We start from the raw sequence: 71821 nt of genomic DNA, 5'->3' as shown, positions 1-71821 counted from the left end.
TTTGCTGGGACAACTGGCATGAACTAGGATCATGCCAGGCAAACCCAGAAGATTGAGCTCCCTGTTTATTCCCTCAAACACAAGGTCGAGACAAAAAGATGGTGCCTTGAAGCAGATTGCTGGTGGAGATGGCCAACAGGCACGTCCAAGTTCCCAGCACACTCCACGTCTCTCACTCCATGTTTCTTAACAGGATGTTCTTCCTGAATTAATAACGGCACAGCTTGCCTTAGCGACCTCCATCCAGACTTTGCTGAGGACTTAACAGCCAAGAACGTGGTCTAGATGCATTCCCTGTGTAACTGTTCCGTTGTTTTTATCACAAAAGGCTATTCAGCCCAGAATAGGAAGGTAAGCTTGTACATGTGAAATCTGGCTCCACCAAATGTGGGGGAGGGCATAGGGCACATAGCTGGCACATAGACGGCAGGAATGAAGAGCACAATGCCCTGAGCCCAGGAGCTCCACTCCTACATGTACACCCACCCTTGTGAAACTCTCCCATGCCTGCACAAGGTCACCCACACAGAAATGTCTGTGGTAGCATTGTCTATAATAGCGGAAAATTGACAGCAACCTAAGGGGCCATCAACAGAATCATGACTTTTAAAAGGTGACTATAAAAACAATAGAAAAAATGGGCAGAGGATCTGAGTAGACATTTTTCCAAAGAAGACATACAGATGGCCACAGGCACATGAAAAGGCTCACAGCCATTTGCAACAACACGGACGGACTTGGAGGGTAATATGCTAACTAAAATAAGACAGAGAAAGACAAATACTGTGTGATCTTGCCAACATGTGGAATCTAAAAAATAAAGTAATGAATATAACGAGAAAGAAACAGAGGGGTACATTAGGAGTAGGGGATTAAGAAGTATAAACTATGATGTATAAAAGAAGCTGCAAAGATATATTGTACAGCACAGAGGATACAGCCAGTATTTTGTAATAATGATAAATGCTGTATAACCTTTAAAAATTATGAATCACTATGTTGTACACCTGAAACATATATAATATTGCACATCAAGTATACCTCAATAAAAAAATGTTTAACGCACTATGTACAGGGTGCACTAAAGTGAAGCTCAATAAAATGAAGTATGCCTGTACCTTCAAAAGAGAGAAAAGGCTCAACATCACTAATCACTGGGCAAATGCAAATCAACATCGAAATGATAAACCACTTCACACCTGTTGGAATGGCAATTATGAAGAAAAACAAGAGATAAAAATGCTGGTGTGGAGAAAAATGTAAATAAGTGCAGCCACTGTGGAAAACAGTGTGGTGATACCTCAAAAAACGAAGACAAGAAATACATAGAGAACTACCATATGACCCAGCAAATCATGTCATTCTAGGTATTTATCCAAAAGAAATGAAATAAAAAAACTCAAAAAGATATCTGTATCCCCATGTTCATGGCAGCATTATTTTCAATACCCAAGACACGAAAACAAGCTAAGTGTCCATCGACAGACCAATGGATAAAGACAATGTGGCGAATATACACGATGGAGTGATGTTCAGCCACAAGGAAGAAGGAGATTCTCCCGTTTGTGACAACATGGATAGACCTTAAGGACATTATACTAAGTGAACCGTCAGACAGAAAAAGACAAATACTGTGTGACCTCGCTCATATGGAGAATCTTATTAAAAAAAAAAAAAAGCAGAATTCATAGATACAGAAAACAGATTGTGGTTGCCAGAGGAAGGAGATGAGGGGTGGGCAAAGTAGGTGAAGGTGGTCAAAGAGACAAACTTCAAGTTATAAGGTAAGTCCTGGAGATGTAACGTACAGTATGATGACAACAGCTAACCAGACTGAATTACATATTTGAAAGCTGCCATAAGAGTAGGTATTAAAGGTTTTCATCAGGAGTTCCCGGGTGGTCCCATGGTTAAGTATCTGCCTGCCAATGCAGGGGATATGGGTTCAGTCCCTGATCCGGGAAGATCTCACATGCCTCTGAGCAACTAAGCCCGAGCACCACAGCTACTGGGCCCGCGTGCCCTCAAGCTTGTGCTCCACAAGAGAAGCCACTGCAAGGAGACGCCCGCGCACTGCAATTAGAGAGCAGCCCCTGCACACAGCAATTAGAGAGCAGCCCCTGCGCACAGCAATTAGAGAGCAGCCCCTGCGCACAGCAATTAGAGAGCAGCCCCTGCTCGCTGCAACTAGAGAAAATCCAAGTGCCGCCACAAAGACCCAGCACGGCCAAAACATTAATTAATTAATTAATTTTTTAAAGTTTTCATAAGAAGAACATCCGTAACTCTGTGTGGTGATGGATGTTACTTGGACTTATTGTGGTAACCATTTCACAATACAGACATACATCAAATCATTGTCATACGCCTGCAACTAATACAATGTTATATGTCAATTATATCTCAAATTTCAAAAACATAAGTAAAAATTTTTAGGACTTCCCTGGTGGATAGGAGTCCACTTGTCAGTGAAGGGGACAGGGCTTCGATCCCCGGTCTGGGAAGATTCCACATGTGGTGAAGCAACAAAGCCCGTGCACCAGAACTACGTAGCCTGTGCCCTGCAACAAGAGAAACCACCGCAACGAGAAGCCCAGCACCGCAGTGAAGACTAGCCCTTGCTCCCCACAGCTAGAGAAAGTCCAGGCACAGCAACGAGGACTCAGCGCAACTAAAAAAAAAAATTTAAGTAATGATAAAACATAATTTAGAGATACATGTATCAACATGGATAAATGTCAAGAACTATTTTGAGAAGAAGACACCAATAGCAAGAGGTTTTCATTGCTGTGACACTGTAAATGGTTCAAATCATGCAGTAGAATATCATGTACTATTTATGAATTTTTGCAGATATGGTAAAGTTATACAAAGATGCATGAAAATGATAAACACCAAATTCAGGAGAATGGTTGTAGAGGAGAGAGTTAAGGAGTTCAGTTGGGGACTACAGAGGCTTCAACTGTGTCTATGATATTTTATTTCTTAAGCTGGATAGTGAGTAAGGCAGACTCATTCTACGCTTTTGTCTGAGACAGGTCTGCATTCTAATTCAGTCCAAGACTTAACTTTGGGTGTCTTAGACAAACCACTTAACCCGGTGCACCCATTTCTTTCTCTGTAATGGATACACATGGTACCCACGTCACAGAGTGGTGGTGAAAATCCTTCCATAGTGTTTTTGTTTTTTTTTAAGACTTTTTTGACATGGACCATTTTTAAAGTCTTTATTGAATTTGTTACAGTATTGTTTCTGGTTTATGCTTTGGTGTTTTGGCTGCAAGGCATGTGGGATCTTAGCTTCCCAAGCAGGGATCGAACCCACACCCTGTGCATTGGAAGGCAAAGTCTTAACCACTGGACCACCAGGGAAGTGCCCTTCCATAATGTTTTGCAAGGATTTACTGTGTTGCCTGGGCTTCCCAGGTGGTGCTAGTGGTAAAGAACCTGTCTGCCAGCGCAGGAGACATAAGGGACTCAGGTTTGATCCCTGGATCAGGAAGATCCCCTGAAGGAGGGCATGCCAATCCACTCCAGTATTCTTGCCTGGAGAATCACATAGACAGAGGAGCCTGGCAGGAGTCCATAGTGTTGCAAAGCATCAGACACAATTGAAGTGACTTAACATGCGCGCGTGAATGTATGCACGCACTGTGTTCGTTATGTGAAGGTGCCATCTTGGCTCCTTCTATAAGTCTGGTGGCAGATGCTCCAGAAATGGCAACTGCAATGTGTGGGTGCCCACGGCTATACCCGTGGCCTGGAGTGCAGCAGTGTCTGTGTGATGTGGCCATTTGCAAAGACACCTGCCTGCAGCCTCATGTTCTCTGGCCGGGTACACTGCCCAAGAAATCTCTCCTCTTCTCCTCTCTCCCTTCCTCCTTCCTGTTCCTCCTCCTGATCATTTCCAGCACTACAGAGGTAGATGCCACAGGCACAGCTGTCAAGAGGTAACACTGGGATTCTAATCCAGGTGTCTTGAAGATGAAACTCCTCCCAATGAAATCAGGGGCCTTCACCCTTACTCATCTTAGAAACACCTGAGGATCTTTAAAAACCACCCAAGCCTGGACACCACCCTTGGACTCTCCAGATACCACGACCATGTGGCTCCCTGGGTGAGTGATGCCCAGCCAGCAGTGATTTGACACTCTCCGTTACGTGTGCTCTGCCTTTCCCTCACCCTCCACCCCAGTCCAGCATCATCCTCAAGGAGCTGTAACTCCTTGCCAGCCCAGATCCCCTGGTCTGTGAACTTTTTCGACACAGAGTTTACACCTTGCATCTCTATGCTCCAACATGCAGCATCGTTTCCAGTAGGCTTTTGGAGGAGTGATCAGAACTCTGCAAAGAGGAAGAAGAGGGGCCAAGACAAGGAAGTTGCCAACAGGCAGACAGACTTGGCCTGCCCAGCATCTGAAGGGGAAGAAAGGGATGCCCATCAAGTTCTGTACTCCTCCCTGGAGGAAGTGTTCCAGAAGAAGCAGAGGCTGACCCTTCCTAAATGGGTACTGCCTGTGTTCAGATTCTACTTATCTTGCCACCACCAACAAAGTGGGAATTTCCTTCTCACATTTCTTGTTTCCAGAGATAGAAAATTCTGGCACAGGAAGGCAGCAGGAGATGACCCGCCGCAGCCCCCAGTCAGCCTCGTACAGAAATCTCAGAACCAGCTCTGCACGGTCCCCAGCAGGACCCCACCCCTTGTGGAGCAGACAACCTGAACGGCTTTGATTATTAGAAAATGCCTCCCTTCCTGTGTCAAAGTTCAAGCTCTGCCACGCCTATCTTTTGGTCCTGGGCCCACCCTCTGGGATGACATCTTTCTACACATCAGCCACAGGGAGGCGTTTGGGTTTTATTTCAAGTGAAATGAGGAACAAGTGAAGCCTTCTTAAACAAAGGCCTGGCAATGTGATCTGGTTTATGATTTTAGAAGAACTTTCTGGCACTATATGGAGTCTGGATTGTAGGGGAGGAAGAGCAGAACCCAGGCAACGTGCCAGGAGGCTGTGGGGATAAGTCAAGTCGGAGGTGATGGTGGCTCTGGCAATGGTCTGGCTGTGGGGATGGGTTTGGGATGTGTTTTGGGTTCAGAACCAATAAGATTTGCTGATGGATTAGGTGTGGGTGTCAAGTATTAGGCTGATAGGAGAGAATTTTTATCTTTATGTGCCATCTTGCCTTAGATCGCTTTTTTTTTAGCTAACAGAATCAAGGCATCTGTTGAGTCATTTTTGCCTGAGAAGAGAAAGAGAAGAGAGGGTTGGGAAGAAAGCTGTGATCTGACTTTTCCTCTGCCCCTGCTCTTGGAGGGCTCAGATCTGGTTGGCTGACTTCAACCCCCTCCCCAGTGTGACCCCAGCCTCAACCCACACAGCCTCAGCTTCTACTGAGCCTCGCTCTCTGCATGACAGAAGAAGGACCAGCAGTAATGGAGGCCAAGCCCAACTGGCTTCTGGGGACAAACTTCTAAGCTTTCCAGCTCAAGGATTTGTGTCACCACGAGTTAGAGTTTATGAAATTCAGAGAGAATCCACTAGAGGGCACTGCAGCACTGCCCAGAATAGACCATTCCAGGACTGGTTTTTTACCTATTGAATTACAGAAGCACCTACAGAATTGAGCAACCTTTTAGCCAGAGCCCTAGGTTAGATGCTGAGATACAAATATTACAATATTATATTTGTATATAAAAATATGCACAGATGCTGTCTGTAGTAAAGTTGGGAGAACAGGGTGGGGCTCAGTGTCCTCAGAGGTGGAAAGGCACCAGGATTGTTCCCAGGAAGGGTCAGTCTGTGACTTTTTCCTGCTTCTGGGGACTTAACTATAGGACACGTGCATACATACAACACATAAAGAGCACACACACATACATACAAACAATACACGTATGCACAAACCACACAAACCACATACACATACACCCTGCAGTCCTGGGCTCAGGGTGTCTGTGAGACCACAGGCTACGGAGCAGGTGAGCTGGAAACACTGAGAAGAGTGTGGAGCAGAGCAGTGCCGGGTTTACAGCTTGAGAGAACAACCCCCTAGCCCCCAAAGAATCCACACATCATTGGAAACACTGTAAACAAACCTATTAAAATACACACATGTTAACCACATATGACCCAAGGGTTACATGAACTCATCGACACCCACTAACACATTAGCGTAGATTTACTGAGCACTGGGGTAGGGGTGGGCTTTTTGTCAGAGGGTCACAGGGGAGAATGCTAGCCAGCCCTTAAGGGGCTGACTGTGTGCAGACACCATTTGGGGGCCTGTGTGTTTTCTTTCTCTTAATGCTCACAGTGCCACGGTGGGCTCTGACGTTATCCCCAGTTTACAGAGGGGGAACATCAAGGCCCAAAGAAGTGACGTGGTTTGCCCAGGATCCCAGAGCTAGGTGGGCAGAGGGGCTGTGATCCTAATTCTGCCCTAAAGCAAGCCAGAACTAGTTGGGAGACACATGCACACAACGATCCAAAACAACGCACGATGGGCTAAAAAAGAGCAACTTCATTTTCTTTCTGGTCTGTCTTTCTAAGAACTTAACACGTTTAGCTTGCAGATCCTCACCTGAGAAGGAAGGGGAAGCCCCTTGTAGGTGCCCACCCCCCACACTAGTATCTGCAGTGGCCCTGTGTTACCCAACAACACAAGCAGCTCTGTCACCTGAGCCATATGGCCCAGCTGACATTGCGGTGCTGAAGTCCTTGGTGGTGGGGAAAGGGGCCTTGTGGGGTTGGTGACAGGCTCTGGGGAGACTCACAGTGGGACCCCTGGGTTCACTAGGAAGGCTATGTTCTCTGCAGCAGAGAACTATGAATCCACCAAAAAAACAAAGCAAACACGCATGGGGCCGAGCAGCCAGAACTGCCCACTGTGAGCTGGGTCTTGTCAGGCCCTCCTAAGATCTGGCAGGCCCAGCATTGGTCCACTGTGAGGTGGAGATGGCTCAGCCAGGGCTGAGCAGGGGCAGGACCAGAAGGCACAGGCCTGCTGCACAGCCCCCACCACTGTGGCCCCACTGCACTGCCCTCAGCTCACGCCCAGGTGGGACCCCTGGCCAGCCAGCCAGGGGAGCAAGAAAAAGCCTGAGCCTGGGTTACAGATGGGCCAGCTTCCCATACACGTGTAAACTGAATGTGATGTTAGCCACACTACAGCCTCCTCAAGGGTGGCCTTGAAAAACGGGGATGAAGCCCTCCAATAAACAGGTAGTGTTTCAGATGCTACATCTCATCATCCCCTTTGTGTGGAAAGAGAAGTGTCCTGAAGTTAGAATATGTACAATGCATAGGCGGTGACTGATGGCTTGGCTGACTGGTCAGGGGCCTGGGAAGGAAGAAGATTGGAAGATGAGGGCTGGGCAGAGGATGTGAGTAGACACATGAAAATGGGCCCAAGGGTGCAGATCTCAGTATTATATGGTAACATCCACCAGAGAGTATCTAGTGAAGAGGCGCAGAATAACCAAGTAGATGAAATGACCCCGTCAACAGACGTCAGCCAGCCTCTGTCAGCTAGCTTCTGCCAGTGGTGCCCTGGAACCAGAGTGCATCAGAGCCCCTTGTTCACAGCAAAGCACACTGCATGCAGGCAAAGGTGCAGGTCTCGACCTTCACCTCAGGTGGGCCTCAGCACTGCCCAGCAGGCAGACTACAATCCTCCAATCCAGTGGCCTTCAACCTGGCTGCACTACAGCATCTCCTGGGCAGCTTCTCAAAGACGCCCGGCCCTGCTTACCCCAGGCTAAACGTGGGGCCCTTGGAAGCACAGAGGCTCCCAGGTGATACTGATGCAGGTGGCAGACAAGGACTCCTCCTCGCATCACTGCGGGGAAGAGCCGATGATGCCGTCTCGTCTGGATACCCCCGTGCTGCACAGAGGAGGGGCCTACGTGACTGAAGTGTGGGGGAAGCAAGTTGGTGTGAAACTTGCTTTCACATCTTGTCTTTCACACTTGTCTTTCACATCCCTTGTCTTTATCCATGAAGCATCAGAGCAGTGATATCAGCGGGAACTGAGGCACTGAGAGCCCCTGCTTCCCCTGCCCAGGACACACAGAGGTTCACAGATCAAGCCATAGTAGTCCCGGGCTGTGGCCTCAGGCTCTTAACTGCCATAACAGAAGCCACTTGTTTTAAAAGGACCAGGCCATCCTGTACACCTTTAACTTACACAGTAATGTATATCATTTGCTGCTGCTGCTGCTGCTAAGTCGCTTCAGTCGTGTCCGACTCTGTGCGACCCCATAGACGGCAGCCCACCAGGCTCCCCCGTCCCTGGGATTCTCCAGGCAAGAATACTGGAGTGGGTTGCCATTTCCTTCTCCGATGCATGAAAGTAAAATGTGAAAGTGAAGTCTCTCAATCATGTCCAACTCTTAGCGACCCCATGGACTGCAGCCTACCAGGCTCCTCCATCCATGGGATTTTCCAGGCAAGAGTACTGGAGTGGGGTGCTATTTACTTCTTATTAAAACTGGAAAAACACAATAAAGGGCCCTGGGATAGAGGCTACATTCTGCCTCTCTAACCATGAACCATGGGACCTTACCTTAAGTCTGATCCTCTATTTCTTCATCTATAAAATGAAGATAAATATCATTTCTCAAGATTGTTTTGAAGTTTGAATAAAAACCATATATATATATATTTTTGACAACATTAAAACACTAATACAATACAGTATGTTCTTTTTTAAAACTTAAATTTTACTTATTAAAAACAAACAAACAAACAAGAAATGGACATATATGGGCAAAATTCAAAAAATAAATGACCCTCCCTCCCATGCCACTGGTAACCATTTCTACTTCTGGGAGGCAACTACTGTTTGCCGTTCCTCAGGTGGTAACCAATGTATTCCTAACAGGAGTTCTGCCACACCAGACAATTTCCTGTACAGACCACGAGGCCTACTGATTGTGGCAGATTCAGGCTTCTCTAATGTTACGGAGCACTGACTGCATGCCAAGCTCTTTCACACCAACTCTCTTGTAATTATCAAAACCGAAACAGCAAGAAAACCTGTAAGGTAGCATTAAGACTCCTACTTTTCAGCTCCGTAAACTGTGGTTAAGCAGTTTGGCTAAGATCACTCAAGAAAGTCATAATACCAGGGCCCCAGTCCAGAACGTGTAACTCGCACCCCCTAACCACTGCTCCACAGCCACTCCAGAAATCCACCCGTGTGCCTGCCATCCGCTATCCACAAGCACAATCACAGTCCATTTAGCCCCTGTGGGTCCTTAGTCAGCTAGGTCTTCACTGCACATGGGTGTTTTCATGTCTTTTACTCTCTTCTGTAAATACGGTGCATGGTGCCCGTAAGCAAGCCCGCATGCATTCCTCGTCTTTCCTTTCTAAGGAGACTGCATTCCCTGAGGAAGGCAGCTGGTGAGGTACCTTCCGTGGGCCTTTGCACCCAAGCCAGTGCCGCCACAAGAACAAATGCCCCAGCGGTAGTGGCTGGGCAGCAGGGGCTTCTGCTCAGGGGGCTGGGACCAGGCCTCCTTCTGCATACACACACCTGCTGCACAATAATTCTCATCTTGTTTTCCCTGGAATTCTCCCCTGCCCTGGAGGAGGTTGCCACATCCAGGTGGGGACACCAGAAGCCATGGGTCCTACATGCAGGACGTGATCCAAGCTCCTCCAGTGTCTGGCTATCCTCAGCTCCGTGCTGTGCCTGCAGGAGCCCCAGAGAGAAATCCTGGGACCTGTCTGCCCAGCAGCCCCTTGAGAGCAATCGCTGGGCTTCCTGCAGTATCTGAGACTGAAAGACGGTCCTCAGGGATCCGACAGCTCCTGTGACACATTCCTGATCCACACAAGGAAAAGCAGGCTTGGAATAAGGATAGGGATCTGGGACGGAATTTCTCATTTAAACAGATTTCTCATTAAATGGATTTCTCATTTTACAGATGGGGCCTGTTGAAAGTCAGCGTCTCCCTTCTGAGAAGTTCAAGAAGGTTCCCAAGGGTGCGGCTTGAATGACAAAGAGGGAAGAGGCAGGAAGGAAAGGTTGGGCCTGGCAGGGGCTGGGAGAGGCCATGGAAGAGGGTGAAAGAAGAGAAAGAAGGCGGGTGGGAGTAGTCTCCAGACACCTGGTGGGAGAGCCTTGGAATAGAGAAAGAACACGTGAGAGCATGGAGACCACAGCCGACTTCCCAGTGGGTCACCTCTTCTTGGCGGGTCATCAATCAATCGATCAGTCAGCATTCCATAGCCCATCCCTCCCATTCGCTTTCCAGGAAGGTTAGATTTTCACCAGACTAGTCAACTTTCCACCCTATTCCATATTCTTAACTGAGAAGCAAAGAGTATTTTAGGATTTTGGAATTATCTACCTGAGCGGAATTCTCAACCTACCCCCACCCCTGTCATATCAAAAATCTAAAAAGAGGTAAACTGTATTTATGAGGTTTCCTAAACTATTTTGTTGGGGGTGGTTTTCTGCTTTTAAAAGTAGTGCATCCACATTGAATGTCTCCAAGTCCCAGTTCCCTCACTGGTACAACAGGGTTATTAACGACACAGACCCCAAAGGTTTGCCTCAAGGGTTAAAGGAGACAAAGTCTGTAAAGTGCTGAGCACCATGTTTGAGGGTGTTTGGTGCACAGTGAGCATTGGTAAATGTTAGCTATTACTCTGTAACAGCTGAATCATTTCCAAAACTGAGACCCAATTTGCCAGCTTCCAGTCTGGTCCTTTTCTCTATCTTGACTTTAATGGCTGTTAATTGTCTCACAAGCTAAATTTCACTTATTGAGGCATTTCTCCTAGGCTGTCTTGGAGAGCAAGCTCCCTTAGTAAGTAAAAAATGTGACTCAATTTATAAAACTTCTATTTTTGTCCCCCCATTTTTAGAACTATCTTCTTCTTCCATCAGCTGAGTTGGATCAGATAAAACCGTGAAATCTCTCCCCATGCAACATTGATAACTCTGTTGTATAAAGTGAGGAACTGTCTGTCTACTTAAGTATGTTAGGGCCAACTATCAACAAAAACAGATTAATATTTTGTAGAGAGCAATTTGCAAACTTAGAGAGCTGAACCAAAACATTTAACATCCAGTGATGAACGGCTTGTCAATAATGAGGTCCTTTGTATGCAATGCATAATTCAGAAAGGAAGTAGAGACTCATCTGCCTAATTTAGCAAACTTTAAAAGATAAAAAAGCATGAATCCTAAGGAATTAATCTGTGATAGAGAGGGAAAGAGCTGTTAAGATGTTCAGCAGTGCATTATTTATAGAGGCCCCAATGATACATAATCTAAATCTCTCACAATATGAAAATGGCTAAGTAAAATTTGGCTCATCCAAACATTCAGCATATCATGCAGTCTTTAAAGAGGTCCAGCATTAAAATGGTGGTTATGGCCACATGCTCTGGTCTTAGGTTGCCTGAGTTCAAATCCAGACTCGACCTCTTAGACAACCAATTTCTCTATATCTCTATTTCCTCACTTGTAAAATGGAGAGTAAACTAGTATGTACCTCAGAGTGTTGTTGATTAAACATAAAGCCCTTAGAACAGTTGCTGGTGAACATTAAATACTTAACACAGGCTAGCTAATAACACGCTGTGGCAGGGATTGCTAACTTATCAAATCCTTTTCATCACCTTCTAAGGCTGTTGGCTAGACTACAAAATGACCTGCCTTTCATCAGTTAGGTATAGCTATGTGGCTATACCTAAGGAGAGAAAAATGATGTGTGTCTCTGCCAGGCATGGTCCATACAGACCTCGCATGCACTCTCTCAGCTCTAACCCTACTGCTGGCTTGATGCAAACAAATACAATGATCAGGAGCACCCATTTGGCTTCCTGTAAATTAGAAACATTTTAGTGTTAAGACAGTGTAATTTAGGGATTCATCGATTACAGCAGCAAACATTAACTACTGTACAAACGGATTTTTACATTACGTGAAAAAAATATATAGGATATATAAATGACATATCAGAGCCTGGGAGATGTCCCCCAATATTTGTTTTTCCTTTTCTAAAAAATCTTTTGGCTGCACCGCATGACATGGGGGGATCTTAGTTCCCTGACCAGGGATCCAATCCCAGCCCTACAGTGGCAGTGTGGAGTCTTAACCACTGGACCACCAGGGAAGTCCTTCCACCTTCTTTTTTGTTGTTGTTGAGGAAAACTTAAGCACAGTGAAGTGCAAAGATCTCAAGTGTATAAGACAAAAGGTTTCAATAAGGTTTTATTCCTATGCAACCAACACATTAATCAAAACACAGGCTATGTCCATCACCCCAGAAAATTCCCTTGTGCTCAAACCCCACAGACAACCGTCATTCCGATGTCTACCATCATAAATCAGTTTTTCCCTTCTTGAACACCATGTGAATCATGCACTAGATACCCACTTGTGTCTGGTTTCTTTCACTCAACAAACATGTTTTTGAGCTTCATACACGCTGCTGCATATAACAATACTTCCTTCTTTTTAAGTTGTTAAACAATATCCCATTGTCTGATTATGGCACAATTTGTTTATTAGTTCTCCTGTTGATGGACATTTGGATTATTTCTAGGTTTTCACTATTGTGAATAAAGCTACCAGGAATATTCATGTACAAGTATTCTTACAGTGTTTTTTGTTTTCATTTCTCTTGGGTAAATGTCTAGAAGAGAAATTGCTGAGTGTATTCATGTTTTTATTGCTCCTGTAACAAATTACCACAAACAGTGGCTTAAAACAACATAGATTCATTATTTTATAGTTCTGTAGTCAGAAGTCAGACACAGGTCTCGCTGGGCTAAAATTGTGGTCATCAGGGCTACATTTCTTCCTGGAGGCTCTAGGGATAACTTAGTCAACTCAGCTGCCATAAGGAAGTACCATAGGCTGGGTGGCTTAATCGACAGGAATTTAATTTTCTTGGGTTTGGCCCCTGGAAGGCTGAGATCAGAATGCCAGCACAGTCAGGTTCTGGTGAAGGTTTTCTTCCTGGCTTATAAATGGCCCCCTTCTTACAGTGTGCTCACAGTGGTAGGGGGCTGGAGATGGAGCGGTGCTCTCTGGTGTCTCTTATTTTGAAGGGCACTAATCCCATCATGAGGATCTCATTCTTATGACTTCATCATGCTGGAGAAGACTCCTGAGAGTCCCTGGACTACAAGGAGATCAAACCAGTCAGCCCTAAAGAAAATCAACCCTGACTATTCATAGGAAGGACTGAGGATGAAGCTGAAGCTTCAATACTTTAGCCACCTGCTGCGAACAGCCAGCTCATTGGAAAAGACCCTGATGCTGGGAAAGATTGAGGGCAAGAGGAGAAGGGGACAACAGAGGATGAGATGGTTGGATGGCATCACAGACTCAGTGGACGTGAGTTTGAACAAACTTTGGGAGATAATAAAGGACAGGGAAGCCTAGTGTGCTGTAGCTCATGGAGTCACAAAGAGTCAGACATGACTTAGCTACAGAACAACAACAAACATTAATGACTCCCAAAAGGCCTCATCTCTAAGTACCATTACACTGTGTTTAGGGCTTTAACATATGGGGACCCATCAGTTGTGGAGGGTGATCAGTCCATAGCAAGGGTGAATCAGTTTCTGGACTTTCAGCTTCTAGAAGCTGCCTGAATTCTCTGGCTTATGGCTCCCTGCCCTTGTGATTACACTGAGCCCACCTTGATAATCTGAGACAATTTCTTAATCACAAAATCCTTAATTTAATCACATCCTCAAGGTCCCTTTTGCCACATATTGTAATATAGTTACAAGTTCTGGGGATTGGGATGTGAACATCTTTGTATGGGTCAGGGGGTATTGTTCTGCCACCCACACCGGGTTATAAGATGGCATATGTTTACCTTTACATAAGAAGCTGCAACACAGTTTTGCTAAATGGTTGTCCCATTTCATTGATACAGACACCAGCAATATATGGAAGTCCAACTGTTCCACATTCCTGCTAACCCTTGGAATTTCAGTCTTTTTAATTTAATTCATCCTAAAGGGTGTAAAGCAATGTCTTACTGTGGCTTTAATATATATTTCCCTGATGACTAAAAAGTCAAACATCTCTTGTGCTTATTGATCAGAGAATTTTGTTTTATGAAGTTTTTCTTTTCAAGCCTTTTATCTATCTTTAATAAGGTTGTCTTTTTATTATTGATTTATAAGAGTTTGTTTTGGGGGCTGTGCCATGTGCCATGAAATCTTAATTCCCTGACCAGGGATTGAACCTATGCCCCCTGCAGGGGAAGACGGAGTTCATTAGACCTCCAGATAATTCCCTACAAGAGTTCTTTTTGTATTCTGGATAAAAATTCTTTGCCATATATATGTACTGTGTGGAGGAGGGGTAAACTTCTCTCTACCCTTCTTGACCGGTTCTTTTGCCTGGTCTAATAATAAAATCGACATGAGACAGATTAGCAGGAGAAAAAAAAAATTGTACCCACAGAAGTTTTGTAGAACAGGAGCCCCCAAAGTGACCAAAGCAGCCTATTCATGTATCATTTTTAGACAAAGAAACAATGATTTGTGAAGATTTAACAAAGAGGCTTGGGCTTGGATGGTAGATGAATGAAGAGGTAACAAAGTTTGTTTATCCAGCTTTCTTAGCCTTGAATTCCCTAACTTGGGTGACAAGAATGATTTCTATCCTGGTATAGAGAGGATAACTTCACACAGAGATTTAGTTCCTGCTTTCCGGGGGAAAGGGGTAGGGGTGATGATGGTCAGAGTGTTTGTAAATATTTTTCCCCATTTTTTTCCAGATATTTCTCAACAACCTCCCATCTAACTGGGTGCATGTATGTGACCCAATCCTGGACAGCAGCAAGTGAGTTAATGTCTTGTGCAGGATTCCCAGCTCAGGCCCCGACTGGGACTGGAGGGTACTGTGGCTTCAGTGAATTGTCTTCCCTCAGCCCACTAGCTGGAAAGCAGACAGGATGCCAGGTGCTAGAACAGACGTCCCAGAAAATGAGACAGAAGTCATGTGTTGAGAACAGAAGGGCAACAAGAAAGGAGCTTAGGTCCAGACCCCCTCAAGCTGCCATACCAGATCTGCACTGTCCATGTAGACTTTCATCCAACAGAGAAACCAGCTTCTATTTTTTTAAGGCACCTATTTTAAGATCTTTTTATTGCAGTCACCCTGTTCATTACTTTAACTCAAACTCCTCTTCCTGTTAATTCTCTGAGATGGCATTTGGGTATATAGGGGATGGAGTTTGTATGATCTCGTGGCGAAGGGGAGGACAGGTCCCTAAGTTCCTGAGCATAGGTACTGGTACTGCCTCTTATTTTTGTAGCCATATTTCTTCTTGGTCACTGAGCACGCATCTTGCTGACATTTTTTGCTAGCATCTCTAGATAATAAACTCGAAGTCTTTCTTAGCTTGTTCAGAATCCAGTGGTCCTTTCAATGAACTCTTCTCCACTTCAGTCCTATTGGTGCCCCATGAAGCCTGGCTGCAACTCCCATTTAGGTCCCAGCCTGGAAGACTGCTCAGTCCTCACTTATAGGGTCAGTCCCTTCTTCCCAAGGATATGCAGGAAATTTTGGACACCTTTCATGCCAATAAACACCAGGAAAGACTCTTGGTAGCTAAATGCTGGACTTTTGTCTACCTAAACAAGCAGAAGGGTTGCGCCAGGACAGGTACCTGGTGAGGCTTCTCTTCCCAGAACCCCCCAAAGAAAACAGAGTTAGAGGCCTCTTTTTTAATAATTTTATTTAATTAATTACTTACCTTTTGGCTCTGTTGGGTCCTCGTTGCTGCATGGGTTTTCTCCAGTTGCAGCAAGTGGAGGCTACTCTCTAATTACAGTGCACCAGCTTCTCACTGAGTGGCTTCTCTCGTTACAGAGCCCGGGCTCTAGGACTCACGGGCTTCAGTAGTTGCAGTTCCCGGGCTCTAGAGCACAGGCTCAGCAGTTGTGGCGCAGGGCTTAGTTGCTCCAGAGCATGTGAGATCTTCCTGGTGGTTTAGTCACTAAGTCGTGTCCAACTCTTGCGACCCCGTGGACTGTACCCCACCAGGCTCCTCTGTCCATGGGATTTTGCTTCCCTTGTAGCTCAGTTGGTAAAGAATCCACCTGCAATGCAGGAGTCTGTCTGCAATGCAGGAGACCTGCGTTCGATTCCTGGATCCAGAAGATCCCGTGGAGAAGGAAATGGCAACCCATTCCAGTATTCTTGCCTGGAAAATCCCATGGACAGAGGAGATCCTTCTGGATCAGGAATCAAACTTGTGTCTCCTGTATTGGCATGTGGATTCTTTACCACTAGGCTACCAGGGAAGCCCAGGGGTCTCTCTTCTGTTTTGACATTCCCTTCCATCTACCTATCTACAACTCTGGGACAGGATACACAGCTCTCACCAACTGCTCCTCCTGACCTCTTCTACCCACAACCCTCCCTGAGGGCTGGATATGTTTCCCACTTCCTCTTGGTAGTAGTTCTCGCTGTGTAGACGTTTATGTTCAAGTCCATCCAACTTGGTCCTTGATTTATTAAAGGCTAAGCTTCAGGATAAAATCATTCTTCTTCTTTTCTCCACAAAGGCTGGCGCCTGAGACCCCTGTCTTGCTAACAGGGTGAAGGAAGTTAGCATTGAGACTAAGTCCCTCAAGGGCCTCCCAGCCCCAGGCAGTCCCTCCCCTCTTTTTCTGGGAAGTGCGCTTCATGGCTCAGTCTTGGAAAAGAGAACCTGAAAGAAAGAGTGATTTATGGAGAAAATTAAAATACATGAATATTGTTCCTGCTGCATATTTTATCTCAGTTTGTCGTTCATATTTTCATTTTGTTTATAGTGTCTTTCAAGGACAAGCCTTGTTAATATTTATGGTGTCAAATCTGTTAGCTTTCCTTTAATGGCTTCTGGGTTTGGTGCCCTGCATAGGAAATATTTCTTCACTCTAAGACCGAACAGAACTTTTAATGGCTGCAAAATATGCCATGTGAAAACATGCAAATATGCTCTAATTTATTTACAGATGAATACTTAGTGTGCTTCTGATTTTAAGATATCATAAATAATGTAATGAACATTTTTGTAAATACATTTTTTTCTTCTGCAGTTTAAATCACTTCTTTAGGATAGATTCTTAAGAGGTTCATGGGTCTTTTCCACTATTTTAAAAGCCTCAACAACAGTTAAATATTTACCTTTTATAACGCTGCACAGGCCAACAAAATGCCAAATTCCCTTCTTTTGCATAGAACTGCAGCTGCTTAGTGTGGTGACATTTATATTTATGTTGATTAGAAGCTGCGGTAGTTACCAGTGACTTTGATTAATAAAAGAACACAAAAGCAATTATTAGTCAAAAAATGCAGTTGGTTTTGTCAGTTGCTCCTCGGTTCTATCTCATCACAACAAAGATTTGGAGCAACGGACATTAAAGCCCTCGGCGCGTCACAGCTCTCCAGTCTTGGACAAACCATGTTATAGCTCTTAGACAAATCAGTGTTACTGCTCTATTTTATTTAGATAATAGCAGGAGAATCCATCCTCGAAGCATGAGGGCATGCCAACCCAAAGACGCGAAGAGAAGAGAGTGGAGGAGTGCGCCAGAACGTGGGAGAGAGAGAGAGAGAGAGAGAGCGTGCTTTGGCTCCTCTTTTTATATGTTTTTTCCTCCCCCTGGGCCTGCCCTATGTAAATTGGGCTAGCCAGGAGTGCTGTTTGTTCTACCTGAGGTCCTCACTCAGGTCCTCGGACCTTCCTTTGACCTTCCTTTGTTCTATTTTCGGGGGCTTTTCCCTTCCTTGTCTTTTATCCACTGCCATTTTGGACTCCTGTTTCCTATTTTAACTACCTAACATTGCCCCCTCAAGAGATGGGAGGCCCAATTCTTTGGGAATAGGGGCGTCAAGGTCTTTCTGGCTACTTCCTGTTGAATTGGGATGGCGAGGGGTATTGGGCCTCCCCGTCTTGCTAGTGTCAGGCCTGAGAGTCCTCATAGCAGTGTCCATCTAAGGGTGAGTGATATTTTCCATGGTCAGCTGTAGTTTTGTATCTTTGTTCAACTGGCACTGCATGTTGTAGCTTGTTTACCTGCTGCTGCTGCTGCTGCTAAGTCGCTTCAGTCGTGTCCGACTCTGTGCGACCCCATAGACGGCAGCCCACCAGGCTCCCCGGTCCCTGGGATTCTCCAGGCAAGAACACTGGAGTGGGCTGCCATTTCCTTCTCCAATGCATGAAAGTGAAAAGTGAAAGTGAAGTCGCTCAGTCATGTCCGACTCTTAGCGACCCTATGGACTGCAGCCCACCAGGCTCCTCTGTCCATGGGATTTTCCAGGCAAGAGTACTGGAGTGGGGTGCCACTGCCTTCTCCTCTTGTTGACCTGAGCAGAGACAAAACAGGTTAGACAATTGATAATACATGGAACAATCATAAGCAGCATCAATATGGCATAACAAGGACTAGTACGGGTATTAGCCAATTCCAAATTCACATCGCCAGGATGGCTCAAGTCCCTCCTTGTTCAGGGATCAGAAGATCTATCTCCTGTCTGTTTTAGAACACAATCCCTGCCAAGCTGTGCTGGCTCTTTAGAGCGATCCTGAGAAATTTTATCCCCAGAAACCAGATTTTGGGGGTGTTCATTAGAATGGCACTCATTTGCAGTACTGAATAGGTATCTGAGATCTCCCAGGGCTCACAGGTGTATTGAGTGTCCTCTTCTGTTTTCTTCCATGGCTTGACTCATGAGTAGTGAATCCAGGAGTCATGTCCTGGTACCTTGACTGCTGTGGGGGTAGAAAGTATTACAGGGGAGGGGCCCTTCCATGTGGGCTGGAGTTGAGCCTTTGGGGACCCATCTTTCCAGACTTTAATTAGGACTTGAGTCCCTGGAACATATAGTGGTGACTCCTTAGAATCTTTTGGGTCTTGGATCATACTCCACAAATGTATATCCTGTTGGAACTGCCCGGTGGCCATGGTATAAGACTGGAGGGTCTGAGCCTCTGGATCTAGGAAGAGGTCATTGACGTAAACAAAAGGTCTCCCATATAGCATCTCATAAGGACTAAAACCAGCCTGTTCCTTAGGGGCAATATGAGTGTGGAGGAGAGCTACTGGTAAAGACGCCTTACATCACAGGGAGGTCTCCTTGGTTATCTTTTTTATCGCTGATTTTAAGAATTGCTTGGCTCTTTCTACTTTTCCTGAAGATTGAGGTCTCCAGGCACAATGGAGATAATAAGTAATGCCCAATGCTTTCGAGACCCCTTGGGTGACCTTAGAAGTAAATGATGTCCCATTGTGACTTTGTAATAACCTGGGCAGACCAGATCTTGAAATGATTTCATGGAGCAGTTTTTTTTTTTACTACTTCCTCAGTCTTCTCAGTCTGGGTAGGAAAGCCTTCAATCCATCCTGTGAATGTATCTATCATGATTAATAGGTATTTATACCCTTGAGAAACTGGCATCTGGGTGAAGTCCATCTGCCAGTCCTCTCCTGGGTAAGTCGCACGTCGTTGAACGGGCTGGGCCAGCTGGGGTCTTTGAGCTCCTTGGGGGTTAACTGGCAAGTGGGACAAGAGGAGACCACTTGCCTTATAGTTGTTTGGAAGCCTGTTCCTCTGAAGGACCTTTCTAGTAATCTTTGGAGGGCCTTTTCCCCTAAATGAGTAGTGGCATGTAAGGAGTTAACCAACTTCCATTGGAGGTTCCCAGGCAGAAAAAGGAGTCTCTCCTTTTGGAACCACCCGATATGATCTTCTTGAAAGCCCTCACTCTTAGCTTTAAGAGTCTCACCTTCAGTATATGAAGGAGTTTTTGGCAAATTAGTCTGTGGAACTAAGGTGGCAACCCCTGTTAGGTCATTGCTCTGTAATGCTGCTCTCTTAGCTGCCTGATCAGCTGTTTGATTCCCTCGTGCCACTTTCATGCTCCCTTTCTGGTGTCCTTTACAGTGGGAGACTTCATTTATGATCCGGAGATCTTGAACCATTCGCCAGGTTCTGTCCTTTCTCTTTACTGAGAGGATTGGGGTGTTACATGGTGAATTGGTGGGGATCAATAGCCCACAAGCAAGGAATTTATTTATTAAATGCTGTAGTCCCTTCCGAGCCTCTCTTTTGAGGGGATATTGTTTCCAGTTAGGAAACCCAGTGGAATCTCGGAGGACAATGATGACCGGTTCAGCCTGGTGGGCTCGTCCAGGAAATCCCTGGTTCCACACCTGGGGGTTAATTTTGTCTTCCCATAGTTTTTGGTCCCTCTCTATTGGAGAAGGGGTAATGGGTTCTTCAGTAGTAACCAGGAGCTGTAGAACTCTAGGGGCTGTAAAGCTTCCCATCACAAGGGTGGTCCCCAGTTTAGTGAGTATATCTCTTCCCAATAAGGGAGTAGGACACTCAGGGACCACCAGAAACTGGTGGGAAAATATTTCCCCATCCCAGCAACAAAGAAGTGCTTGGGTGAATCTTTTAGAAGTTGCTTTTCCTGTAGCACCCAAAATGGTACATGTTTGAGAGAAGATTCCGGGGTAGGAGATGAAGGCAGAGTAGGAGATCAAGGCAGAGTAGGTAGCCCCTGTGTCAACCAAGAAATTCTCAGACCTACCTGCCACATCCAGTTGCACCCTTGGCTCCAGCCCCGTGATGGTTATCTGTGACAGGCAGGCTGGCTGGAGCGGGCCTCTTCAGTCCTCTTGAATCATTGTGAGGGAAGGCTTGGCACTTGGCCTTGAGGCTCTTGGGTGCTGAGGGCAGAGTGCCGCCCAATGTCCCAGTTGATGGCATTTGTGGCAAGCCGTTCTAGGAGACTCGTTATGTTTTGGACACTGTTTGTCCCAATGGCCTGCCTTTCTACAGATTAGGCATTTGCCTTGTGCCTTGTCCTTCATACAATTTCTGTCCTTTATCGAGCCCATCTTTGCATGAAATGTTCCCTTGGTATCTCTAATTTTCTTGAAGCGATATCTAGTCTTTCCCATTCTGTTGTTTTCCTTTATTTCTTTGCATTGATTGCTGAGGAAGGCTTTCTTATCTCTCCTTGCTATTCTTTGGAACTCTGCATTCAGATGCTTATATCTTTCCTTTTCTCCTTTGCTTTTCGCTTCTCTTCTTTTCACAGCTATTTGTAAGGCCTCCTCAGACAGCCATTTTGCTTTTTTGCTTTTCTTTTCCATGGGGATGGTCTTGATCCCTGTCTCCTGTACAATGTCACGAACCTCAGTCCATAGTTCATTGTTCATCAGGCACTCTATCAGATCTAGTCCCTTAAATCTATTTCTCACTTCCACTGTATAATCATAAGGGATTTGATTTAGGTCATACCTGAATGGTCTAGTGGTTTTCCCTACTTTCTTCAATTTCAGTCTGAATTTGGCAGTAAGGAGTTCACGATCTGAGCCACAGTCAGCTCCTGGTCTTGTTTTTGCTGACTGTATAGAGCTTCTCCATCTTTGGCTGCAAAGAATATAATCAATCTGATTTCGGTGTTGACCATCTGGTGATGTCCATGTGTAGAGTCTTCTCATGTGTTGTTGGAAGAAGGTGTTTGCTATGACCAGTGCATTTTCTTGGCAAAACTCTTTGCCCTGCTTCATTCTGTATTCCAAGGCCAAATTTCCATGTTAATCCAGGTGTTTCTTGACTTCCTACTCTTGCATTCCAGTCCCCTATAGTGAAAAGGACATCTTTTTTGGGTGTTAGTTCTAAAAGGTCTTGTAGGTCTTCATAGAACCGTTCAACTTCAGCTTCTTCAGCATTGCTGGTTGGGGCATAGACTTGGATTACTGTGATATTGAATGGTTTGCCTTGAAATGAACAGAGATCATTCTGTCGTTTTTGAGATTGCATCCAAGTACTGCATTTCGGACTCTTTTGTTGACCATGATGGCTACTCCATTTCTTCTAAGGGATTCCTGCCCGCAGTAGTAGATATAATGCTCATCTGAGTTAAATTCACCCATTCCAGTCCATTTTAGTTTGCTGATTCCTAGAATGTCAACGTTCACTCTTGCCATCTCCTGTTTGACCACTTCCAATTTGCCTTGATTCATGGACCTGACATTCCAGGTTCCTATGCAATATTGCTCTTTACAGCATTGGACCTTGCTTCTATCACCAGTCACATCCACAACTGGGTATTGTTTTTGCTTTGGCTCCATCCCTTCATTCTTTCTGGAGTTATTTCTCCACTGATCTCCAGTAGCATATTGGGCACCTACCAACCTGGGGAGTTTCTCTTTCAGTATCCTATCATTTTGCCTTTGCATACTGTTCATGGGGTTCTCAAGGCAAGAATACTGAAGTGGTTTGCCATTCCCTTCTCCAGTGGACCACATTCTGTCAGACCACTCCACCATGACCCGCCTGTCTTGGGTGGCCCCACACTGCATGGCTTAGTTTCATTGAGTTAGACAAGGCTGTGGTCCTAGTGTGACTAGGTTGACTAGTTTTCTGTGATTATGGTTTCAGTGTGTCTGCCCTCTGATGCCCTCTTGCAACACCTACCGTCTTACTTAGGTCTCTCTTACCTTGGACGTGGGGTATCTCTTCATGGCTGCTCCAACAAAGCACAGCCATTGCTCCTTACCTTGGATGAGGGGAATCTCCTCACCACTGCCCCTCCTGACATTGAATGTGGAATAGCTCTTCTAGGCCCTCATGTGCCCACGCAGCCACCACTCCTTGGACATGGGGTAGCTCCTCCCAGCCTCCGCCCCTGACCTCGGACGCGGGGTAGCTCCTCTCGGCTGCTGCCCCTGACCTCGGACCTAACAGAAGCAGAAGATATTAAGAAGAGGTGGCAAGAATACACAGAAGAACTGTACAAAAAAGATCTTCATGACCAAGATAATCACAATGGTGTGATCACTCACCTAGAGCCAGACATCCTGGAATGTGAAGTCAAGTGGGCCTTAGAAAGCATCACTACGAATAAAGCTAGTGGAGGTGATGGCATTCCAGTTGAGCTATTTCAAATTCTGAAAGATGATGCTGTGAAAGTGCTGCACTCAATATGCCAGCAAATTTGGAAAACTCAGCAGTGGCCACAGGACTGGGAAAGGTCAGTTTTCATTCCAATCCCAAAGAAAGGCAATGCCAAAGAATGCTCAAACTACCGTACAATTGCACTCATCTCACACGCTAGTAAAGTAATGCTCAAAATTCTCCAAGCCAGACTTCAGCAATACGTGAACTTCCAGATGTTCAAGCTGGTTTTAGAAAAAGCAGAGGAACCAGAGATCAAATTGCCAACATCTGCTGGATCATCGAAAAAGCAAGAGAGTTCCAGAAAAACATCTATTTTTGCTTTATTGACTATGCCAAAGCCTTTGACTGTGTGGATCACAATAAACTGTGAGAAATTCTGAAAGAGATGGGAATACCAGACCACCTGACCTGCCTCTTGAGAAACCTATATGCAGGTCAGGAGGCAACAGTTAGAACTGGACGTGGAACAACAGACTGGTTCCAAATAGCAAAAGGAGTACGTCAAGGCTGTATATTGTCACCCTGCTTATTTAACTTATATACAGAGTACATCATGAGAAACGCTGGACTGGAAGAAGCACAAGCTGGAATCAAGATTGCTGGGAAAAATATCAATAACTTCAGATATGCAGAGGACACCACCCTTATGGCAGAAAGTGAAGAGGAACTCAAAAGCCTCTTGATGAAAGTGAAAGAGGAGAATGAAAAAGTTGGCTTAAAGCTCAACATTCAGAAAACGAAGATCATGGCATCTGGTCCCATCATTTTATGGGAAGTAGATGGGGAAACAGTGTCAGACTTTATTTATTTGGGCTCCAAAATCATTGCAGATGGTGACTGCAGCCATGAAATTAAAAGACGCTTACTCCTTGGAAGAAAAGTTATGACCAACCTAGATAGTATATTGAAGAGCAGAGACATTACTTTGCCAACAAAGGTCCATCTAGTCAAAGCTATGGTTTTTCCAGGGGTCATGTATGGATGTGAGAGTCGGACTGTGAAGAAGGCTGAGTGCCGAAGGATTGATGCTTTTGAACTGTGGTGTTGGAGAAGATCCTTGAGAGTCCCTTGGACTGCAAGGAGATCCAACCAGTCCATTCTGAAGGAGATCAGCCCTGGGATTTCTTTGGAAGAAATGATGCTAAAGCTGAAACTCCAGTACTTTGGCCACCTCATGGGAAGAGTTGACTCATTGGAAAAGACTCTGATGCTGGGAGGGATTGAGGGCAGGAGGAGAAGGGGACGACAGAAAATGAGATGGCTGGATGGCATCACTGACTCAATGGATGTGAGTCTGAGTGAACTCCAGGAGTTGGTGATGGACAGGGAGGCCTGGTGTGCTGTGATTCATGGGGTCGCAAAGAGTCGGACACAACTGAGTGACTGAACTGAACTGAACTTGTCCTTCAAGGACTCAGGGTTTGCCATTGGGCTTCCCTGGAGGGCGGCCAGCATCTGGGCATGCCTTGTTTCTTCCCTTCTCTCCATCTCCTGGGCCTTGGCCTCCTTCTCCTATTCTCTGTTATAAAAGGTATTGGTGGCTGTCTGGACCATCTCATCTAAAGAGGCAGCAGGGTTCTGCTGCTGTAGCTGTTGTAACTTAATTCTGATGTCTAATGCACATTGGGACAGGAATTTGTCCTTTAAAATCACCTGTCCCTTGTAAGAGTCTAAGTCCAGATTGGTAAACTTTTGGAGAGCCTCTTTTAGCCTTTCCAGAAAGGCAATGGAGTTCTCATTGGACTCCTGAGTTATTGCTGAGCCTGGGCACAGTCCCACAGTAATAGGCTTCCTTCTGTTTCCATGGTTGGACTTCCTTAGGGGTGAGTCTTTCTGAAGCTTATCCTACCCAGTACTGTTGCAACCTGAGAGCCAGGCATCTCCACCTGGGTCAGGGTGAAGATCCCCAGGCAGACTGAGGCATGACAGCCTCCTGGAGATTGAATCCCCAGGCAGGTCGAGGCATGACGGCCTCCCGAGAATTGGGTCCCTGGACAGGTCGAGGTGTGACAACCTCCTGGGACCCCTGGAACTGGCGGATCCCCAAGTAGGTTGAGGCATGACAACCTTTTGAGGACCAGATCGCTAGGCAGGTCAAGGCAGGTTGACCTCCTGGGATCACTGGACTGGAGTTGGGCGTCCCCAAGATCTCCAGCGTGACTAGTGCTTGGTAGGATTAAGGGGTTGGAATATTATACAATATTTCCCTCCCAAGGCCAGCTATTTTCTGGTTGTCCCTCCAGAAGACTGTAGAGGCAACATTGTGGGCCCAGATGGGGCTCAGGAAAGGAGCGTGAAACAGGAGGGAAGGAGGCAGAGCACAACCTTTGAAAGAATGACATAGCACAAGGGCATAATGTAAACCGAATAAAATCAGTTTGGTCCAACATGACAAATCAAATTCAAGTAAACCTTAATCCCCAATCTGTAAGCCAACAGACACACCCAGAGGTGACAGGACAGCTCCAAGGCACTGTCAAAAGAGGGAGGAGTGGGTGGTTCCCCAATGGTTGGGGTGATCCTCCCACTTACTAGCATATGAATTCACCCCGCTTGCAAAACCTAGCCAGGCCACATTCTGTGGCCCCAGCCCTTGCCCTCAGCAATGGGCCACACTCTGAAGAGTGGCTTCTCTCTAAAACCTAACAAATCCACCTCTTACTTATTGCTTTGTCTCTCACTGAATTTTTGCAATGAGACATCAGAGCCTGAGCTTCATTAGGTCCTGAAGCCAGGCATCCTGGCTTTTGGCTGGGCTCAAGTCCCAGGAGAGAGTTGAGGGATAGGAGGAAAAAGAAGTGGGGAAAACGTGCCAAGGGATCCCCTTCATAGCCTGCCGGAAAATCTGCTAAATACCTGACCTGTGCTCACAGTTTTCAATGGCCTGGTCCTTGGCACAGAGAAGGTTAAGGACAGAAGGACCCCCACTGGCTTGGGTAACAGCTACTGGGGCTCAGCAGATAGTAACTTTGGGACATACCAAAGAGTAGCCTCTTCAATTCACCCACTGCCTCCACTGTTTGTGGCAGGTTGAGGAGACAAGAAACGAGAGATTGTAAAGGAATTAAGATTTCATTAGGCATATGTCCCTCCAGCCATAGGAGCGAGGACGTCCTACCTTAACTGGAGGTCTTCTGGAATCTGAGACTGGGCCAAGTGAGCTCTGCTGAGTTCATTTTTCAGTGTCCAAGTTTCCAGCATGATGGGCCTCTTGTCACTTCCCTTGCGAGATGTCAGGCGAGTGTATGCTCCTCGGTTCTGTCTCGTCACAACAAATATTTGGAGCAACAGACTTTAAAGCCCTCGGCGTGTCACAGCTCTCGGGTCTTGGACAAACTGTGTTATAGCTCTTAGACAAATCAGTGTTACAGCTCCATTTTATTTAGATAATAGCAGGAGAATCCATCCTCGAAGCATGAGGGCATGCCAACCCAAAGACGTGAAGAGAAGAGAGTGGAGGAGCACGCCAGCGCGCGGGAGAGAGAGAGAGTGCTTTGGCTCCCCTTTTTATGTTTTTTCCTCCCCTGAGCCTGCCCTATGTAAATTGGGCTAGCCAGGAGTGCTGTTTGTTCTACCTGAGGTCCTCACTCAGGTCCCCGGACCTTCCTTTGACCTTCCTTTGTTCTATTTTCACAGGCTTTTCCCTTCCTTGTCTTTTATCCACCGCCATTTTGGACTCCTGTTTCCTATTCTAACTACCTAACAGTTTGATATACTAAATCCTTTTGTAGACAGGGGAAAACATAATAAAAGTGTTTCTTATTTTGCAGAGAAGTCTAGAGAAGAAAAAAAGATTATCTTAAAGACATCCAGTTAATTCAAAGTAATCAGCTTCTGGGCTTCCCAGGTGACATGAGTGGTAAAGAATCCACCTGCCCATGCAGGAGACATAACAGTCGCAAGTTCAGTCCCTGAGTCAGGAAGATCCCCTGGAGAAGGACATGGCAGCCCACTCCAGTATTCTTGACTGGAAAATCATACGGACAGAGGAGCCTGGCAGGCTACAGTCCATGGGGCCCCAAAGAGTTGGACATGACTGAAGTGACTTAGCATGCACGCACAAACAGCTTTTAGATTTCATAGTCACATGAATAAACTCATCATCCCCACACTGCCATCATCACTCTTTCCTTCCATATGTCCAGTTTTGCTTTAAGGGAGCCCACTCAGCTCCCCCACACCAAAGACTGAGCCATGCTGTACAGGCTTTGTCACCCCTGACCCTTGCACACACTCACACACCCACACACACAAGAAAACAGAGCTCCAGAGACGTGGTTACACATGAATGGGAAGGATAGGTTTCTGAACCTGAGTCCAGTGTCTTGTGAGATGCAGTACAGCACAGAAGTCAGGAAATTAGATTCTCAAGTGAGACATCCTGGGTTAAAAGACTCAGGACTCGGCATCTTACCAGTTGTTGGCCTTGGGCAAGTTTATTTAACTCCCTGAAGTTTAGTTGCTTTTTCCATAGAAGGGAGACAATACAAGCACTCACCTCCGAGGATAAAATGATCAATACGAAAGTATAAATTACAGGATGACATAGAAATGGAAGAGGTTATCCATTCATAAAACTAAGGTCTCCAGGCTCAGGGAGTACATATAATACAAGCAACAATATAAGTGATAGTCACTAAGAGCATTTCACGTTAATGCTTCTATTCAAACGTACTCATAGAGTTTGCCATAACCAAATTTACCTCAGTGGGACCTTGTCCTGTGTGGTCACTCAGGCAGTCATATATGTAAAGGGGGTTTATGCAAAACTCTAGCACGATGAAGGTGTCACACAAGTGTATGTTCCTCGGTTCTTTGTCTCATCACAACAAAGATTTGGAGTGACGGACATTAAAGCCCCCTCAGCGGGTCACAGCGCTCAGGTCTTGGATAGACCGTGTTATAGCTCTCAGGTCTCGAATGGACCATGTTATAGCTCTTACACAAATCAGTGTTACAGCTCAGTGTTACAGCTCTATTTTATTTAGAAGATAGCAGGAAAATCCATCTTCGGGGCGTGAGGGCACGTAGATCCAAAGACACGAGGAGAAGAGTGCCCCGGCATGCAGGGAAGAGAGAGAGAGCGAGCTAGCTTTGGCTCCTCTATCTATATGTTTATATCTCCCTGGGCCTGTCCCATGTAAATTGAGCCAGCCAGGAATGTTGTTTGTTTTACATGAGGTCCTCACTCCAGTCCTCGGACCTTCCTTTGTTCTATTTTCGTGGGCTTTTCCCTTCCTTGTCTTCTAGCCACCACCATTTTAGACTCCTTTTCCCTATTCTACCTACCTAACATTCCCCCCTCAAGAGATGGGAGGCCCAATTCTTTGGGAATAGGGGCCTCGAGGTCTTTCTGGCTACTTCCTGCTGAACTGGGACGGCGAGGGGTATTGGGCCTCCCCCTCTTGTAGTCTCAAGCCTCAGAGTCCTTATAGCGGTGTCCAAGGGTATATGATATTTTCCGTGGTCAGCTGTAGTTTTATATCTTTGTTGAACTGTCACTGCATGTTGTAGCTGGTTGACCTGGGCAGGGACGAAACAGGTTAGACAATTGACAGTACATGGAATAATCATAAGCATCATCAATATAGCATAACAAGGACTAGTAGGGGCATTAGTCAATTTTAAATTAACATGGCCAGGATAGCTCAAGTCCCTCCTTGTTCAGGGATCAGATCTATCTCCTGTCTGTCTTGAAGTACAGTCTCTGTCAAGCTCTGTTGGCTCTTTAGAGTTATCCTGAGAAATTTTATCTCCAGAACAAGATTTTGGGGGTGTTCATTAGAATGGCACTCATTTGCAGTCCTGAATAGGTATCTGAGATCTCCCAGGGGCTCACAGGTGTATTGAGTGTCCTCTTCTGTTTTCTTCCATGGCTTGACTCATGAGTAGTGAATCCAGGAGTCATGTCCTGGTACCTTGACTGCTGTGGGGGTAAGAAAGTATTATAGGGGAGGGGCCCTTCCATGTGGGCTGGAGTTGAGCCTTTGGGGACCCATCTTTCCAGACTTTAATTAGGACTTGAGTCCCTGGAGCATATAGTGGTGACTCTTTAGAATCTTTTGGGTCCTGGTTCATACCCCACAAGTGTATATCCTGTTGGAATTGCCCAATAGCCATGGTATAAGACTGGAGGGTCTGAACCTCTGGATCTAGGAAGAGGTCATTGACATAAACAAAAGGTCTCTCATATAGCATCTCATAAGGACTAAGACCAACCTCTTCCTTAGGGGCAATGCGGGTGCGGAGGAGAGCTATTGGTAAAGCCTCCTTCCATCCCAGGGAGGTCTCCTGTGTTATCTTTTTTATTGCTGATTTTAAGAATTGATTGGCTCTTTCTACTTTTCCTGAAGATTGAGGCCTCCAGGCACAACGGAGATAATAAGTAATGCCCAATGCTTTCGAGACCCCTTGGGTGACCTTAGAAGTAAATGATGTCCCATTGTGACTTTGTAATGACCTGGGCAGACCAAATCTTGGAATGATTTCATGGAGCAGTTTTTTTTTTTTTTTTTTTTTACCACCTCCTTAGCCTTCTCAGTCTGGGTGGGAAAGCCTTCAATCCATCCTGTGAATGTATCTATCATGACTAATAGGTATTTGTACCCTTGAGAAACTGGCATCTGGGTGAAGTCCATCTGCCAGTCCTCTCCTGGGTAAGTCGCACGTCGTTGAACGGGCTGGGCCAGCTGGGGTCTTCGAGCTCCTTGGGGGTTAACTGGCAAGTGGGACAAGAGGAGACCACTTGCCTTATAGTTGTTTGGAAGCCTGTTCCTCTGAAGGACCTTTCTAGTAATCTTTGGAGGGCCTTTTCTCCTAAATGAGTAGTGGCATGTAAGGAGTTAACCAACTTCCATTGGAGGTTCCCAGGCAGAAAAAGGAGTCTCTCCTTTTGGAACCACCCGATATGATCTTCTTGAAAGCCCTCACTCTTAGCTTTAAGAGTCTCACCTTCAGTATATGAAGGAGTTTTTGGCAAATTAGTCTGTGGAACTAAGGTGGCAACCCCTGTTAGGTCATTGCTCTGTAATGCTGCTCTCTTAGCTGCCTGATCAGCTGTTTGGTTCCCTCGTGCCACTTTCATGCTCCCTTTCTGGTGCCCTTTACAGTGGGAGACTGAAACCTCAGTGGGCAGATGGACTGCCTCCAAGAGTCTAAGAATCTGATCACCATATTTGATTGGGGACCCTCGGGTGGTCAAGTGGCCCCTTTCTTTCCAAATAGCTACATGTGCATGTAGCACCAGAAAAGCATACTTGGAGTCAGTGTAAATGGCTATTCTTTTTCCTTTTCCCATCTCCAAAGCTCGAGTCAGGGCTATGAGCTCAGCTAATTGGCCTGAAGTACCTGGTGGCAGAGGTCTCAAAATTGGAGACTACTGCATACCTGCTCTTCTTTTTCCATCCAAGATAAAGCTGCTTCTATCAGTGTACCAGATTTCCTCAGGATTGGTCAGAGGATCTTCTGACAATCCCTCTCAGAGTTTTGTCCAGTGGTCCAAGGTTTCTAGACAAGAGTGAAAGGGGAGAGAGCCCTCGGGGGTAGGCAGGAAGGTGGCTGGGTTAAGAACTTCACAAGGGGATACAGTGAGGCCTGGATTTTCCATCAGCATTACTTGATATCTGAGGATTCTTTGATCAGACATCCATAAACGGCCTCTCCCATTGAGGAGTTGTTTTACTTGGTGGCTGGTAAAAATAGTTAGTTTGCCCTTAAAGGAGAGTTTTAAAGCATCTTCTATCATGATTGCAATAGCTGCAAGATTTCGAAGGCAGGGGGGCCAACCTCGGGTAGTTGGATCAAGCCTCTTGGATAAGTAAGCTACAGGCTGGGGCTCAGATCCCAACCTTCGAGTTAACATGTCCAAGGCTACTCCCTCTCTTTCATGAACATAAAGTTGGAATGCTTTTTCTGGGTCTGGCAACCTCAAGGCAGGTGCCTGAGTTAAGGCCTGTTTTAGTGTAGCCTCTGCCTTCTTTGAGGAGTTCCCCATATCAGTGGGATTTAATCATTCTGTCCCTTTAAGCTTTCATATAAGGGCTGGGCAATTAGACCATAGTTGGATATCCAGATTCTACAATATCCAGTTAGTCCCAAGAAAGCTCGCAATTGTTTTCGAGTCGTGGGGGAGGGCAACTCGAGGATTCCTTGTACCTGATCAGAGGACAGCCTCCTGGACTCGTGTGTAATCTGAACTCCCAGGTAAGTGACCTTTGTCTCGACCATCTGTGCCTTAGCACGGGAGATTTTATATCCCCTTTCTGCCAAGAAGTTTAGAAACTGAATTGCATGTTTTTGGGCACTTTTCTCATCTGGAGAGCAGATTAGTAGGTCATCTACGTATTGTAATATTTTCCCATTAGGTCCCAGGTCCAGATTTAGGAGATCCCGGCTCAGGGTCTGTCCAAACAGGTGGGGGCTATCTCTGAACCCCTGAGGTAATACTGTCCAAGTCATCTGTTGGTGTTTTTCTCCTGGGGCCTCCCACTCAAAGGCAAAAGTTATTGGGATTCTTTAGCCAGTGGTCTGCAAAAAAATGCATCTTTGAGATCCAAGACTGTAAGCCACTTGGCACTGGGTGGGATTTCTCCCAAGATTACATAGGGATTGGGTACTGTGGGATGGAGGGGGACTACAGCTTCATTTATGATCCGGAGATCTTGAACCATTCACCAGGTTCCATCTTTTTTCTTTACTGAGAGGATTGGGGTGTTACATGGTGAACTGGTGGGGACCAATAGTCCACAAGCAAGGAATTTATTTATTAAATGCTGTAGTCCCTCCCTAGCCTCTCTTTTGAAAGGATATTGTTTCCAGTTAGGAAACCGAGTGGGATCTCAGAGGACAATGATGACCGGTTCAGCTTGGTGGGCTTGTCCAGGAATCCCCTGGTTCCACACCTGGGCGTTAATTTTGTCTTCCCATAGTTTTTGGTCCCTCTCTATTGAAGGTGTAATGGGTTCTTCAGTAGTAACCAGGAGCTGTAGAGCTCTAGGGGCTGAAAAACCTCCCATCACAAGGGTGGTCCCCAGTTTAGTGAGTATATCTCTTCCCAATAAGGGAGTAGGACACTCAGGGACCACCAGAAACTGGTGGGAAAATATTTCCCCATCCCAGCAACAAAGAAGTGCTCAGGTGAATCTTTTAATAGTTGCTTTTCCTGTAGGAGCCAAAATGGTACAGGTTTGGGAGGAGAAGGCTCCAGAGTAGGAGATCAAGATGGAGTAGGAGATCAAGGCAGAGTAGGTAGCCCCTGTGTCAACCAAGAAATTCTCGGACCTACCTGCCACATCCAGTTGCACCCTTGGCTCCAGCCCCATGATGGTTATCTGTGACAGGCGGGCTGGCTGGAGCGGGCCGCTTCAGTCCTCTTGAACCATCGTGTGGGTAGGTTTGGCGCTTGACCTCGAGGCTCTCGAGTCTCGAGAGCAGAGTGCCACCCAATGTCCCAGTTGATGGCATTTGTGGCAAGCTGTTCTAGGAGACTTGTCTCGGTTTGGACACTCTTTGGCCCAATGCCCCACCTGTCTACAGATCAGGCATTTGTCTCGTGCCTTGTCCTTCAAGGACTCGGGGTTTGCCATAGGGCTTCTCTGGAGGGTGGCCAGCATCTGGGCATGCCTTGTCTCTTTCTTTTTCTCCTTCTCCTGGCCTTGGCCTCCTTCTCCTGTTCTCTGCTATAAAAGGTATTAGTGGCTGTCTGGACCATCTCATCTAAAGAGGCAGCAGGGTCCTGCTGTTGTAGCTGCTGTAACTTAATTCTGATATCTGATGCACATTGGGACAGGAATTTGTCCTTTAAAATCACCTGTCCCTTGTAAGAGTCTAAGTCCAGGTTGGTAAACTTTTGGAGAGCCTCTTTTAGCCTTTCCAGAAAGGCAATGGAGTTCTCATTGGACTCCTGAGTTATTGCTGAGACCCGGGCATAGCTAATTACTTTTTGTGGGGCTGCTTTCAGTCCTGCCTTCACACAAATTAGAAAATGATCTCTTTCCCAGATGTGCTCAGGGTCATTATAATTTCAATTAGGATCGGAGGAGGGGACTGCAGTTTCCCCTACTGGCTATCTATCACTGGACATGTGAAGCCCTGTTGCATACCTCCGGGCTTCCTTTAAGACCCTAGTATGTTCAGGGTCAGATAAAGTTTGACTAAATATGACCATGATGTCTTTTCACGTCAAGTCAAAGGCCAAGGTAATATGTTGGAATGTATCTATATATTTGCCTGGGTCATCTGTATAGCTTCCCAGGTCTTGTTTGATCTGTCTTAGTTCTAAGAGGGAGAAGGGCTTATGGACCCAGGTTGGTCCGAATTCTCCTCCAGTTTCAACTAAGGGACATACTTGAGCTGGCTTTTGTGGAGGGGGTGCTCCCAGATATGGGGGCACGTTTGGATACAAGGAAGGAGCACCAGGCAACTTGGGAGCTGTGGGAGGTGAGCCTTTATGAGGGGGTTCCTTTTCTTGGTTGCCTGTGCCTAACACCATTTGCCTAGTGGGCTCACTTTTAGGGCGTACAACAATCCCATACTTAAGACAGAGTTCCTTCATATCTCTTAGTAGGAAGAAAATTTGGACATAGGGGATCTCTGTCCATTTCCCTTGTCTTTTGCAGAATAATTCTAATTGCAGGATGGTATTATAATTTAAAGTCCCATCCTCAGGCCAGTGTTCCTCATCCCCCAGTGGATACTGTGGCCACGCAGTGGCACAAAAGAATTTCAAGCGACTTCTCCTTAGAGCTAGAGGGTCGAACAGCTTCCAGTTATCAAGGATGCATCTCAAGGGCGTCTGCCAGGAAGTGGATTGGTTATTTCCCATCTGAAAGACAGTCATGACAGGGAGAAAAGAAAAAGACCTCTTTCGATTTTTATGGGTGGACTTCCTTAGGGGTGAGTCTTTCTGAAGCTTATCCTACCCAGAACTGTTGCAACCTGAGAGCCAGGCATCCCTGGGTCAGGGTGCAGATCTTCAGGCAGGCTGAGGCATGACAGCCTCCTAGAGATCGAATCCCTGGGCAGGTCGAGGTGTGACGGCCTCCCGAGAATTGGGTCCCTGGGCAGGTCGAGGTGTGATGACCTCCTGGGACCCCTGGGACTGGCAGATCCCCGTGCAGGTTGAGGCGTGACAACCCTTCGAGGACCAGATCCCTAGGCAAGTCAAGGCGTGATGACCTCCTGGGACCCCCGGACTGGAGTTGGGCATCCCCAAGATCTCCAGTGTGACCAGTACTGGGTAGGATTAGGGGGTTGGATATTATAGAGTATTTCCCTCCCAAGGCCAGCTATTTTCTGGTTGTCTCTCCAGAAGATTGTAGAGGCAACCTTGCAGGTCTGGATGGGGCTCAGGAAAAGAGCATGAAACAGGAGGGAAGAGGTCAGAGCACAACCTTTGAAAGAATGACATAGCACAAGGGTATAATGTAAACCAATTAAAATCAACTGGGTCCAAGATGACAAGGCAAATTCAAGTAAACCTTAATCCCCAATCTATAAACCAACAGACACACCCAGAGGTGGCAGGACACCTCCAAGGCACAGTCAAAAGAGGGAGGAGTGGGTGGTTCCCCAATGGTTGGGATGATCCTCCCACTCACGAACATATGAATTCACCCTGCTTGCAAAACCTAGCCAGGCCACATTCCATGGCCAGTACCCTGTAGAGTGGGCGCTACTCTCTGAATCTTAGCAAGTCTACCTCTTACCTACCGCTTTGACTCTCAATGAATTTTTGCAATAAGACCTCAGAGCCTGAGCTTTATTAGGTACCCGAAGCCATTCTGGGTTTTGGTCGGGCTCAAGTCCCGGGAGAGGGCTGAAGGACAGGAGGAAAAAGCAGTGGGAAAAACGTGCCAAGGAATCCCCTTCATAGCCCGCCGGAAAATTTGCTAAATATCTGACCAGTGCTCACAGTTTCATTGGTCTGATCCTTGGCACAGAGAAGAGAAAGGACAGATGAACCCCCACCGGCTTGTGTAACAGCTACTGGGGCTCAGCAGATAGCGCCTTTGGGACATGCTGAGGAGTAGCCTCTCCAGAGTCCCTCAATTGTGCCCCCTGCTGCCCACCTGTTCACAGGAGGTTCAAGGAAACAAGAAACGAGAGACTGTAAAGGAATTAAGATTTCATTAGGCATGTCCCTCCAGCCATAGGAGCGAGGACCTCTTACCTTAACCGGAGGTCTTCTGGAATCTGAGACTGGGCCACGTGAGCTTTCTGCTGCGGGTTTTTCTCTGTCCCGGTTTCTTCCCCTGTGCTGGGTTTTCTTCGCATTCCACCTCTACCGCGGGAGCTTCGCTGAGTTGGGCTCCTGCTGTGCCTGGAGGTTGTATCAGGCAGGTTAAATCCGAGTCACGGCAACATAGATGTCACGCGAGTGTATGTTCCTCGGTTCTTTGTCTCTTCACAGCAAAGATATGGAGTGACGGACATTAAAGCCCCCTCAGCGTGTCACAGCTCTCGGGTCTTGGATAGACCGTGTTATAGCTCTCAGGTCTCAAATGGACCATGTTAGAGCTCTTAAACAAATCAGTGTTACAGCTCTATTTTATTTAGAAAATAGCAGGAAAATCCATCTTCGAGGCATGAGGGCATGTTGATCCAAAGACACGAGGAGAAGAGCGCCCCAGCGTGCGGGGGTGGGGTGGGGGGGCGCGTAGAGAGAGAGAGCTAGCTTTGGCTCCTCTATTTATATGTTTATCTCTCCCTGGGCCTGTCCTGTGTAAACTGGGTCAGCCAGGAGTGTTGTTGGTTTTACTTGAGGTCCTCACTCTGGTCCTCGGACCTTCTTTTGTTCTATTTTCGTGGGCTTTTCCCTTCCTTGTCTTTTAGCCACCGCCATTTTGGACTCCTTTTCCCTATTCTACCTACCTAACAAAGGTAAGCCCAAAGGCCAAGTTTCAGGGACTGAGATTCCCATCCCCATGCAGTGTGTAAACAGATGCCCCAGGAGGTTAGATGAACAGCTAGTCCAGTTGAGGGAAATCTGTGAACTTCTGCCTGAGTTTTCTATTTAAAATAGATAACTTCTGTGGTTTTGAGAGAACCTTTTTTCTTGCAATTGGAATATGTTTATTGAAGAAAATTCAGAAAATAATGATAAGCAAAAAGTAGAAAATATCATTTTTCATCCCGTCTCCAAGGGAAAAATAGAGTTGGTATTTTTTTTGCATCTTTTTTGTGTATGTATGCATTTATGTGTTTGTGTAACACATACTTTTTAAAAAACCCAAATGGCGCCCATCCCATATAGACTATTTTATTTCCACTTTACCATAAACCTAAATATTTCCCCATGTCAACAAACAAGGCCTTACATTCTTGCTGCTCACTATGGTACTGAGGCAGCAGCACAGGTCCCACCGGGGAGCTAGTGAGAAATGGAGTATCCCAGGTCCCACTTCAGATCTGCTGAATCAGAATCTGCATCTTAACAAGCTCTCCCAAAGGATGTGCCCCACAGGGTCTGAGGAGCATCAGCTGACAGCATGTGTTTAAAGGCCACACAGTCTCCCATAGCATGGCTGAACCATAATCGATTTCACCTCTCACTGGTGGGGATTTCCTTGCTTGACAGAAGCAGATCCCTGGAGGATCTTGGACTTCCCAAGGCTGTCCTTGACCTTCCCATCCACCCTCTAGCAGAGAACTCTTCCCTAGCTGTGGGTCCCCTCTCTGTTCTCCCTGTTTCCCAGATGACCTCTTGGACCCTTCAGAGTCCACCCCCAGGAGACTCCTGACAGCTAGGGAGATACATCCTTGCATGTTCTCCATGGGCTGAATGCACCTGCTCACCTCTGTCATCACCTTCCTCCATCTGGACCCCCGGTATGGAGCCACAGACTTTCCTCAGGCCCCCGTGGAGGCTTGGAGCAGAGCCCTTGGCCAAAGCAATGCCCAGGCCCCTCCCGGGGGCAACCCAGGCTCAGCAATTCCTCAGCCCTTCCTGAAATTCCTTTCAACCTGCTACTCTCATAATCCCTTCTCACTGTGGTGAACTTCAGCCCAATCTGAACTGCCCCCTTAAATGCTGCCTGGGCCTCCATTTCCGGCCCCCCACCTCCCTTCTCCCTGTCCCACCCTCAGCCCCTCCCTTCCTCAGGTCCCCTCTCTGATCAGGACACCCCTCTCAGCCCCTCCTCTCCACCCCCAACGTTCCTCCCCTCCCTCCCCTAGAAACAGCCTCCCACTTCTCACCCACGCCTTCACGCCTCCCTTTCCAACTTCCTCAATTTTCACCTCTCCCCCAAATTCCAATCCGGTCCCTGGGAAAGGAAAAGCGCCTCTGGTCCCACCCTGCCTGTGTGTGGTCCGAGGTGGGGTGGGGGTCGCTGGGGGCGGGGGAGGAGGATGCCTTGCTGGTCCGCCCACCCGGGCTGGAGAGGGTGAATGGAGCCCAGTGTGCCCCTGCTCTGTGGGCGGATGTCAACGGCCGGGGTGTCACTGGGTAAAAAGGGGCCCGTGACGGCTGTGAGGCAGCCCTGAAAATTCTCCCCGGTCCGCCAGCCCAGGGGAGAGCCAGATGCGTGCGGCGAGCTGGGCAAGAAAGAATGACAGTGAACAATAAACTGTGACCCCGACCGCGACCACCTCGCTGGGCTTCCGTGGGGGCTGGGCGTCCCGGATCAGAGCCACCGTCTCCAGGGCGCCGAGACCTAAAGTCCCTAAGAACCAAAGGAGAACCGAAGCCCGATGCTCTAGCTGCACCTGCCGCGGTGCCGCAGGGAGAGACGATGGGTTCCATGGCGCCCCCCACAGTCGAACTTTCTCCCTTTATACACGTTTGATAAGCAATTGAGGAAGATATTCTCAAAATAATACAGATAAGCTTCTATTTTCACCGATCAGAATAGTAAGCTTCTTTTTTTAAAAAAAAATGAGAAAGTGTCTTTGTGCTTAGTAATGATAAAGGTTCAGAGACAGGTAGTCAACCATGCACTGCCGGGCAGAGAGTGAACAGGTCCATTTCTGGGCAAAATGTAATACTACTAAGAACTGAAGCTTCAGTGCTCACACAGTTTGATACTGTAATTCTACATGTGAAAATGTTTCAGAAGGAATAATCCCCAATACTCCCCAAAGCACAGACATCCTTTGTGCTGAAAAATGACAAAGAGCTTATTAACACTGGAATCAACATATTGGGAATTGGATAAGTATATTACAAGTTGGGATATCATTCTGTCATTAACAACATTGATGAGTTTTTGATAACATGAGGAAATCTTAAGAGAAAGAAACAGAATTTCATATACATGGGATAATCACAAGTATACAGAAATAAACATAAGAGACTGTATAAAATGGAAGTGGGTGGTTTTCCCTTTTACCATTTTATGAACTATTTCAGAGCTACATCTAGATCTAGAGAATAATTTAGCCATTACTAAGCACTAGAAATGCAACATTCTGCCTGATGTGGCCCCTCAGGGACCCCCGAGGGAAAACTCTACACGCTTTTATTAAATGTGAATGATTCCTGAACATTATATAACATTGCTTTAACTACTTCAAACTGTCTTACTCGGATACTTCTGTGACTTACTTTTTCCAGTCAACATGATTCTTTGGGGATTTACCCATCCTGACTCACGGTTGATAAATTCAAATCTGGTTCACTTAGTAAATGAGTTAATATTCATAAGGAACTTTGAGCAGGGTGCTACATGAGTTTTGGGGTTTTTGATAAATACAAATCCATTTTCCCTTAAGTATAGTGTACTATTGTGTTAATATTAGGTTGCATTTATTTATCCATTCTCCTACTGATGAAAAAATCAGACTGTCTTTTGTCCTGACTACAAACAATGCTGCTATGGACATTCTAGTCCATATCTGCTTGTGCACGTGTGTGAGTGTGAGAGTTTCTGTAGGGTGCACACCTAGAATCAGGGCTGCACAGTTGCAATGGATGCTCAGAAGCAGTGTGGCAAGTTACTGCCAACGAATGAGTCATTGTGTTCCCAATCCTCACCCCCACACTTGCTATGGTCAGATTTGTTCATTTTCTCCCCAATTTAATGGCTCTGTAGAGAAGGCAATGGCACCCCACTCCAGTACTCTTGCCTGGAAAATCCCATGGATGGAGGACCCTGGTAGGCTGCAGTCCATGGGGTTGCTAAGAGTCAGACACGACTGGGTGGCTTCACTTTCACTTTTCACTTTCATGCATTGGAGAAGGACATGGCAACCCACTCCAATGTTCTTGCCTGGAGAATCCCAGGGACGGGGGAGCCTGGTGGGCTGCCGTCTATGGGGTCGCACATAGAGTCAGACATGACCGAAGCGATTTAGGAGCAGCAGCAGCAGCAGTATATTTCTGGATGGTTTTAATTTGCATTTCCCTGATAACCATGAGTTTAGAGGTGAGGTATCTACTCACATGTTTACTGGTTATTCGTATTATTTTTATTCTGTAAACTCCTGTTCCTCACCTTTTCCTTTCTTTGTACTGGCTGTTGTCATTTTCTTGTTGACTTACAAGAATTCTTACATATTTTGGATATTAACTATGACAATAAATGTGAATGAGTTGACTTTCCACATAAAATACAGCAATTATTAAATCAAACAACAAAATCCAAATATATAATGTTTATAGGAAGCACACTTAAAATGAAGTGATACAGAAAGGTTGATGATTAAAGAAATGGCAGATAAATGCAAACAAAAGGAAAGCAGAAATGACAACATAGATGATGTGAAACTTAAGATAAAAAGTATTAAATAAGACAAAGATAATCACAAAAGGCACATTTTAAGGAGAAGGCATTAGTCATAAACCTCTAAAACTAAACATCTTGGCAGCCAAATATATAATGCAAAAACTTTTAGAAATATAAGAAGAACCTCATTTTAAAACATGCATGCATAATTAAAGTATTCTAATATAATTCTTTCAAAATCTGACAGATCTAGATGATAAAAACTTAGCCAGAACATAGAGGATTTGAGTATTAAAATCAACCAGCTGAATTTAATAAATGCATACAGAACTTTGAAACCTAAAAATACAGAACATGCTTTTTTTCTTATGTCAATAAAACATTTAACTATTTATATAGCATATTTCAATGTCATGTATATTTCTATATTCATGTATCACATATACTATATATCCACCATGTACTTGGCCACAAATAAAACTTGACAAATTCAAAAAAGTGAAGATTTTGTAAGATGTGTTCTTCTGATCAGCGTTTTAGAATTCAAATGAATAATAAACAGAAGACCCCCAAACTATTAGCCACTTAGAATAAAAATAACCTCTAAATCAATACATAAATCAAAATAGAAACCAAGAACTATCTAGAAAGCAATGAAGTGTATGTTCATACTAACATTTTAGTATGTTAAACCCATATTCTGGGGAAAATTATAGTCTTCAATGCCTTTACTGTTAAAGAAGGCTGAAATTAAAGGAATCAAGAACTCTTCTTAGGAAATTAAAAACAAACAAACAATCTAGCCAAACAGATTAATAAAAGTAGAACTCCAAATCACTGAAATAGACAAAAAAGAAAGAATAAATCATAAATTAATTTTTGTACTGTGGTAGAATATACATGATATTTATCATTTTAACCTTTCGTAAGTGTGCAATTCCATGGTCTTAAATACATTCATAATGTTGTGTAACTATCACTATTTATATTCAAAACTTTATCATCTTCAACAAAAACTTTGTACCCATTAAAAGAAACCCCTCCTTTCTCCCTCCCCCCAAACCCCTGGTAACCTATTTTCTGTCTCTATGAATTGTTTACCCTAGATACCTCATAAGTGGAATCATTACAATATTGGTCCTTTTGTGTCTTGTGTATTACAGTAAGTATAATGTTTTCAAGATACATGTTGTAGCATGTATAAAATTTTAATTTCTTTTTATGGTTGAATAATATTCTACTGTAAGTATATTTTACATTTTGTTTATCCATATTTTGGTTATCTGTTGACAGATACGTGGACTGTTGCCACCTTTTGCCTATTGTGAATAATTCTACTATGAACATTGGTGTACAAGTATTTGTTTGAGTTTCTGTATTCAATTTTTGGAATGTATACATAGGTGTGTAATTCCTGAGTCATATGGCAGTTCTATGACAAATGTAAGTGTTTTGTAAGATCAGCTGATCTTACAAACAAGAGAGACAATGCCCACCATCAGGGACAAACAAGAGAGATCAAATACAAGCGGTAGTAGAAATTAGAAAAGCTATACAGATACAAAAGAGAGAAAAATAATTATAAGACAATATTATAAACAACTCTATAACAACCAACTTGAAAATCTAGAGAAAACTGTTGAACTCCTAGAAAAATACAAATTGACACCAAAAGAAACAGAAAATTCAAATAATTGGTTGCTACAAAAGAGACGGAAAAAGTAAAAACAGTACAGTATAGGAATAGAAGGACACTTCTTAACTGTGATAAAGAATATTTATCAAAAATCAGTAGCAAATATCTTACTAAAACAGTGAAACCTTCAAACCATTTCCATTAATATTATGCAGGAAGAAGGGATACTCACTGTGACTGTTACTAGCTAACTTACTTTAAAGGCTCTATAAAGTGAAAGTGAAGTCGCTCAGTCGCGTCCAACTCTTTGAGACTCTATGGACTGTAGCCTACCAGGCTCCTCCGTCCATGGAATTTTCCAGGCAAGAGTACTGGAGTGGGTTGCCATTTCCTTCTCCGGGGGATCTTCCCGACCCAGGGATCGAACTCCGGTCTTCTGCATTGCAGGCAGACGCTTCACCATCTGGGCCACCAGGGAAGCCCTTAAAGGCTCTATAGCATTATTAAAACAAAATAAACTAGTAAGAATAAATTCTGAAAGCAGAAAAACAGTTCTGTACTTGCAGATGGTGTGATTGTATATTGAGAAGAACCCAAGAGACCGTTGTTTAAAAAAAAAAATCTATCAAAGAAGAAATAAATAAACAAGATATTTACAGACTGCAATAACTACTCTGCAGGAAAGGAACAGAGTAATGATAGAAAGTAGCTAGGCGAAGGACCCTGCTTTAGACAGGCTGTGCAAAGCAGACTCTTCTGTAGGGGGTGGATCCTGAAACTGGACTTGGGCAATGAGAAGGAAGAGCTCAGGGTGGCACTCCAGCCAGGGAAAACACTGTGTGCACAGGGAGCTTGAGGAACTGCAGGAAGGCCATCATGGATGGCACCGCTGGGAGGGGGTGGCGCAGGCTGGTGGTAGGCAGAACCCCGGGTCTGGCACGGGTCGGTACTCGGCGCGCAGAGCCCCGGGACCTCAGGAAGTTCAGAGCTTGCCCACTGGAGGGCAGTGACGCGCTTCTCAGAAGAGACCGCCCGGGAGCGTTTGGTTCTCGAGCCCGGCTCCAGAATCCCACCGGAGGTGTAGGGGAAAGTAGTCCTCAGATCCCACCGAGTAGGTTAGGAAAGCACGCCGCCAACATACACACAGGCCGTGGAGTAAACGGGGGCAGACCGATGGAAGAAGCCAGGTTAGGGATCAAGTTAAGGTGGTCCTTAACGTGGAGGGCAGCAGGGGTACCTAGTCCTGTTTGAGACCGAAACTCCTCTCACGCCAGCTCCGAAGCAATTTTCCCAGTGTTGCCACCACGCCTAAATCCCCACGTTAGAATCACTGCAGTTATTACAGAAGACCCCAGTCAAATGCGCATGTGTTAACCACTGCTGCCCAAGGACAACTCGTTAGTCGCATGGGACACAGTGACACACTAGCACAGGTTAAATTTGCCCTGAAGTGGGAATGGGGAGATCTTTGGGCTGTAGGTTGTCGGGGATGTTGTTACTGCCTCAAGGACTGCAATGATGACCACTGTTTATTCACTTGTTTCTTGCCAGGTGTCAAAGAGCTTTGTTGGATTATCCTTCCTAATAAAACAGCATCTTGAGATCTCTTGATCTGCTGGATTTTCCCACTGCAAAGTTACTGTTTTTCCCTTCGTAATTAATGAATACTGGGGGGAAGTTACCGAGACTCTGCAATATTGTTTATCCTCAAACTTCCCGTCACTTCTCCATATCCTTGGACTGCCTCTGCAACACCCCTCCAGGCTGGCATTGGTGGCTTTTGCTTTTGGTTCAGCTTTCCTTCACTCCAGCCTCACCGGAGTAACTCACTGTGTTTGCATCTGCCTCCCCCTCAACTCCCTTCCTCTGACCCCTCCTCCCACCCTGCACCTGGCATTGGCACTCCTGTGGGTTTCGACAACCAGGCTCTGGACCCCTCTGTGGACCTCTTTCTCTTTCATCTAACTCCACTCTTTTCCTCTCTTCTCCCCTCCTCCCCAGTGGATTCTTCCTTGGTGGCTCCTTCTTTGTTGAATTCCCACATCCTTCAAACTCCGCAAATCATATCCTTTACCATTTGCTTGGGAAGAACCAAGCCTAGATCCTGAACCACACCGTTGGGCTGCATCCTCCAGGACCACAAGCTCTGTGCTTGCCCAGTTTCAAGACCAAAGAAAGAGCCTGGAGTCAGAAACACCAATGGTCTAATGCATGTAGAGCTTACTTGTCTGAAGCAAGGTTCTGGAGTGACACCCCACCATACTCAGCAGGCAGGACATGGCGGCTTCACTCGCCGGGGCAGAGGAGGTTATCAGTTACGGGGGGATTTGTCAGGTTGGCTCATGAGTTACCAGGAAAACCAGCAGAAGAGCACGTCTCTCACCACTCCTTTGATAAGCTATCAGGTGGAGATGTTCTGCTCTAAAATTAGAACGCTCATTAGCTGGGGTAGGGTCAAGTATGTAGGAAGGTCAGTCAGGTGAACAGAGTGTAGGTGCAGCAGGCACTGGTTGAGCAGAAGACATACAGGCAGCAAGAGAGCCACAATTTTGGGTGGCCTGATGATAGGTATTGTTGTTGGTGTCTAGTAGCTAAGTCGTGTTTGACTCTTTTGTGACCCCATGGACTGTAGACTTCCAGGTTCATCAGTCAGTGGGATTTCCCAGACAAGAATCCTGGAGTGAGTTGCCATTTCCTTCTCCAGGTTATATGTATGTTAACTTCCTAATCCTTTCTCTATATTCTCCAAACATCTCCACCTCCACAAGCATCCTTTCCTCCTTCCATCCAATCTCAGACAACTAGCAAAGGCCTTTGGGGCCAGCTGGAGCTCTGACACCACCTGGTAGAGTAGAGCGAACACTGGCTGTGGGGGAAGTCAAATCTGATGTGGCCCCTAGTGCCACCGTTTACTAGCTATATGACCACTGTCTTTTCCTTTGAACTTTCTGAGCATCAGTGACCTATCGATGATGTCTGGATAAAAATACTGATTATTAAATATTTTAAGAATTAATATTGATGTGTGACAAGTTCCTGAAACAGACTCTGACATGTAATGCTCAATAAATGGTGTGTGCATGCTCAGTCCTGTCCAACTCTTTGCGACCCTATTATCTGTAGCCCGCCAGGCTCCTCTGTCTATGGGGATTCTCCAGGCAAGAATATAGGAGTGGGAAATAAAATAAAATTTATTTCCTCCTCCAGAGGATCTTCCTAACCCAGGGATAGAACCCGCATCTCCTACGTCTCCTGCCTTGGCAGGTGGATTCTTTACTCTGTGCCACCTGGGAAGCCCTCAATAAATGATGACTATTATAATTATTCATGGTATGAGTCCGACTCTCTCTAAAAACTTTATGCATTACCTCTCCTCTCTCCTGTATTTTCAACCTCTCACTCCCAACTGGTTTCTTCCCTCAGCATAATTATGAACAAGGTCAAACCTCTCCCATCTTTAAAAACAAACTAAATAAATAAATAGAAAAACAAAAAGTCCTCTGTAAAAAAAAAAAATACCCCACCAGCTCCCACAAGTATTTTCACACCTGGTCAAGAAAGGAGAACTTCCACAGGAGGGAATCCTTGGTTTAACTAATGCCTGGTTCTCCAAGATTCCTATCACCTGTGGGAATTTCTTGTCTGGACTTTGTGAATCAGAGAATTGACTTATGTCATCAATTCTGGAAAATTCTCAACCATTATCTTTTCAAATATTGTCTCTGCTCCATTTTCTCTCTCCCTTCCTTCCAAAACTCCAGTTAAACATATATTGGACTTTCTCACTCTATTGTCTCATTTATCTTCTCATCTGTATTTTCTACCTTGAAGCCCTCTGGGCTTCGTTCTGGATGGCTTCTGACTTATCTTCCTTTCCACTTTCTTGTTAACCTTATTGCATAATCCTACTTTTCAGTTCTATAATATCTAGTTGATTCTTTTTAAAGCCAGCAATCTGCTTTCAGCGCTTCCATATCCTTACATAAAACTCTAAATCCTGCTTTTATCTCCATGGACACAGTCAGCATTGCTTTATTACAAGTTGAGTCTAGTGACTCTAGTATCTGGGCTTCCGGTGGGTCTGTTTCTATGGCTTCTGCTGATTCTACCACTTATTTTGTTGTTTGTTTGCTTTACATGCCATATATGCTGGTGTACTTTCTGGACATTTTATCTGAAAATGACTATTTTGAGAATTAATCTGAGACCTAGGCTCTTCTTCCAGAGAGGGTTTTCTTTCCTTCTGCCAGAACCTGAGGTCACTCAGTCCAGGAACAAGACCTGAGGATATTCTAGACGACCACAGAGTCGGTCCCTGCCCCATATCCAATTGCAGCCCTTTGAGGTCTCTGCTCAATGCAGAAGGTGGACATATTGGAAAGAAGTGCAGAGGGAGGTGGAAAGAAGGAAGGGAAAGAGATAAGGAAATGTGTCTTTATATACAGGGTGAAGATGGGCTTGGGTAGAGATGAAACCCTTTACCTTAGGCAGAGTTCTTAGCCACAGACCACAAAACTGTCTCTGGCAGATTTACTCAGAAAGGAAGTTTAGTAAAGATATCATCTGGAGGGCTAAAATGCAAGGTAGAGTCCAGGGCGTGTGTGTAGCCTGTGTCCACTCCAAGGGAGGCCATGAGGGACAAAGGACAATTCTGGCATTTCTAGGTCCTTGTGAGGACCTGGACTCTTGCTGTATCTGCCCTGTAGGTAGGGAATTCCTTAAAAAGAGGAAGGGGGTTCAAATACTGAGCAGACAAACAGAATAACTCTTTCCATTAAGCTCCCCCTCTCCTCCACCCCTGAACGGTGCGGTCTTGAGGTATGTCCAGAAAAGTAAGAACTTGAACTCTGTTAATAGCCAAGGTTCAGAGATCACGGACCCCCTGGAGTCCTTGACAAGGACCATTGCAAGAAGAAACTATACAACGCCAAAGAGAATATTGGCTGCAAAGGAGGAAGGCATCTTCTACTACAAACCACACTTCTCTTCAAACCCAGAAGGTCTAAATGAGGATGGCTTCAGAAAAACTGGGAGACTGGCCCTCAGCCTTCTCCACCCAGCTTCCCAAGGCACAGGTATTGTACTCTGGGAAGATAGTCTAGGTGGAGGACCAAGGAGAGTGATCTCACAGAACGGGAGAGCCCCACAGAGCTCCTAGAATCTTCCTGAATGTGGGGTCCCCTCTCTCACGGAAAAGGAGCTATTTCCACCTTACTTGGCATGAGCATCATTCCCTGGGGAGAACTGCCAGGGAGCTAAACCAACAAGACCAGGGCCGTCCAAGCTGTCCATCGAAGCCATTGCCCATGGAGCCCCAGCCCAGAGCCCCAGCTAGGCCAGCGGCAAGCCTGGGCAACCCTTGGTGATGGCAGCACCACGGGCCAAGAAAGGGCTGGAGGCCAGCAGCCCACAGGCCACAGCATCCCTGACGGCCTGCTGAGGGCAGCAGCTGCAGTGTCAGTGCCCAGCACACAGCATGGGCAGTGCGTCTACACCTGACCAGCAATGTGCTGATGGAAAAGGGCCCAGAGCTGACTCTTGCAGACAGAATTCCATAGAAGAGAAGTTCTGCACGATCCTAAGACCCTCTGTGACATTGCAAATCCTGGGGTCAAACAACCACTAATAACTAGACAGTCATGTTCATCAGACTGGACTTGTAGTCCCAGATGGTGAAACCTGGTGTGGTGGTACCATGGTTGTAACAACACGCAAAATTGTCACATTGTGTAGCACTCTCACACATTAGCCTGATGCTGGGCAGACATCACATCTTTGAAAGCACAGGGAGCAAAGTGGCATTACTGGGGCACCACCTCCTGCCTCCGGGAACACCTTCTTGAGAGGTAAACTACCTGTTTATTTGTTGAGCCATTGCCAGGCTCCTCCTGGTGGGATGTGAGGGGCAGCTGTCCCCTGTGATGAGTCGTGGGCTCTTCTCAGGGGGATGTCCCTGCCCTGCTGGGACCACATTCAAGAAGAGACCTGACAGCAGAGGTGATGGCAGCAGGTGCCCTTGGAAGAGGTGGGGGAAGCAGTTGCCTTCTTAGTATCCGTCATACTAAGTTCTGTTTCCCAAAGTTAAGCAGATGGTGATGGTGGACGAGGAAGAGGCTGAGAAGCTGGTCCTTCTCCACACACCAGGGCAGCAGATACCTCGCTCTTCTTGCTGGGATTTTGGAGCCATGATGAACCAAGCATGTCTGGCAGAGCAGCACATGAAGAGGGATTGGATGGCCAATGCCTTGGGTATGGGTGTTCAGGGCACAAACAGCCCACTGAACAGCCCCCTGGCTGCTGCAGCTGCCGGTGATCATGTGACTCCCCCCACTTCCTGCCAGAGACCCCAAGCTTCCTCACCACCTTCTGCTCCCTCCGACCTGAGGAGCTATTGTGCTGCCACCATCTGCAGCCTCTGGCACCACTGTTGCCGCTCCTGTGGAAAGCCATGTGCCAGGTCCCTCCATGCCCGGTGGGCCCCAAGCTGGAGTCCAGGAAGCTGGGGGCAAAGGTCATGCTGCAGCATGGAACTCCAGGCTCAAAGCTGTCCTTGGAGGAGCCCCACAGGTGGGCAGACTAAAGTGTCCTGAGAGTCACTGATTGTCTATCCCATGATCTGTGTTCTTGTTTCCTGGAGCTGTTTAGCTCCTGAGATGGCTTCAGGATCTGTCTGTCTGTCTCATGGTGTAGGGGTGGGATGGATTCTTCATACTGATCCAGAAAGGGTCTGGGTGGAGAGAAAGGATTGAGCAACATGTCTGGACCTGAGGTTGCTGACCAGCTGCTTCTTTCGTTGAAGCATAACAAAAATACAGACAAGTGGGTAAATTATAAGTGTGCCGCTCAATAGATTTTTCCAAAATCACCTGTGTAACCAGCATCCAATCAAGAAATAGAAATGTACCAGAAGTCCCTCCTGACACCTCCTAGCCACTCCCCCTCACAAAGACCACTATCCTGACTTCTGACACCATAAGTTAGTTTTGTCCATTGGAAGACATAATAAGAATAGAATCCTAAGATATTGCTGATGGACTTTAAAAGAAAAAAAAAAACAGAAATATCCAATACCTAATGCTGGGAGTTTGCTTTGGATGATATTATCGCCTAACATCATCATCCTCACACTTGTAATAAATCCAGGCTCCTCTGTCCATGGGATTCTCCGGGCAAGAATACTGGAGTGGGTTGCCATGCCCTTCTCCAGGAGATCTTCCTGACTCAGCGATCGAACCTGCATCTCTTATGTCTCCTGCATTAGCAGGCAGGTTCTTTACCACTAGCATCACCTGGGAAGCCCGAGCTCGCCTCAGGGCAGTGCAAAAACAGACCAAGCAGTGCTGTGCTGCAGAAAGTGTTTAGAGCAGATTCACACACTCAAAGTCTGAAGGGAGGGTAACCCCAGCCTTGGGATGCTCAGGAACCTTGGACAGAGTGTTGATTTCAGAGAGTCTGGGATGGGTAGGCAATGAGTCAACTTTACCTACATTTCAAAAGGTAGGGCAATGCTCCATTAACATCTGGATCACACACTAGATAAGTACGACATCTCATTAGAGGATGCACGTAGGCATCCTTATTTGACATTAACTGGCAGATTTATTCCTGTGTGAGTTACACCTGCATGAATCACCTGACAGGGCTGAAACAGGAGAGAAGAGTGGAAGAAGTTCCCAGCCACAGGTATGGAGAGGGAGCAGAAAGAAAGCCTACTGGGAGAGGTATCACCATCCAGCCACCCAAGAAGAAGTGCTCTGAGGGGCATGGAGAGGGTCTCCAGGGCCAGTCTTGGGCAAGGGACAGACAAATCTTAAAGGGACAGTGAGACTTCCTCACATCTTTCCCCAGCAGCAGCAATAAATGAAACCCGAACGGCTCCAGTTTGAGTCTCCCAAGGGAGTAGGAGGCCAGTTCAAGCACGAGGGCAAAACCCGTCCTTCCATCAGTCACCACAAAGAACATAGGATGGTTTTCAACCTGACAGCAAACGACATCACCAGGAGAGAGGTCATCTTTCACTCAAAAAAAAAATTGTGGTAAAAAAATACACAACATAAAAAGGTACCATTTTAACCATTTTTAGGGATACAGTTTAGAGGCATTAAGTGCATCAATACTGTTGTGTAACCACCACCACTATCCCTCTCCAGAACTCCTTCATCTTACTAAACTGAGATGGTCCTCATTAAACACTAATACCCATCCCCCCTCCCCCAACCCCTGGCAACCAACCTACTTTCTGTCCCTAAGGATCTGACCACTTAGGTACCTCACATAATAAGGATAGAAGTGGAATCATTTTGGTCTTTTGTGTCTGCAGGGGAGATTTTAAAAACATGAATGCCCAGGCCTAACAACTCCTGATCAATAAACCAGAACTTGGGGAGGGGGCAGGAACCCCTCCCCACAGCAAACACATCCGAGCACCTGCTGGCTAATGCCTAAAATTCCTTTAGATGTGGGTAAAGCTAAAGATTTTCCCTATTTCAACTGGAGATGAAAGGTTTAAAATGACTGACTGAGATATCACAGTGACTGAAACTCATCTGCTCAAGATTAATCTATCAGTCAACAAGCACAGATGACTGTTATCAGGCACTGTCTCCTTCTGAGACCCAGGAGCACTCAGATGACAGCAGATGATGAAATGGGGTGAGACAAACTAGAGACTCGTGGTCACTTTTGGTGTGGGGGCTGGTAATAAAGGTGAGTTCTGTTTACCTTTACTTACCCTGTGGACAAAATAGGAGTTGGGAGTAGAGGAATTTAGGTCCAACACAGCTGTGTACTAGCCCCATTTACTGGAATGTGGCCACCCTGACATATGGTTCCCATCAACTATATTTTTGCATGATTCTTGAATCCTGCCTCCCACCCCCCACTTTTTCTATTCGACTGCACTGACTTCATTACAATGGAACTTCTCTTCCATGGGTTCTAAGTGAGGCATGACCAGTGCCTTGTTCAAGAAGAGTTTCTTCTGCTGCTTGTTTCTGCAGAACTAGGAATACATAGAAAACAATCAGATGGGTTGGAGGGATACAGACATATGGAAAATAACAGAATGACAAGAAATGTTCACACCAAGCCTGGCCCTACCTGTGAACGGAGAAAGGTATGGACAGGGGACTGAGAAGGACTTGAATGTTTATTTATTTTTTAAAATCCTAAAGCAAAACATGACAAAATGTTAACACTCTTTTTACTTGTCTTCATGCCCTTTGGTGTCTTTAAAAGTTGTCCGTATTGCATATATATCTTTATAAATAACTGTACACATGATTATAGATGAATAAAGAAATATTTTGATGACTAAAGAGAATTCTTACAGTTTTTTATGTTAATGATTTTATCATAAAATTAAATTAATAAAGCCTCACAGTAAAGTTGAAAAATATAAGAAAATAGAGATGCAAATTAACATTTCCCATAAAACTACCATCCAGAATGTGCCACAGTTAAAAATTTTTAGCAATTTATTTCTTTTTATTATTTTTGTTTGCACTGGGTCTTCATTGCTGTTCATGGGCTTTTCTCTGCGGTGAGCGGGGGCTACTCTCTAATTGCAGTGGAGGAGCTTCTCATTATGGTGGCTTTTTTGTTGCAGAGTCTAGATGGGGTCTAGATGCATGGGCTTCCGTAGTGGCAGCATATGGGCTCAGTAGTTGAAGCACACAGGCTTAGTTGCTCACAGCCTGTGGAATCTTCCCAGAGCAGGAATCGAACCCATGTCCTCTCAATTGGTAGGTGGATTCCTATCCACTGTACCACCATGGAAGTTCCAGAATTTGCCACATTGTGATGTCTTGATAGCTAAGCTTTTTCTCCAGGCATTAAATAATTGCAACATTGGTTTTAAGTTTTCAGATACCTTCTGATTATAAAAATAATACTTGCTCATTATACAATGGAGAAAAAGATAGATAAGGAAAGAAAATTACACATGGCCTTAATACCTGGAGTGTCTCTGTCAAGGTTCTTGATGGCAAAAACCAAAATCTGATTCTAGTTGCGAGGAGAAAAATATCATCGGAAAGACTGGAATAGCATGCATCAACAGTGGGGAGGTGGGTTTCCCAGGGCCGTTTTTATTTCCTTCATCTCCTCTTCTGGTCTTTATGTAATAGGTTGACCCAAAAATTCAGTCAGATATTGAATGGCTAGACCCTAATACCAGAGAAGGAAATGGCAACCCACTCCAGTATTCTTGCCTGGAGAATCCCATAGTCAGAGGAGCCTGGCAGGCTACAGTCCATGGGGTCGCAAGGAGTTGGACATGATTGAAGCAACTCAGACAGTAAAGCGTCTGCCCACAATGCAGGAGACCGGAGTTCGATCCCTGGGTTGGGAAGATCCCCTGGAGAAGGAAATGGCAACCCACTCCAGTGCTCTTGCCTAGAAAATTCCATGGATGGAGGAGCCTGGTGAGCTACAGTCCATGGGGTCGCAAAGAGTCGGACATGACTGAGTGAATTCACTTCAGCACACACACAGAGACCCTAATGCCAGTTTGATCTTGGTTTAAACATTATTTCTATGATGGGAAGGAGTCACTCAGTGTCACAATGGCCTTTTTTTGACGGGAGAGAGCTTATCATTTGTCATTCTCTGACATTTTTCTTGTTCTCTTAAGTATTTGTGTCTTGTCTCTCTTCTCTGTTGTATTCTCAGGGTTGGAACAGCATCTGGCGTTAGCAGTATTCACTGTTGGATGAATAAGTGAATCAAAGAGCCTTCAGTGGTCTTACCTACAAAGTACCTTCCTTTAACTACCACTGGACATGTCATCTAAGAAGCCAACCTGGTGAAGCACCATCTTTCATCTGCATCCCTAGCCCCCACCTCCTTGTGCAGCAGCAATCCTAATACATCTCTGTGTCCACTACCTGCAGCCAACACCATATCCCTCTTTTTAGCCTGTTTGCCTTGCGCCTTGAGGAGCCTGAAATATCCATGTGACGCCTCCACTTCCAGTTCAATGACATCATCAATGTGTCCCTTGATGGGTATATTCTTCCCTTTGGTGTTAAAACTCTCAACCCTCAGGGTCTAGTGTTGCTAGGATGGAAAAAATATTTTTATATCCATTCACTAATGCAGAAGCCATAAGTTGGTGTTTTTTTCCTTTGGCTCATCATTTATCATTCTTTACCACTTTTTTGTCATCAAGGAGTGGGAGGAACTATGTCATCCTCTGTGGGAGGAAGTCGGTATTCTTAAGGCTACAGATAAGCTCCACCCCAGCCACCACGGCCACACTAAACATGAGGCCACTGAGCACACACTGGGCGGAGGGGAAGGAAGTAGAATGCCCTTGCAGAGTGGACTGTCCTGGTCCCTGGTCCCTGAAAACCCCCACCGGGGGAACATTTTATTCAGCATTCACAAGAGATGAATATTCTGGGCCCATTCCAAGAGTCTGAGCCTTCAATTCTTCCCCAAACTTCTTTGTTATAAATGCTCTCATCTGAGTTCTTCTAGGCCATTGATCATATGACAAGATTTTAACTATTACCCAGGATTTAGTGGGCCTTCCTCTGTGGCTCAGTGGTAAAGAATCTACCTGCAATGCAGAAGACACAGGATACTCGGGTTCAATCCCTGGGTCAGGAAGATCTCCCTGTAGGAGGGCGTGGCAACCCACTCCAGTATTCTTGCCTGGAGAATCCTATGGACAGAGGAGCCTGGCGGGCTTCAGTCTATAGGTTCACAAAGAGTCGAACATGATTGAAGCAACTGAGTGCACACACACACACACATACACACACAGGATTTAGTGGTCCTTGAGCTGTTCCAGAAAAAGTAGAATTGTTTTTTAATGTTACTATTCTGTTCAAAGTTCTGCCCTCTAGAAGTGTTTGCTTTATACACTGTTCTTCAGGACCATCTGGAGCAAAATTATAGCACTGCTTGGCACGTCCTGTCTGGGAGAGCCACCTGGAAGCAAGTTTGACTGTTCCCTCCTTATCAAGTAGTCAGAGAGAGCTCTCCTCTACCAGGTGTTGGCAAAGGGAGCAGAGGGAGGAGGAAGCATGCTAGGAATGTGAGCAACACATTCCCACCACTTATTTTTGCTTTCAGGTCATGCTCAAGCCTGGCCTCATTGTACATATCTATTTGATGATGGAGCATTGTTATGCAGCCTGACTTTAGATTCAGAAAATATCCAGAAAACGTGGTTACCATACTAGTGTTCAGAGTCTCCAGAAGAGCCCAATAGCAAGCTAAGATCCAGTTTCTCAAAATGTCACTCTGCCATTTGCCAACACGGTCATGGTTTTGCTCCAGAATCATGAAGCCTTCACCGTGATTCTCATATCTGGACTTGACACAGCCTCCATGAAATTTATTACCTCTGGATCCACTATGCAATAATAAAGCTGCTGGCACTGCAACCTGGGCCAGTTGGAAGGTCTTTTCTTACATTGACCTCCACCTAAAAACAAACACATGTGGACACTCTACCCAACAACAACAGAACAGAAATTCTTCTAAGTGCACGTGGACCTTCTCCAGGAGAGAACATGGGTTAGGTCACAATTCAGAACACTTTAAAAGAGAGATGTCATATCAAGTATCTTCTCCAACCACAATGGGATGAAGTTATAACCCTGTATATGAGACAGCAAAAGAGACACTGATGTATAGAACAGTCTTTTGGACTCTGTAGGAGAGGGAGAGGGTGGGATGATTTGGGAGAATGGCATTGAAACATGTGTAATATCATATATGAAATGAGTCGCCAGTCCAGGTTCGATGCACGATACTGTATGCTTGGGGCTGGTGCACTGGGATGACCCAGAGGGATGGTACAGGGAGGGAGGATGGGGAACACGTGTATACCTGTGGTGAATTCATATTGATATATGGCAAAACCAATACAATATTGTAAAGTTAAAAAAATAAATAAATTAAAAATTAAAACAACAACAACAACAAAGAAATCAACTACAGAAGGAAAACTCCAAATTTGTGGAAATTAGCACACTCTTAAACAACTAATGGGTCAATGTTTTACTCTGCTTGGGCCACCATCACAAAATATGACAGACTGAGTGGCTGAAAGAGCAGATATTTATTTCTTCAGCTCTGGAGGCTGGGCAATCCAAAACCAAGGAGCTAGCCAATTCAGTTCTTGGTGAAGACATACTTGCTGGCTTGCAGATGGCCACCTTCTCCGCTGTGTCCTTACAGAGTAGACAGCATTCTCATCTCTCTCTTCTTATAAGGACATTAATCCCACCATAGGGGCCCAACCCCCATAACCTCCTTTGAACCTAATTGCCTCCTAGAAGCCTCAGCTGCAGCTACTGTCACACTGGGGTATTAGTGCTTCAACATGTGAACTGTAAGGGGACACAAACATTCAGTCCATAACATTCTGCTCCTGGCCTCCCTTAAAGTCATAAAGATATGCAAAAAATTCATCCCATCCCAACAGTCCCCAAAGTGTCAACTCACTCCAGCATCGACTCTAAAATCAAAAGCCTAAAGGTTTATCTAAATAGTATCTAAGTCAGCTAAGCATGAGACTTAAGGTATGATTCATCCTGAGGCAAAACTCCTTCTCAGCTATGAACCTGTGAAACCAGACAAGTTGTGTGGTTCCAAATACAGTCATGGGACAGGCATAGGCTAGACGTACCCTTTCCAAAAGGGAGAAAGTGAAAGGAAGGGGTTATGGTCCCAAGGAAGTACGAAAGTTAGCAAGATCAATATCATTACATCTTAAGGCTAGAGAAGAATTCTCTTTGGTCAGATACTCTGCCCTTAGCCCCTTGGAGCAGTCGTCCTGCCTTCAAGACCCACTGGATTGGCGACCCCATCCCTGTGGCTCTACTTGGCAGGTTACCACCCCACAGCTCCAGGTGGCCCCACCCACAAGGCTCCAGAAGACCACTGTCTGGCCTGTTGAGATTGAGGTGGTGTCCCCCCCACACACACATTTTGAAACCAAGGAAGCAGCCGTAATGATCTCTGAATTGCCTTCAGGGTCCTTTTCCCCTTGTCTTGAAGAATAGCACATGTTCACAGCCAAAGAGCTTTACCATCCAGTGCTGCCTGTAGGACCAAAGAAGCCAAATAGCCTTCCCTCATTTAGTCTCAGCTCCACTCCCTTCGGTTGAAACTGGCAGTGTTGCTGATGGGGTGGCTAATCAGGTCTGTAGTCTCACCCCATGCTAATCCCGTTATCAAGAGGTTGTTGAGCCACAACTTCCTGTTCTCTTCAGAACATCTCTTTCATTTTTTGCAATATGGACAGGCTGAGAATTTTCAAATCCTTAAGTTTAAGATCTTTTTTGCTTGACAATTACTTCTTCAATGCATTCCTCTCTTTTTGCATTTTACTATAAGCGATTGGAGAAGGAAATGGCAACCCACTCCAGTGTTCTTGCCTGGGAAATCCTGTGGTTAGAGGAGCCTAGTCCACGGAGGCTACAATCCATGGAGTCACAAAGAGTCGGATACGACTTCATGACTAAACAATAACAATAATCAATTTGGAGGCACCAAACCTCTCTTTCAACACTTTGCTTAGTAATCTCTTCAGTTAATGGCATCCAGTCCCATCATTTGGGGTTTCCTGGTAGCTCAGCAGTAAAGAATTTGCCTGCAATGCAGGAGACCTGAGTTCAATCCCTGGGTTGGGAAGGTCCCATGGAGAAGGGAAAGGCTACCCACTTCAGTATTCTGGCCTGGAGAACTCCATGGACTGCAGTCCATGGGGTCACAGAGTCGGACACAACTGAGTGACTTTCACATTCGCATTCACAGTCCCATCATTTAACGGCAAATAGAAGGGGAAAAAGTGAATGCAGTGACAGGCTTTACTTTTTGGGGTTCCAAAATCACTATGGACAATGACTGCAGCCATGAAATTAAAAGACGCTTGCTCCTTTGAAGGAAAGCTATGACAAATCTAGACAGTGTGTTAAAAAGCTGAGGCATCGCTTTGGTGATGGTCTGTATAGTCAAAGCAATGGTTTTTCATGCTTTGGATTTGTCATGTATGGATTTGAGAGTTGAACCATAAAGAAGGCTGAACTGGGGTGCTGGAAAAGACTCCTGAGAGGCCCTTGGACTGCAAGGAGATTAAACCAGTCAATCCTAAAGGAAATCAACCCTGAATATTCACTGGAAGGATTGATGTTGAAGCCGAAGCTCCAATACTTTGGCCACCTGATGTGAAGAGCTGACTCACTGGAAAAGACCCTGATGCTGGGAAACATTGAGGGCAGGAAGAGAAGAGGGCGACACAGGATGAGATGGTTGGATGGCATCACTGACTCAATGCACATGAGTTTGAGCAAACTTAGGGAGATAGTAAAGGACAGGAAAGCCTGGTGTTCTGCAGTCCATGGGGTCACAGTCAGATACAACTTGGTACAACAACTCCCCAGTTAAGTAGGCAATTTCTTTTCTCACAAATTCTACCTTCCACAAAACACTAGAACATGAACATAACTGAGCCGAGATCTTTGCCACTTTTATAAGTACCACCTTTTCAACATGTCTTCTAACATGTTTCTCATGTCCATCTGAGACCTCACCGGAAAGGGCTTTATAGCCCATATTTCCACCAACATCCTGTTGGTGACATTTAGACATTCTCTAAGGAAAGGGACACTTTTTCTATAGTTGTCCTTTTTTCCTTCTAGGTCATCAACTGAATTATTTTTAACTGTCCCTGCATGGCACTCTTGACCTAGAATTTTCTAGCAGGTACCTCCAGACTCTCCCAATTATCCAGTGGCAAAGCTGCTTCCACAATCTTAGGTGTTATAGCAGCATCTCACCTCACAGTACCAAAATTCTGTCTTAGCTCAATCTGCTCGCTGGGTGACTTAAATCACAAATATTCATTTTTCATGTTTTATAGGCTATAAATCTGAGATCAGCGTGCCAAGATGGTTGGGTTCTTCTTCTTCTTCTTTTTTTTTTTTTTTTTGGTGGAGGGGAGTCTTAACCACTGGACTGACAGGGAAGTCCAGATGGTTGGGTTCTGATGAAAGCTTTTTTCCTGACTTAAAGACAGCTACCTGCTGGGTGTGTGCTCATGTGGCTTTTCCTCAGTGCATGCATATGGAGAGAAACACCAGACACAGGATAGGTAAGGAAGCAGAGGACTTGAACAACACAATAAACCAAATAGATGAAATATATATGAACACTCTGCCCAACAACAACAGAATTCACACTCTTCTGAGAGATCTTTGTTTCTCTTCCTCTTTCTGTAAGGAAATGAATGTCATCACAAGGGCCCCACTCTTATGACTTGATCTAAACCTAATCATTCCCAAAGACCCTGCCTCCAAACACTATCACTCTGGAGACTAGAGCATCAACATGAATCCTGTGGGAGACAAACTTTCAGTCCACAACAAGTACCATGTTGATTTTTATTATTATTTGCTTATTTACCAGTGAGATTCATTTTCTTGCATTTCATAGGTTTGTTAAATTTATAGTTTTTGTTAATTTATAGTTTTTCTTAGATGAATAATCACTTTATGTCCTTTGCCCATTTTCCTATTAAGGTATTCATTTTTAACTTCTTGATTTATAAAAGCCTATTATATTGTAAGAAGACTAACACTTTGTGACACATAGAGAAAATTTTTAGTTTGTTTTTCCTCTCAAAATTGGTTTTCTAACAGTAATTTTAATACATAAATTATTAATTCTGATGTTGAAATTCTATTAAAAAAACCTTCAAATTTTTAAAAATAATTAAGTTTTTTACTTTCTTCTTTATGATTCCTACTTTGGTATCATTCATAGAAATACTCCAATAACTTCAGCATCATGGGAATTTTGCAAGAAATATTAGTAACAACTCTAGTAAAGTTACTAATAATCCTGTCATTTTTTGAGTATTTACTATAGATCAGACACTCTACATACATTGTTCTACATGGATACCTCAGAGATATTGCAGGTCTAGTTCCAGATCATCACAATAAATAAAATGTCATGGGTTTTTGTTTGTTTCTCAGTGCATGTAAAAAAAGTTATATTTACACTATATATTATGGTCTATTAAGTGTGCAATAACATTGTGTCTAAAACAACAATACGCATACCCTAATTAAAAAGTATTTTATTACTTTAAGAAAAACAATTACAATAGCAACGTCAAAGATCAGTGATCACAGGCCATCATAACGATATAATAATAACAAAAAAATTGAAATATTGTGAAAACAACCCAAATGTGACACAGAGGCAAGAAGGGAGCAAATGTTGTTGGAAAAATGACATCAATAGATTTGCTTGACTCAGGGTTACCATAAATCTTTCGTTTGTTTAAAAAACATAATATATGCAAAACCTCAATAAAGCAAAGCACAATGAAATATGTCTGCATTTAATCCTCATAAGAAACCCAGAAAGGAATTATTATTCCCATTCTACAGATCAGGAAACTGAGGCTCCAGAAGACAGTAACTTGCTTATCGTTCTGTGAGTTGCAAATGTTGGAGCCGCGATTCAGTCACAATGCAGATAAACGAGTGGATCCAGTCCCATCCTGACTCTGCTGTGTTGGCTGCTGGGTCCCTTCCCCACTCTGAGCCTTCATGTCACCTGTAAAGTTTGTTTAGTAATAACTTTCTCAAAGAATTGTTGACAGATTTAACTGAGGAAAAAAAATGTAACATGCCTGGCACCAAGAAACAGTCAGTAAAAGGGAGTCAGCCGCCATCCCTCTTGGCTGGCACACCCCACTGTCTCCCTCCCCTCTCCTTGTGAAACGGTGGGGCAGAGGCTGGGAGAGAAAGGGCAGACCCGTGCCAACAGTGAGGGGCAAAGGTTAAAATCCCAGGCCTAGAATCTAAGCAAGGAACAGAGTGAGGCGCAACCCACATGCACCATCACGCCTCCAAAAGAGCCACTTCCACCCAGGAGTGACTCAGAGGCTTTGGGCACCTTCCCCTGTGTGGGAGCACAGGTGCGGCCAGATCAGGAGAATCTCCCCATCGCTCAAAAGCAGCCACTCTTGCTCCTGAGAAGCGCCCGTGAGGTCGCTGCTCATCTCCAGCCAGTGTCCCTGCCGCACACACCCAGACCATGGGGACCCTCGGGGGACACCTGATTGCAGGGCTGCTGTTCCTCATCGTAGTGCTCTACTACTCGGTGCTGGTGTCCTTGGCTCTGCTACGGGGACAGAGGTTCCTCAAATCTCCTCTGCCCCCAAGAGACAAGCGAGGGCACCGGTGGTGGCAGCTGGTTTCTGTGGAAGCAGTGGTGAAGGTGGTCTTCTCCCTGATCGTTATCTTGCCCGAGCTCTTCTACCCACCGGGAACAAACCGGATGGTGATGGTGGACTGGGAGGACCCGAAGCGGCCGTTTGTGTTCCAGGACACCTGGCAGCACATCACCATGTACGGGTTCTTCCTCTTCAGTGGAGTGGTGGATATCGTGAGCCAGGTGTGCCAGGCGCGGCAGAACATGAAGCTGGAGCGAGCGGCGGAGGCGCTGGCCTTCTGCGTGCTGGTGCTGCTGCTGATAAACCACATTGAGAGCAAGAGCACCCTGGAGAGCCGCGTGCACGCCCTGTTCATGCTGCCTGTCTTCCTGGTCGGCTTAGTGCTTATCATCGAGGTCTGGGTCCCCGACCAGCCCTCACTCTGGGTGCTCAAGGCCTGGATGGGGCTGGTGCTCAGCAACTGGCTGCTACATCTAAGCGTCCTGATGTATGCGCCTCCCTCCGGACAGCCCTGGAGCAGGGACGACCCTGTGGAGCTCGCCTTTGTCACCACCTTCTTCTGCTGGCACCTGGGCTTGGGGGCTGTCCTGCTGGCTGCCATCTATGGCCTCTGCAGCCTCTGGCACCATCGCTTCTCCTCCTGGAAAAGGGTCCCAGGTGCCAAGTACCAGCCGTGCCCCCTACATGAGGGCAGCGAAGAGCCTGAGAAGTTCAGGGCAGGGGCCCCACAACTAGACGGGGGTGTTTAGGCATAGAATATATCTTGGTACCTCACCCTTTGTAATGAGGATGCCCGCTGTGTGCCTCGTGCAGGAACATCCTGGGCTCTGCATTGTGGCTTTTCATTGCAGGGGTCCCATTCCTTGATCTGAAATGAACAAAGATTACTTCTGTCTACCACCCTCTTCTCTCCAGACCTGTCTCTCTCCTGCTAGCCAGTGTGGTTCCTTATCATGGATTCACATGAAGTGAGAATAGGAGTAATGGTTTCCTCTGACAGCTTTTGGGATCCAAGAGGAAGAGAAGAAATGAGGAAATAGAAGAAAATGGAGGGTGTCTGGGGACATGGCAGGGCTCTGTATGTCCAGGGCAGAGCTGGCTTGGTGTGTGAGCTGCGTGGACCTGCAGCTGAAGTAGTAAAACGTGTCCCAGGGAGAGAGCTCTGTTTTTCCATTGTGGTGAGGGCTTCTGCTTCTTCATTTCTTTTTAATTATTAATTTAATTTAATTGAAGGCTAATTACAATATTGTGGTGGTTTTTGTTTGGTCTTTTACTCATATGCATACTAAGTGGGGCAGGAAGAAGAGCTGGTTTTGTTGTTACTGTTTTCTCATCTAAAGTGGATGAGGCTACTTCTGCCTGAGGGAATGAGGGATGAGGGGATAGGGCAGCAATCAGGTTAGCAGGGCTCAAGGTCTGGCGAGGGAGGGATTCCCAAAGGTGGGTGTAAGAAATGAGGATTATATCTGTATAATTTTAGGTTGTTTGGTTTTTGCTACGACATAAAACTCCATTGCTTATGTAGAGTCTTTCAATAAAGTCTATGATACACATAAACATGTCTTGTGTGAGTGATTCTGGGGTGAGATCAAAGAAAAGGCCCAGATTTCAGTTGATGGGAGCAGAAGGCAAGGACCACCATGAAACTTGGGGCGCAAATGACTTCAGCAGTTCTGAAGATGCAGGGACTCCAAGCTGAGAGGGAATCTGAGAACGCCAGCTCCTGGAACCTGCAGAACTTTCAGCCACTGTACTCACTGAGCTCCTCCCAGAAGCAGGAGGTGTTAATAACTTCACATCCTCAGTGAAATATATGAAAGCAAACTATATAAAAATACTTATCTCTGGGTAAACTAGAAAACTGCTCTTGACAGCGCGTGTCTGCTTATGTGAGATGACAAAGCCAGCATTTGGAAGTCTGAAGAGGCAGGAAAAAGGGAGGAGGTGCTGACCACAGTGGTAGAGAAAGGACCACAGAGAAAAGTGCCCACACAATGAAGCAGCTGCAATTCTGCCACACCCACACAGTCAGAGGTGCTGGACTCAAAGACAGAAAGGCTCTATGAAGCACAGAGAGGGATATGCATTTGCAGATGGAGGGCAAGATGGGCTGTACATTGTTCTCTGAAACATCACAGGACACTCCCTAAAGAAGTATGGTGCATGAATGTGGAGACGAGCCCTGGAAACAGTGGAATAGGGCTTAAAGCAAAGAAGGGGAACAAGGGAAGGAATGGAAGTGGGGCAGGGGTCTGGCAAGTCACAGGGCAGCTTGGAGGGAAGGAACACTCTGGGTCTAGAAAAGAGAAATGACTTCCCCCAGCTGGAGCCAAGCCAGCCTCAGCTTTCCTCCCCAACCTAAGGAAAGGCCAACATCTTTCCTTGTGTCCCCACCTAAAAACCCAGAAACAGAGTCAACTTTACCCCAAAGCTAGTAAACCTTAAACTTCAGTTCCCCTCACTTCATTCTTTATTTTTTTTTTTTGGAGGGGGGCACATCTCTCAGTTTGTGGGATCTCAGTTCCCAGGCTGTGGGCCCAAGCAGTAATAGTGCCGAGTCCTAACCACTGGACCACCAAGGAATTCCCAAGGCCCCCCACTTTATATCTCTTATATAAAGTCTTGAGAGGGGCCATAGCAAGTGTTCATATGATCACTCATCACTGAGAAAATGCAAAAGTTAGATTTTTCTTACTCTTTTTTCTCCATAAAATGTGGCTGTGCCCCCTCCCTGAAAACTCAGCACAGATTTACTTTCAGGATGACTTATGATAAACACATCTCTTCCCATTAGTAGTGAAAAGTAAGAGTGAAAGTGTTAGTCCCTCAGTCATGTCCAGCTTTTTGGGACCCCATGGACTGTAGCCCACCAGGCTCCTCTGTCCTTGGAATTTCCCAGGCAAAAATACTGGAGTGGGTTGTCATTTCCTTCTCCATCTGTTAGTAGAGCATCCTTTATTCAAGGAAAATGGTAAGACTCTTCTTCCTTTAGCTTGAAAATAAGAAGCTTAAAATGTTAATGACATCACACACTGGCTAAAAACCACCTGCCAAATTAGAATCTCTCAGTCAACAAATGTGAATATCTTATCAGATGCTGGGCCTGATGCAAGGAGCAGGAATTAAAGGTGCAGAAAACTGATGGCTTCCCTGGTGACTCAGACGGTAAAAGAATCCTCCTGCAATGCAGGAGACCTGGGTTCAATTTCTGGGTTGGGAGGTTCCCCTGGAGAAGGGAATGGAAACCCACTCCAGTATTCTTGCCTGGGAAATTTCATGGACAGAAGAGCCTGGTGCGCTACGGTCCATGGTGTCGAAAAGAGTTAGACATGAATGAGTGACTAACACTAACACTTTTCTTCACTGAGGCAGAGGTGGGAGGTAATACACAGATTTGGTTTCTGCTTATCTCATTTGTGCTGTATGCAGAATTCTTGTCCTGCACATCTGGCCCTTGCCCAGAGTATCAGTAATGGCTCTCTAGGGAATCAGAACCAACGGGATGCAGACAGAGAATTCAAGGAACTGATTCATAAGATTGTGAAGACTAGCAAGTCCAGAATCTTCAGGGCACGCCAGCAGGCTGGAGACCCAGGGGAGAGTTGAGTTGATGTTGCCATCTTGAATCTGAAGGTGGTCTGGAGGCAAAATTTATTTTTCTTCAGGGCACCTCGGACTCTTCTTTTGATGCTTTCAACTGATGAAATGAGACCAAATCACATTACCTAAGCCTACTGATTTAAATGTTCATCACATTTGTAAAAATTACCTGCACAGCAACATCTAGACTGATGCTTGACCAAACAACTGGGTATCATGGCCCAGCCAAGTTAACACAAAAAATTAGTCATTGTACTCAGCATAACAGAACACGACCACTCAAATATGATTTAAGTCAACATGTTTGTCATGTATTGGAGACCTCCCAAAAGAGTCGTAATAACTTCATTTTGGGTTTTCCTGATGGCTCAGACAGTAAAGAATCTGCCTGCAATGCAGGAGACCCAGGTTCGATCCCTGGGTCGGGAAGATCCCCTGGAGAAGGAAATGGCAACCCGATCCAGCATTCTTTCCTGGGAAATCCCATGGACAGAGGAGCCTGACAGGCAACAACAGTCCACGAGGTCACAAAAGAGTTGGACAGGACTTAGCGACTAAACAACAACAACAAACTTCATTTTAAATGAACTCCATCATTATAGGACCTGACTGCAGTGCGACTACAGCTATATAATGTTCTATGGATTTCTTCCCTTCCCTGAACCCTCCAGAAGGAGAATGATAGAGTGATGGGTGTGCAGGTAGGTGACACTGATTTTTAAATTTAAAAATTTTTAAATAATTTTTTTAATTTAATTTTTTAATTTAAAAAAAAAGAGGCTTTTTTTTTCTTTTTCAGGTTACATATTCTAGGCATCTTAGAAAATAACAAAAAGTAGTTTAAAGTGTTTGAAAATCTACCATAATGCTCTTACCCAGAATTAATTACTGCCTCACAGGGCTAAAAGGGTAGGATATTATTTCAACCACCTTAAGAGGGTAGAGGGCTTCTCAGGTGGCTCAGAGGTAAAGAATCTACCTGTAATGCAGGAGACAAGAGTTTGATCCCTGGATCAGAGAGATCTCCTGGAGGAGGGCATGGCAGCCCACTCCCGTATTCTTGCCTGGAGAATCCCATGGACCAAAGAGCCAGGTGGGCTACAGCCCACAGGCTTGCAGAGTCAGACGAGACTGAAGTGACTGAGCACACATGCACAAGAGGGGAGAAGGTGGGGTTTAATATCAGAGATGAGGCCATTCCTGGTGATACTGCCTGATGTACCTGATGACCAGGTAAAGGTCACTGAAGATAAGGAAGTCCAGAACTGGGAGTCTAGTACTACGAGAAAGAACTAAGGATACTGACATGCCGGGAAGATGGCAACCTTGGTGAGAAGAACCTGGAGCCCAGTTCTTGGTGAATCTGGAGGGGGCAGTGTGGTAAGGCATCAAGGAAGTACAGAAGATAGAAAATGTGACTAGCATGAGCTTCAAAGGAAGACGTGATCAGGGTTAAGCAGACATGGTAATATCTACCCTACAGAGGTATTCTGGGAAATAAACATAGTTCTTCATATACAACGCTTAACACAGAGTGTTGTGTATACCATACAGCAGACACTCAATATGTATTAGTTAGAGATTCCGAATACACATGCAGGCAATGACCAGACCATATATTGAAAATAAAACTCTGACCCACAGTCTGCAGCAACCAGCCCAGGAAGTCAGTCTTCGATCTACAAATCAGACTTGTAGAAAGTTGGCCAGCTGTCACTCGCTACCAACCAGCCCAGGTAGCCAAACAATAATCCCTATAACAACTGACACACAATGGACAGGACCTGATAAAACTAACAGCTTCCCTAATTTTTGCCCTGTTTCTAGCTTAAGGAGCTTCCCTGGTGGCTCAGATGGTAACGGCAACCGCTTGCAATTCGAGAGACCTGGGTTCGATCCCTGGGTCGGGAAGATCCCCTGGAGAAGGAAGTGGCAACCCACTCCAGTAATCTTGCCTGGAAAATTCCATGGATGGAGGAACCTCATAGGCTACAGTCCATGGGGTTGCAAAGAATCAGACACGACTGAGCGACTTCACTTTCTAGCTTAGGACCAGCCTAAAAAAGCCAAATATGCACCCCTAAGCAATCACGTGAGACTCCACTTCTAGATAGCCTGACTACAGCTTCCCTATGACAACAGCTTCCAAGCAAAGCATTCCCTGAAGGCTTCTGTTTTTTCCCCCACCATGATGCTTTCCCATTCCTCTGCCTCCCTGAGCCTTTGCCAAAAAGCAAATAATGGCAGCTGACCCCCTTGCTGTAGCAAGCCTGAAAAGAACACCTTTGCTTGTTCTCCTTTGATTGGTTTTCATCTATTTTCATATGTTAAATTCTTTCACTTATTCATTTAAGCTGTTAATAGTTATCGAGCATATACTATATGCCAGACTCCATGCTAGGATCTAAGAATAAAGAAGTGACTCAGATGCCTAGGTCCCTGCCTTCAAGCCAACCGTGGCTATGGGAGAAGAAAGGCAAATAGACAGCAAGGTAAGCACAGTCTGTAAAGGACTGTGATGAAGGGCGGCTAAGCCAGACTTGAGAATCAGGGAAAGCTTACTAGAACAGTGTGGAGACAGGGGCCTGAAGGAAGAAACCTGGAGGAAGGGAAAGAGCAGTGAGGAAAATGGTCAGGAAAAGAGAAAAAGCCATAGGAAAGTCCCCAGGTCATTGCATAAACACTGCAGAAAGTGCCTGAACGTAGGATGCTTCAAGACGAGCCATGAAAGTAGAAAGGCAGACAAGGGTCAGAATCTTTCTAGGCCACATGAAGACATTTAGCATTTATCCTAAAACTGACAGTAGTGATCAGATTTCCATCTTGGAAACATCACTCAAGCTCCATGTAGATGAGGCCTGGAGGAAGGCAAACTTGGAAGCAGGGAAACCAGTTAGGTGACTAACAAGTGATGGTGGCTGGATGAGAAGAACAGTGCGTGGATTGGGGAGTTGATTTAGACCTCCCCAACCAGGACATCCGGAGAAGGCAATGGCACCCCACTCCAGTACTCTTGCCTGGAAAATCCCATGGACGGAGGAGCCTGGTGGGCTGCAGTCCATGGGGTCGATAGAGTCGGACACGACTGAGCGACTTCGCTTTCACTTTTCACTTTTATGCATTGGAGAAGGAAATGGCAACCCACTCCAGTGTTCTTGCCTGGAGAATCCCAGGGACAGGGGAGCCTGGTGGGCTGCCGTCTGTGGGGTTGCACAGAGTCCGACACAACTGAAGCGACTTAGTAGCAGCAGCAACAGCAACCAGGACATCAAGGCTGGAGGTCAGTAGGGGAGGAGAGGGGGCTGGGGGATGGGACAGCCCAAAGCTTATATAGCTGAAGAAGAAAGTAAATGTAATCACCAAGAAAATGAAATCCATGATGGGGGCTGTGGAAGAAGAGATGAATTCTGGATGGAGACATGAAATTAAGGTGCTGTCCTGGAAGCAGGTGGAGGTACTGTGCCTGGTGCTCAAGAGGAAGGGATGGATAGAGAGGGCAATCTGAAAATCAAAAACAGTCATTAAAGCCATTGATGAGGATGGATGAGATCACCCAGGGGGAGGGTACAAGGAAGAGAGCTTGGAACAGGACTCGGGGTACCTTATCTAATTGAGAAAAAGAAGACAGACATTCGTGAGGCAGACCAATAAAGAGTAGCCAGGGTAGAGGGAGGAAAACCAGGACTTTGCTGTAATACAGAAACCAAATATTGATGCTGTCTTAATAAAGGGAGTAGCAAATAAAGGTTTGCCTCTTATTCCCAGTTCCTCCTTATCCTCCCCAGGAAACGACATTGGGAGGGAACTTACTCTACTAGTTCCAGTTACTAGTCACTAGTCCCAGTTTCAGTTACTAGTGGAACTGGTCCTGCATTGCCCCATAGTGTTGCCCAAGCTGCATCAACAAAGTGCTGGTGTTGGTACTTGTCAATAAATAAAACTGGATGATGAAATACTGAGGAGAGATGCACACACTTAGGACAAGGAAGTCCCCCTAAGCCATACCACCTGAGGGTGTTACCAGTATCTTGGTGAGGTGGGGCTGGGAGTTAATTCAAGGGCCACAGTGGGCATTATTCTGGTTTGATGATTGAACAGTATACAGTTAACTACTCAGTTCGTTCTGCTTGTACTCAGTCATGTCCAACTCTTTGCAACCCCATGGACCATATCCTGCCAGGGTCCTCTGTCCATGGAATTTTCCAGGCAAAAATACTGGAGTGAGTTGCTATTTCCTTCTCCAGGGGATCTTCCCAACCCAGGAACTGAACCCACATCTTGAGTCTCCTGCACTGGCAGGGGGATTCTTCACCACCCACCACCTGGGAAGCACCCGGGTTATGGAGCACCTACCGTCACACTTCCTTGTTCTTCACTAGACTGCAGGTACAAAGGGACCCCGGAAGGATATTGCAAGTTCTCCAACCTCTTCAGCCCTGGCTGAGGTATCCCTCCCCATCCTCACAAGCCTCTCTCTCTCTACCCCTCTCTGGAGTATGGCATCCCCTCACTGGCAATGGCCATCCTTGGTAGCAAAAGGGTTTTCTTCTCTAATTAGCAATTCTTTAAAGACCCAAGTCACCCACCCCCTTCACCAGGGAAAAAACGTCCTTCCCCACCTTCTCCTAGCACTGCCTGCCCACCCTCATAGGCCCTCTGCCCTCCTGAGAACAGTTCCTTAACTTCTTCTGGCAACCCCACTCTCCAGGTACACATTCCCCAGGAACCCAAGAACCAATCTCAGAGTGGCAACATCCTCACTGCTTGGCCCATTGAACTGTCCTGATGTCTTGGGACAGGAGCTAGGAGCGTGAGTACTGGGAGACAGAATTGGAAGAGACACTTGACTTTCACTCACTTTGTACTTCTGATTTTTTGTTTTCAATGAAACCAAAATTAAAACTGTACTAAGGGCACGGAACTACCTAGTAAACTGTAAGGAATGCACAGAGCCCAGCTCTGCCAGGCTGTCCGTGGGGCCGTGCCTGCTCCACGGCTACCCTCTTGTTAAAGAGGTTCTGGTCTGAGAATGGCCAGAGTGCTAGGGCCCCTCACTCCTGTGCGCTTTCCTCTCCCCTCCTAGGGGCTGGGGCAGAGATCAGGATCTCAGCCCCCAGCCCACCTCTTTTCAGGTAAGAGGCTGCGGGGTCGCCGCCACGCCTTTGCGCGACTATCCCAGGGGGCGCCCAAGGGACGACCGCGCAGCATCGCGCTGGAGTACCTGCCTCGCCGCCGCTGGACCAGGGAGAGGTCAGGGAAGAGGTTGTGTATCCGCCTCTCCCAGGTCGTTGGTACCGTCAGCTGCCTGGCAAGACACAGATTCAGGACGCAGAGACTGCGCGGCTGAGAAGGTTTCCGCCTGCATGGATGCCCCACCGGGACCCCCTAGCTGCCGAGCGCTCTTCTCCCACGCGGGCCGGGCGAGGACCGGCTGGCCCCAGGTGCTCAGAGGTTACACGCGTAATCTGGGGAAATGAGGAGGGAGATGGCTGAATCAGGGAGGGGTGGACTGATTCTTAGAATCTTTTCTGCGTACAGTATTTCTCTAGCTCCTTCTAAGCACTCGAGAAGAATCAGCGAACAAAACAAAGTTTCCCGCGCTCTCAGATCTAGAGTGGGAAGTAGCATTGACCTGATTAGTTCATATGTTGAGGTTTAGCCCTAAGCATCTACAACCACCTCTTCCTACACGCTATTAAAAGCAAACTCCTTGACAAATTGCTCTCCAGTGTGCACCAAGGGAGACAGCAAGTTGCAAAAGCACGCTGATTGGGAGAGGTTGGGGGCAGAAGAGCTATACGATTGGGAAACAGTTCAGCTCAGTTCAGTTTAGTTCAGTCACTCAGTCGTGTCCGACTCTTTGCGACCCCATGAATTGCAGCACCCCAGGCCTCCCTGTCCATCACCAACTCCTGGAGTTCACTCAGACTCACATCCATTGAGTCAGTGATGCCATCCAGCCATCTCATCCTCTGTCGTCCCCTTCTCCTCCTGCCCACAATCCCTCCCAGCATCAGAGTCTTTTCCAGTGAGTTAACTCTTCACATGAGATGGCCAAAGTACTGGAGTTTCAGCTTTAGCATCATTTCTTCCAAAGAAATCCCAGGGCTCATCTCCTTCAGAATGGACTGGTTGGAGCTCCTTGCAGTCCCAGGGACTCTCAAGAGTCTTCTCCAACACCACAGTTCAAAAGCATCAGTTCTTCGGCACTCAGCTTTCTTCACAGTCCAACTCTCACATCCATACATGACCCCTGGAAAAACCATAGCTTTGACTAGACAGACCTATGTTGGCAAAGTAATGTCTCTGCTTTTCAATATGCTATCTAGGTTGGTCATAACTTTTCTTCCAAGGAGTAAGCGTCTTTTAATTTCATGGCTGTAGTCACCATCTGTAGTGATTTTGGAGCCCAAAAAAACAAAGTCTGACACTGTTTCCACTGTTTCCCCATCTATTTCCCATGAAGTGATGGGACCAAATGCCATGTCTTCGTTTTCTGAATGTTGAGCTTTAAGCCAACTTTTTCACTCTCCTCTTTCACTTTCATCAAGAGGCTTTTTAGTTCCTCTTCACTTTCTGCCATAAGGGTGGTGTCCTCTGCATATCTGAGGTTATTGAAATTTCTCCTGGCAATTTTGATTCCAGCTTGTACTTCTTCCAGCCCAGCGTTTCTCATGATGTACTCTGTATATAAGTTAAATAAGCAGGGTGACAATATACAGCCTTGACGTAGTCCTTTTTCTATTTGGAACCAGTCTGTTGTTCCATGTCCAGTTCTAACTGTTGCTTCCTGACCTGCATATAGGTTTCTCAAGAGGCAGTCTGGTGGTCTGGTATTCCCATCTCTTGAAGAATTTTCCACAGTTTGTTGTGATCCACACAGTCAAAGGCTTTGGCATAGTCAATAAAGCAGAAATATATGTTTTTCTGGAACTCTCTTGCTTTTTCAATGATCCAGCAGATGTTTGCAATTTGGTCTCTGGTTCCTCTGCCTTTTCTAAAACCAGCTTGAACATCTGGAAGTTTACGGTTCACATATTGCTGAAGCCTGGCTTGGAGAATTTTGAGCATTACTTTACTAGCGTGTGAGATGAGTGCAATTGTGCGGTAGTTTAAGCATTCTTTGGCATTGCCTTTCTTTGGGATTGGAATGAAAACTGACCTTTTCCAGTCCTGTGGCCACTGCTGAGTTTTCCAAATGTGCTGGCATATTGAGTGTAGCACTTTCACAGCACCATCTTTCAGGACTTGGAATAGCTCAACTGGAATTCCATCGCCTCCACTAGCTTTGTTCTGAAGACCTACAAGACCTTTTAGAACTAACACCCAAAAAAGATGTCCTTTGCATTATAGGGGACTGGAATGCAAAAGTAGGAAGTCAAGAAACACCTGGAGTAACAGGCAAATTTGCCCTTGGAATACGGAATGAAGCAGGGCAAAGACTAATAGAGTTTTGCCAAGAAAATGCACTGGTCATGGCAAACACCCTCTCCCAACAACAAAAGAGAAGACTCTACATATGGACATCACCAGATGGTCAACACCAAAATCAGATTGATTATATTCTTTGCAGCCAAAGATGGAGAAGCTCTATACAGTCAGCAAAAACAAGACCGGGAGCTGACTGTGGCTCAGATCATGCACTCCTTATTGCCAAATTCAGACTGAAAATTGAAGGAAGTAGGGAAAACCACTAGACCATTCAGGTATGACCTAAATCAAATCCCTTGTGATTATACAGTGGAAGTGAGAAATAGATTTAAGGGACTAGATCTGATAGATAGAGCACCTGATGAACTATGGACGGAGGTTCGTGACATTGTACAGGAGACAGGGATCAAGACCATCCCCATGGAAAAGAAATGCAAAAAAGCAAAATGGCTATCTGGGGAGGCCTTACAAATAGCTGTGAAAAGAAGAGAAGTGAAAAGCAAAGGAGAAAAGGAAAGATAGAAGCATCTGAATGCAGAGTTCCAAAGAATGGGAAACACAAGGCCTACATTAAGCAGAGAAATCTTATTTTCATTGGTAAAACATCTTTTATCTTCATCACTGGGGCTTCTCAGAATTTCCTAAGTGCCCCCCAACCTCTTTTTTAGTCACTAATATTTGAAAAGTAAGAAAAGATGGCAGTTTCATTCCTCAGGTCATAAAAACACTTCGTTTCACTCCTTATTCAAGTTTCTGGCAAGATGGTTGAGATGCCAGATGTGGTGACAATCTGTTAGAAGAAATAGATCAGGTTTGAAAGGCAGATGATAGGGACTCATGAGTGTTCTAAATTAGAAATAACAAGGCTTAATGACCCGACAATAGTGCCCCAAACGTCCAGTTAACAGGAAGCGCAGAACAATTGACCAAGGATCAAAACTAGAGCACCACCAGACTAAAGGGACTCCAAACAGGTCCTGCCCAGGCATGTCTCTCTTCTTTTCTTTTTTTTTTTTCTTCCTTGTGATGAAAGCTTTTAAGGTCCACACTCATCAGTTCAGTTCAGTCGCTCAGTCATGTCCGACTCTTTGAGATCCCATAAATTGCAGCACGCCAGGCCTACCTGTCCATCACCAACTCCTGGAGTTCACTCAGACTCACGTCCATCGAGTCAGTGATGCCATCCAGCCATCTCATCCTCTGTTGTCCCCTTCTCCTCCTGCCCCCAATCCCTTCCAGCATCAGAGTCTTTTCCAATGAGTCAACTCTTCCCATGAGGTGGCCAAAGTACTGGAGTTTCAGCTTCAGCATCATTCCTTCCAA

General features: G+C 45.7%; 1 protein-coding gene and 2 long non-coding RNA genes across 6 annotated transcripts; 2 read left to right on the top strand and 1 right to left on the bottom strand.

Moving 5' to 3' along the window:
- Positions 1 to 27907: 27907 nt before the first annotated feature.
- LOC147379664 (uncharacterized) lies at positions 27908 to 43920 on the bottom strand. Of its 3 annotated transcripts, none has more exons than XR_015162784.1 (3): positions 43484 to 43920; positions 35129 to 35278; positions 27908 to 28482 (listed from the first exon to the last, which is right to left on the bottom strand). It is a non-coding gene; the product is annotated as an uncharacterized LOC147379664 (long non-coding RNA). The 3 variants fall into 3 exon arrangements; XR_015162783.1 differs by lacking the exon at positions 27908 to 28482 and adding an exon at positions 28889 to 33781; XR_015162785.1 differs by lacking the exon at positions 27908 to 28482 and adding an exon at positions 30358 to 30493.
- LOC147379665 (uncharacterized) lies at positions 41837 to 43133 on the top strand. 2 transcript variants are annotated; one of them, XR_015162791.1, is made up of 2 exons: positions 41837 to 42446; positions 42811 to 43133. It is a non-coding gene; the product is annotated as an uncharacterized LOC147379665 (long non-coding RNA). The 2 variants fall into 2 exon arrangements; XR_015162786.1 differs by having other exon boundaries at positions 41837 to 42692.
- A 12161-nt stretch (positions 43921 to 56081) lies between the features above and the next one.
- LOC147379663 (transmembrane epididymal protein 1A-like) lies at positions 56082 to 62198 on the top strand. Its single transcript, XM_086397209.1, has one exon. The coding sequence runs from the start codon at positions 59329 to 59331 to the stop codon at positions 60214 to 60216; it is 888 nt and encodes a 295-aa protein (XP_086253335.1). The 5' UTR covers positions 56082 to 59328; the 3' UTR covers positions 60217 to 62198.
- Positions 62199 to 71821: the final 9623 nt, after the last annotated feature.

This window comes from Bos grunniens, chromosome 1, assembly GCF_055505025.1.
Source record: "Bos grunniens cultivar Pamir isolate PY7600 chromosome 1, Bosgru_T2T1.0, whole genome shotgun sequence".
Lineage (NCBI taxonomy): Eukaryota > Metazoa > Chordata > Mammalia > Artiodactyla > Bovidae > Bos > Bos grunniens.
Note: the sequence above shows the minus strand (reverse complement) of the source record. Positions and strands in the feature narration are given on the sequence as shown.

Coding starts and splice junctions, on each gene's coding strand:
- LOC147379663 (XM_086397209.1), top strand. CDS start 59,329: ATGGGGACCCTCGGGGGACACCTGATTGCAGGGCTGCTGTTCCTCATC.